This window comes from Tachypleus tridentatus, chromosome 8 (assembly GCF_004210375.1).
Source record: "Tachypleus tridentatus isolate NWPU-2018 chromosome 8, ASM421037v1, whole genome shotgun sequence".
NCBI classification, from domain to species: Eukaryota; Metazoa; Arthropoda; class Merostomata; order Xiphosura; family Limulidae; genus Tachypleus; species Tachypleus tridentatus.
This window is the reverse complement of record NC_134832.1, coordinates 125,792,960-125,865,048: the sequence shown is the minus strand read 5'-3', so window position 1 is coordinate 125,865,048 and position 72,089 is coordinate 125,792,960. Positions and strand designations below refer to the sequence as shown.

Genomic DNA, 72,089 nt, shown 5'->3' with positions numbered 1-72,089 from the left:
TCTTGTTAAACTAATGTCTTGAAAGGTTTTTATTATAGTACAGTAGCGAAATTCAATATAGAAACAAACACTATGGAAAGTTTCGCTTTCTAATTCTTAAATAGTTACGATCAGGTAGCTATGCCTAATTAGGGTAAACAATAATCAGATCAACAATTCTAGTATACAAAGTGTGATGTGAGATGTTTCTATAAAGCAGTAGTGCACAGCCTGTGTGGAAGATTTTGCTTAACCCTGAACAGTTCTTAATAATCACGTGTCAAAACTATTACCGTCTCGTGATGTTTTTCTAAAAATAATCAACTGTTCCACCCCATACGCTAAACTACACGAAGTAATGTATTTGTAAGTTGTAAATTATATTTTTTATCATGAATGAATAATCAGACTACAGATATTTTCTTCAACCATTAAGCATATCACATCTACTAGCTAGGCTTACGAAATATACTCATAGTAAATAAGAAATACGTTACTTTTCTGAGTGAGTGATTTGTTACAATGTGGATGAATTGTGGTGTTTTTATCAAGGACTGTTCACAAAACTAATTAGTTATTACGATTTTTCTTTCATATCAAAACATATTTTTACATTCATCTGGATAAGATTAGCCAAAGATACATCATATTTGCCTGCAACTGAACCATTTCGATTCTAGACCATGAATGTATTTTGATATGGTTTTGTAGGAATGAAATGTTGAAACAAATTCACTTGTTGATTTGGACAATAAACTAAAAACATTTAATCACTTTATTTACATAAAAAATTACATTTTGAACTGATAAATTCATTTCTTGTACAACTAGTTTAAAACACGTTGTTAACTGTCTAGCGGCATCTACGGTCACAGATGGAAGGCGTCCCTGGTAAGTTTAAGAACGACGAACCATTTTTATCACTAAAATTACTGTATCGTTATTATAATTGGTTAGAAATCGCAAAGAGATTGTAGCTAAGACTCGGTTCTGTTCTTTGTACGTGAGCCCGAGATGACCAAGTAGTTAGGGCGCTCGACTCGCAAGCTTGGGGCCGAGGGTTCAAATTTCCTCTCACATCACATATGCTTGCCTTCGTTTCAGCCGTGGGGGTGGGTGTTGTAATATACCGGGCAATCCAACTGTTCGTTGGTACAAATGGCTCAAGAGTAGGCAGTGGGTGGTGATGGGTTGTTGTCTTCACTATTGTCTTCCACGGCTAACTTGGGTACGATAAGCGAAGATATCCATCGTGTAGCTCAAACAATTATTAACTACTCGGTTACCATTGGTAGGAGATTAAAATATGTTTGACAAGACAGAAATTTCAGTCAACGGTTTCTTAAGAGAAACTGTCTGAATTGTTTTTTGCTATTTGTCATAAGATACATCGTTTGTTGTATTTCTTATACGCAATTTCTCTTGTTTGCATATGTAGATGAAATCATTCACTATCTCAAAATATACCAGAAAGAACCAAGTTTTCGAAAACTACAGAATCTCCAGGCTCGGGACCATAGGTTGCTGATAGGTAGGTATTTTTGGGTTCTAAACAAAAACACATTTCAAAAGATATGTCGATTTAACCCATACTGTATTATATGTAATCGTGGATTAGATGCCTAGTAATTACTGGCTGGAGATAAAGGCTACAAATAAATTTTTATAGCATCCTAAAGTGCAATATTTAGGCCGGTTGTTTTTAAATATATTTCATACAGCTGTTTATATGTTTTCATATAAGGGATTTAATAACAAGATAATAAACTATAAACTACCTTAATCAAAATGACTAATTAAATATCCCAGACTTTTCTCTTCGTGACACTGTTGTTTAATGTCTCCTGGTAAGGCAGCAGTAAGTTTGCGAACAAGCAACGCAAAATTCCGGGATTCGATTCCTCGCGATGGATTAAGCAAATAGCCTAATGTGGCATTGCTATAAAAACAAAATGAAAGAATAAAAACAAGCCTAAGTTTGCCATACAACTTATAAACTGTATTTTGTATTTATGTTCCTGTTCTTATCTTAAGCAATAATATTTGGAATGTCTTAAGTATTATTCAAAACACATCCGATCCGGCAGGGCCAGGTGGCTAAGGCACTCAACTCATAATTTGGGAGTCGCGGGTTCGAATCTCCGTCACACCAAACATGCTCGTCCTTTCAGCCGTGGGAGCGTTAATATGTTACGACCAATCCCACTATTCGTTGATAAAAGAGTAGCCCAAGAGTTGGTCGTGGGTGGTGATGACTAGCTGCCTTCCCTCTAGTCTTACACTACTAAATTAAGGACGGTTAGCGGAGATAACCTTCATGTAGTTTTGTGTGAAATTCAAAAACAAAAAACACTGCAAAATTAGGAACGGCTAGCGCAGATAGCCCTCGTGTTGCTTTGCGCAAAATTCAAACCAAAACACAACCATTGAACTGTCATATATTGTTTTAGAAGTCAAAGTATTTTTTGGTAGACGAAACAGTGATTACATTAGAAATAATTCGTGTACTTTCGTCTGAAATAACTCTAAATTGGTCATAAATAGTCATAAAGAATTTAATGACAGTTGGGAGTTGAAATTTACAGTGATTGAAGCAAATAATAAGTCAGTGTGTCTTTTGCGTAACAAAGTTTTTAGGAATAATAAAGTATTCAACCTTAAGCAAAACTTTAACAATTTTTACTACGAATTTGATGTAAAATTTCCAGTTGATAACAAAAATCGTATGAATGAAATCAGCCGTCTGAAAGCATAACTTCATGAAAAAAAGGGAGGCCTAAAAAGATTTTTATCATCGATAGAACTAGTTACATTAGCTAGCTATAAAGTAGCTTGGATTCTAGCTCTAAAAAAGACATAATTTTCTGATGCTGAACTAGTAAAAGAAATATTGATTGTGGTCATTGGAGCTCTATTAGAGAATTATGATTAAAAAATAAAATATGATATTCTTCAAAAGATAAATAATTTCAATTAAGTTGAAGAACAATTGTCCGCAGAATGCTAGAGTTAGAAAAGACATAGAAAATCAGTTTATTGAACAACTAAAAGACTGTTTGTCTTTTTCTTTAGCATAAGATGAGTCAACAGATGTTAGTGATACTGCGCAGTTGATATTTTGGGTTTGATATGTAACTTCAGATTTTCAAGTGAGGGAAGAAATGTTTGCCCTTTATGGATTACGAGATCGAACATGTGGAAAAAACATATTTGAAAAATTTCTTGAAATGTCAAAAAATTCAATCTGGATTTTAAAAACTGGTTTCTGTCACAACAGAAGGTGCTCCCGCCATGACTGGGGCAAAATTATGATTTGTTTCTCTTTTGAAGCAGAATTTAATTGAAAATAATGTAAAGTCCACACTGCCATCTTTCCATTGCATTTTGCGTCAGGAAAATATATGTGCTCAGATGTCTAAAAGTGGTGAATTGAAACATTTGATGGGCATTGTTGTAAAAAATGTGAATTATATTAGAAGTAGAAGCTTTCTCATCCATCAACAGTTTGTTTAGTCTTTGAAGAAAAGCAGTGACTGTACTACTGATGATCTTACTGATTTTGCAAATGTAAGATGGTTAAGTAGAGGAATAGTCTTGGAATGATTTACTTCTTTATTTACTCAAATAAAAGAGTATCTTATCGGAAAAGGTAAGATTTAATATTTCCCTGAAATTGAAACTTTGTCATGACAGTGTCAATTGCACTTTCTGTGCGACATGATGGCTCACTTAAATAATTTGAATACGAAGCTTCAGGGAAGAGGTAAAATAACAAGCGAACAATCACAGTCTATTCATGGACTTCAATTAAAGCTAAATCTTTTTGTGGAACAATTACAAAAGAATGATTTGACATATTTTGCAAAATTGAATAGTTTTTTAGACTATGATTTCTCTGATGCCAAAGAAGTTCTCTATGTAAACTGGATCAAAAATCTATCTCAAAAATTTGAATCACATTTCTCCGAATTTAAAAATTTGAAATTGATATTTGAATTTTTGCATGCTCCATTTCAATTTGACTTAGGTAATTTCAGTAAGAAAATTGCATCATTTTTATCTTTGGATAATTGTGGATTTTAAGACTAGATGCTTACCTTACAAAGTGTAGAACACATTCAAGGTAAACAAAAATGTTCTATCAGACAGTTGTTGCTCGCTATTCTGATAAATGAGAATCTTCCAAATTTAAAGATAGTAATTTCAAAATTATTTTCCATGTTTGGATCCACATGGGTGTGTGAGTCAACATTTTCTGCGCTAGACTTACTGACATACATTTAGAGACAGAACTAAGATACTCATTGAATAAAGATATTAAGCGAAATTTCACGAAACTTGTTGATGAAAACCACCATCAATTTTCACAATGAAGGTTAGTTGAAATGCAATTATTTTGATTAAACTAACATCTTTCATTTTTTTAATAGTGTGGTCAACGTTGTTTTCATTGGCCACATTTGTGGACACTATGAAAAATAAGTTGCCCTCCCCTGATCTAGAAGACCAAGATGTAACATGGTTGCTATTACATTACCTAGTATAATTAGTTGTCTCCAGGTGTGTGAGGAGGTACGTTTTGGAACTAAATGCTAAAATCTATTGCTCAATTCCATGAAGTGGATAGATTGCAGATAGTCCATTGTGTAACTTTGCACTAAGATAACAACAACACAAAAGAAAAGGTATCTGTATCCATTTGTTTATTTCTTTTCTTCACAGAAACATAACCTACTCTTTGATTCGCTACTGGAAGAATTAGTTTGACGAATTCACGTCTCATCAAAGCTGATTGGAAAACCAAAGCAACTAAATAATCTGTACTTCATATACAGTCATGAGAAAAAGGGAAAGAACACCCTATGAAATTCTGTGCATTTTTGTAACATTTTTGGATATATAGTTATTTAATCTCAATTTCAACAATACTGAGAGATTATAGGAACATAACTAGACAAATAAAACTGAAGAAAAGACTTTTCAAGATCTTCTGTAAATGTAATTCTACAAAAATGCATATTTCAATTGAGGAAAAAGTTGGGACACCCTACCCTGTAATAGCTAGTGTTATCCCCTTTGGCTGAAATAACTGCAGTGAGACGCTTCTTATAGCTATCTACCAGTTTCTGACATCGGTCTGAAGAAAGCTCCTCAATGCAGAATTCTTTCAGCTGTGAGATGTTTGAGAGGTTTCTTAATATACAGCCCGTTTCAAGTCACCCCACAGCATCTCAATGGGATTAAGATCAGGACTTTGACTCGGCCATTCCAGGATTCTCCATTTCTTAGTTTTCAGCCAGTCCTTGGTGGATATACTGGTATGTTTTGGGTAATTGTTGTGTTGCAGGGTCCAGTTCTGCTTCAGCTTTAATTTTCTTACATGTGGTCTCACATGATCCTTAAGCACCCTCTGATACACAGTAGAATTCATGGTGGATTCTATGATTGTGAGCTGTCCATGTCCTTCTGCAGCAAAGCAGCCCCAAACCATGACACTTCCACCTCCATGGTTCACAGTTGGTATGAGGTTCTTTTCCTGGAATGCTGTATTTGGTTTACGCCAAACATGTCCTCTGTTCTGGTGTCCAAATAATTCAATTTTGGACTGATCTGTCTAAAGAACATTATTCCAGAAGTCCTGGTCTTTGTCTACATTCTCTCTGCCAAACTTCAGTCTGGCTTTGATGTTTTTCTTAGAGAGCAAAGGTATCCTCCTTACACATCTCCCATGCAAGTTAAACTTATGCAGTCTCTTTCTGATTGTAGAGGCATGCACTTTCACATCAACAGTAGCCAGAGCCTGCTGTAGGTCCCGTGATGACATATTAGTGTGTTTGGAGACCTCTTTTAGTATCTTGCGGTCTGCTCTCGGGGTGAACTTGCTTGGACGACCAGACCTGGGCATGTTGGCAATTGTTTTGAAAGCCCTCCACTTGTTAACTATTTTACGGACAGTGGAATGGTTGATTTCAAAATCTTTAACAACATTTCAACAATACTATTGTTTGTCTAAGAGAATAAATAAAGAATGTATTGTTACAAATATGAGGAAACCAACACTTATTTCTTATAATGTAATTAATATATATATTATTATACTTAGCTATATTGAAGGCCCCACATGGCTAAGTGGTTGAGGCGCTCGACTCGTAATCTGAGGGTTACGGAATTGAATCCCTGTCACACCAAACATTCTCGCCCTTTCAGCCGTGGGAGCGTTATAAAGAGCGTCATTCTCACTATTCGTTGGTGAAAAAGTAGCCCAAGAGTTATCGGTTTGTTTTGTTTGATAACTAGCTGCCTTCCCTCTAGTCTTACACTGCTAAATTAGAGACGGCTAGCGCAGATAGCCCTCGAGTAGCTTTGCCCAAAATTCAAACCAAACTATTACTAGATACAAACGTATTGTAAAATACATACCAGTTTCTCGGAAGCTTGCTAATATATTAATGTTCCATAAGGAAGGAAAGCCAGCAAATAAACCTGATAGCTACCGACCAATCAGCCTGACCAGCTGTGTAGGCAAATTTCTTGAAAGATTAATCAGTAAGAGACTCTTCACATTCTTGGAGATAACATCAAAATTACCAGAAGAACAAAATGGATCCAGAAAATTTAGACAAACGACAGATCATTTAATTAGATTAACCGAAACTATAATAGATAGCTTCAATAAAAAAGAATGCACTGTCGCTTGCTTCCTTGGTATCGAGAAAGCATTCGACACTGTTTGGCACGATGGTCTAAGGTTCCGAATGAATGAAATGGAACTACCGCGAGGAATTATTCGCTGGTTATCTAACTTTTTGGAAAATAGAAAATGTAGAGTAAATGTAGAGAGAATCTTTTCTTCCTCAAGGAGGGGTGATTAGCCCTGTACTCTTCATCAAGTATGTAAACAATATGCCACTGAAGGATCCTAATCATGCATTGTCTTCGCAGTTCGCTGATGATGTGGCAGTCTGGAAAAGTGCCACAACACCAACAATAGCAGCCACAAACATCCAACCGCAACTAAATAGAATAAGCGAATACTGTCAAAAATACAGAACAAAAATAAACACAGCAAAAACACAACTTGTCGCCTTTACAAAATTGACAAGATACAAAAAACTACAGCCAGAAATATATATGAATGGCACACTACTTCAGACTGCCACATTGGCAAAATTTTTAGGTCTAACCTATGATTCAAAATTAACTTGAATTAATCATGTCAACAAAATTAAAAATAAAGTCTGGCGAAGAACTAACTGTGCTAGGAGTTTAACTGGTAAAAACAGTGAAGCATCTACAGATAACATACTAAAAATCTATAAAACATATATTAGACCAGTAATAAATTATGCAGCTCCAGCATGGATAACCGTAAGTGACAAAACAATTAAAACCAAACTACAAACAATCCAAAACACAGTCCTCACAACAGTATACAGAGTTCTATAAACTACATCATCTCAATTCATACATAAATATTCAAACATACCAACCATACCAGATAGACTTCTACATAATACAATAACGTACTTCGATAAAAATTAGATGAAAAACGAATTACTATGTGAACCAGACAGATACTTCATACATGATGAAGTTAGTCCTAAACACCTCTCCCCGATCAATATATATATTTAAACATAAAAATAAATAAATAAATATATAAAAATAATAATAAAATAAAAAATGATATATATATATATAAATAAAATATAAAAAAAGTGACACCAACAATCTAGACATCTCACTGATGAGGCAAAACAATATCTATGCATGTATATCAATACATGGACATTGCCCAGAAAAGGGTCAGAGTAAATTCAACGAACTTTGACCCAGAAAGCAATAACTAACACCATCAAACACTGCATGACCACACAAGTACAGAAAGAAGGAAGAGGTCTAAGTGAACCTGACCCTCCAGGGTACGTACATATCATACCCAAACCCCGAGAGAGAAAACCTGTTCTAAAGCCACCAGTCGTAGGCTTTGTTTTATCACGATATTGGATATAATGAAAAGTTGCGTAAAACCACCAGTTATAGATGGGAAAACTTATTTAATTCGTTTTACAATTGTACGAATTTCATCATTGTATTTGTAATTCTTATCTTATCTGATGTTCCAGGATATTAATATAGACAAGAACAACGTTTTTTGAATATAAAGCGAACAAAAACACATAATATTTTTATATTCATTCCATGTTTACAAGTATAGCGTCATAAAAGTTAATTTACGTTCCTATACGTAAAGTGATTACAAAATATAGATACTGTACCAAAAATAATGAGCGTAGGATACATGCTTTCTACATTTATAGAGACTACACATATATACCATTACGAAAAGCACCCGTGCCGTATGGTCACACACTAATGTACGAAATAACGTCTTTCATTATCAACCGACCAAAACGTTAGCGTTGCTCAGATGTGTTGCACTTCTACTTGCTTTGTGGTATATCTGATTTAGATGTTTGCAGACGAGAGTCTACTACGTACATTGAGCGGTGTTCGCGCGTTTATTATCTCTCTAACTTGATATTACAAAATGTAATTTCACTTACACATAATGGAAAGTGACCAACCGGCGCATTTCTCCATACACGAGAGAAAGTGATATTTATAAGCGAGATAAAACTTGTAATTTTTTTACTTCTCAAGTTTCTACACTAAGCTACATTGACTTGAATATGTATAATACAGCACGTCGTAAAATTTCATGAATTTATAACCACACCGAAAGTATTCAGATTTCTCAGAGTAACCTATAGGTTCTCGATATAGAATATGTCACGCATGGCAGACTGGCAACTCGCTTTATTATGATACCTTACACCTATTTTCCACTATCTTTATCAAAGTGATACATAGTCTACCGGTCGGAAGTGAAACTAATTATTATTACGGCAGGAATTTCAAACAGTAATTTTATAGCAAAATTCACTGTGTAAGAACATTAAAAGATGTATTCAAAGTTAGAGAAACACAAAAGTTATTTATACCTGATAACTCTGAAACGTGATCCGAATGACCTGCAGGAAGAGTTACTGTCCATGTTTGTTTCTTTTGTAAACAAGTCTTGACTTTAGTGTTTACCGAACACGAAATATTTAAGTTCCTCAAGGTAACAACGAAGTTGAATGTTTTAGTTCGTTTATGGCTAAAGGCTTTGAAACGCTACTTGAAAATACTGTAATAATTTGTTTTGTTTTTTTAGTAATATGGAACAAATTTCGATATTATGACAATTAGCTATACGTAATTCAAGCATTATGTTTACTTATAATGAGTGTGTGCCATGCAGAAACGTCAATTCATATTTAATACTGATATTTCAATCGTATTTCTCTGCCTTTCGATAGATTTGTTTCTTTGTTTTGAATTTCGCGCAAAGCTACTCGAGGGCTATCTGCGCTAGCCGTCCCTAATTTAGCAGTGTAAGACTAGAGGGAAGGCAGCTAGTCATCACCACCCACCACCAACTCTTGGGCTACTCTTTTACCAACGAATAGTGGGATTGACCGTAACATTATAACCCCCACGGCTGAAATGGGGAGCATGATTGGTGTGACGGGGATTCGAACCCGCGATCCTCAAATTACAAGTCGAGCTCTTTAACCACTTGGCCATGCCAGGCCCCTTCCGATAGAAGGTACTATATATTTCAGTCATATTTTTTTCTGTCCAGCTGGTGGATGTGTTCTCGTTCTAAATAGTTTTGCATGTGTACGAGTTGAATAAGTAATGTATTGGGGCGTGTTGTAATATTTGTTATATAGTTTACACTACACCGAAGTAACACAATGGAACGTGCAATTTAAGTATACGGTTTATACCACATCTAAGTTAAATATGAAGAAATTTCCATATATATCTTTCAAGATACATTTTTTTTACCCTCAAGTGGATCAACTTTCACTTTTATTTTTTTACATAGAAATTAAGCAATGCTAGGCTTAGCTTTTAGAAACATCTATCAAGATGGTCATGACAGTGAATGAGACCAACTTCGATTACGACAAACGAAAGAGATGTACATTCCTCGTCGTACAATAAAAATAATTCAGATAAAGATACAAAACAAGATTCATATCTATCTTTATAATTTTTATAGAAGCCTCTTGAAATATCCAAAGAATGTGGAATCATGTTGGGCGTAATATATAAAAATAGTTTCGTAATTTATGAAGCACATTTTACTGTATCACATGATACATGATTTTCAGACTAAAAGACAACATTAGCATCAGTGTTTTGTTTAAATGTGTAGGTTTAGAAGTGTGGCCCTAATGTAACTGTTCTTCCACAGTAATATCCCTTGATATCCACGGCAGATGTATTATTCGCAAACATCACTTTACAGCCATATCATTTGCAAATACTACTTTATAGCGATATCACAAGTATTATTTTATAACAATAAGAGTTACGAATATTACTTTATAGTGACATCATTTATAAAGATTACTTTACTGCTATATCACTTACAAATATTACTTTATTAAACGTTTGACTTATGAGTGGTAAATTTAACGCAGGTTTGTTTGTTTTCACTTTCATGTCTCTCTTACCAGATATCTGACACGTTGAACAGCTATTTACATAAATGTCTACATTTTCAAACACACCCGATATGTAGCAGGTTTTATTGGAATACTCTTCTCTTTCAAGAACTCTTAAATGCCTAATCAACAATGCATCATGTTCTAATTATAATATTGTCTGTCTATATTACATCTATTACATAATTTACATTACATTTATGCCTCGACACTCTTTAGTTACATCCGACTCGTTTACTATGGCTTCACTAAAACAATTATCGAAACTCGCGTCTGCTGTCATTCAGTTAACAGTATTCACATTCTAACAACAACAACAAATTCATCATTGTTGGCATTACTTACACGATTATATAATGTTTCTTTATTCGTATTTATCGCCCCGCTACTTTAGCTACGTGTTAGTATTGCTACAATATTCTTGGCTCCACGACAGCTTTTACTTTTTACAAAAGAAAACCGGATGTGAGGTACCATCAGTCACTCCTATAACTATTTCATCTTCAAAAGCTCAAAATTTCAATGTAGTTTTAGCTAGTGGTACGGTAAACTGACCCCTCCTGCTGTGGTGCTAAACTCAGTTAAATCTAATGTATCATCTGTGAATTTATTATTTATTAGTACTATCTTCATCAGAGGTTTCTAACTGCTACTATCCATTAATGCATGCACGGCTTTCTTATTTACCATCACTTCTCCTAAATATTTATTTGCAATTTTCTTTCTGCCTTAAATACGACACTTTACATTTTCCGTTCTCTCCACAATTTTTTATTCTGCTTTCAGAATATAGTTATATCCACAAATTTGCACACACAAAGCATTTCTTGTGGAGGCTTATAATTATTCTTTTTATTTGCAAAATCATTTTATGTAAAGGTTGTTTTTAAAATTCGTGAGGAGCGCTGATTCAGATTTGACTTGTTTGTGATAAATAGTTCTAATAACTTGATTTTCACTTGCTTTCAAGTCACTATGCTTCCTTGTTAAAACATATTCATCCCTTAACATTATTGTCTCATGTGCTATTGCTGGCGTTCTATCTTTTAACAAGATTACGAACTGTGTTGGTAGTTTTGTCAACGTCAAATCTACCAGTCTTGTCTTCAGTGTAGTTAGATCATTCGATCCGTTAAATAAGAACCTCGTGCGGCCTTGTTCCATGCTCTTTAAATATTTCATTTGCTATTGTTTATATTTATTCGAATTTTCTGCGATACGTCTCTGGATTAAACTAATACACAAAAAGTAACCGATTTCATTCTACTTTATTTCGTCTGCGTTACCAATCTTACTACAGGCTGCTAACCCTTGTCCATATTATATCTTTTCGCTATCTTTTCGAGTAATTCTTTAATACTTGACAGCCCTATCATCAGAATTACCATACCTCCCACTCATCATGAACTCCAATCACACCTCTGGTTATGTCTACGTTCTTATTCCAAACGTTATTTATAAGCTTCCATTTTTAAGCGTTTCGTTTCCAACTGGATCCCAGTAAATTCTAAATAGTTACCATGGTAACCTTGGCGAACACCACTCGTAGTTCCGGGGTTTCACTGAGCTCAAGGCGAGAAAAATCATATTTTGAGTTCGTCCACCTTAATTAAAATTTCACATATTTTGTCGTTTTCTTTTTTATAATTGCCACTACATGTTTTACTCTGTTCTTTGCATTTGTTTAACAACTGACTTTTCGTCAGTAATTTACAGTTCTTATCCATGCTAGAATTATTTATTTACTCTTAAACAACGGACCACACAATTCATAACCAGGAAGAATTAATTGCACCACGTCAACACCAAAATATTAGAACAAAAATAAATACCCATTCTATTTTCCGCCTTCACTACTTATTCGAGTTGATTGGTTTTTGTCAGTGTAGTTCCACTTCAACCTATTCTTCAGTTTTGGGTTGCGATTCCTAACGAATTGACGAATCCCACTTCTTACACCACCTTGTTACAATCGCACTTTAGTCGCATTTTGCTTTCTCTTTAGCTTTATTGATATTGTACTTATTTCTATTGGGAATTTATTCATACTAATACATGTAAACAAATAGCTGTTTACTTCTATAATCGGCCCGGCATGACCAGGTGGTTAAGGCTCTCGACTCGTAATCCGAGGATCGCAGGTTTAAATCCTCGTCACACCAAACATGCTCGCCCTTTCAGCCGTGGGGGCATTATAATGTGACTGTCAATCCCACTATTCGTTGGTAAAAGAGTAGCCCAAGAGTTGGCCGTGGGTGGTGATGACTAACTGCCTTCCCTCTAGCCTTACACTGCTAAATTACGGACAGCTAGCGCAGATAGCCCTCGTGTAGCTTTGCGCGAAATTCAAAAACAAAACAAGACATCCCTCTAGTTTATCAGTTCAACAATAGGAACGGTTGTACGTAGATAACTGTTACTTAGCTTTTTCATATCTAAATATGACATCAACAATTAACCAGAGCTTAACTTATCGAGACTGAGCTATGTCACTCTATGTAAAAAGAAATAGCAAAGTTACACAAGTTTTCTCTAATACTACATCCTGGAACTTATATGATAACATAGGTCACCGTATGTGTTTTTTATATATATCAAAAGCAATATATCACTTTAAAAGTTCATGTTACTATGACGACTGATCATGCATCCACAACAAAAGTTTTATTGCTATTCTTACAAAATTAATTTCTCTCTACTGAAATTTATACTGGCTGTGATAATCGCATGCCACGTGGGCAAGATTTGCAACTAGATTTATTCTTTGTTGCCAGAACAGCGTATCAACATGTATATAAATCATTTGAATTTTTCTCATACAAGGGCCTTATCACATGGTACCATAAATAGAACAACTAAACACCAGCCTTTAATTCCTTAGTGGGCTGTCAATCATAACCTATAAGCGTGTTATTCGGGCGTGGCTTTCTCGAACGTTGTGGACGACTGATCATGAACAGCGATAGATAAATGTTCATCAAACGAATGAAGAGCTCATTAAAGGCGTTAAGCTTTCGTTAAAAAACGTGAATTTTATAGGTCGACGGTTTTAATAGATGCTGTAATTACGCCCTCTATAAGTTCAGAAAAAATTGTAAAATATTCTTCTAGACATAATGCGAAATCAACATGCACTCATCAAATGCATTTGAAATCACGATATAACTGCGCATGATCAAACTATTAATGACATTCTGTTCGATAACAAAGCGCTGTCTGAAGTACAAGATGTAAAAAAACTATTACGAAACAATGAAAAATTTCGAAATAAATCCTAAATTACAAGGAAAGGTCGTTTAATTAAACATGAAAACAAAATAGGATTGATATATTTAATTTGGGTTTCAGTTGTTCGAGGTGTTGCTTTAGGTGTCTTCTATATTTGGAATACTCAAATCCGCTGGGTAACGAGTGAAGACTTAACGTATCACTGAACATGTCTTGAGCTTATGAAATATAAAAGGAAAATATAACGGTGTCAATACATTTTAGCTGTTTTGGACTTGGGGTATTATTATTATTATTATATGGGGGCCTATGTTACTGGTTTCGACATGAGCTGTTAATGTGTTTGTTTTAATTGGCTTGGACTTGGATTAGTATCACGATGTGTTTCACTTGGCTTTGGATTAGTAGCACTATGTGTTTCACTTGGATTAGTAGCACGATGTGTTTCACTTGGCTTTGGATTAGTATCACGATGGGTTTCACTTGGCTTTGGATTAGTATCACGGTGTGTTTCACTTGGACTTGGATTAGTATCACGATGTGTTTCACTTGGACTTGGATTAGTATCACGATGTGTTTCACTTGGACTTAGATTAGTATCACGATGTGTTTCACTTGGCTGATTTGGCTTTGGATTAGTATCATTATGTGTCTGCTTTAAGAGATACAACCTTCTTAAGTTTTTGGTTATTTATCTGCTTGGAAGTCTTTGTTACAGTCATTTTATCAATATAAAAATATTGTCAGCCATTTGACAATCACTTCTGTCCAAAAACTTTAGTCTGTCATTTTTGTTTCATCCACGAAAGTGATCTTCAAGGATTTGTGAAAAAATTTGAAACAAAAATTTTCGAAAGTTAATACAAGGTTAAAAAAAAGTCCAAAATTTAATCCCCAAATTGTTTGTGTAACACAATATCCCCAGGATTACAGTTTAATTAAAACAGAAAATTAGTAAAGACGGAGAGAACATTTTTTTTCATTTTCATCTAGTTTTAAATGCCTATTTATTAATAATTTTAGTAATAATACAGATTCATATCAGGCTGACAACAGACAAAATAATAAAAAAGAGGCTGTTCCTGTTACGTTGATGACTTTGACTACTTTATCTTAACTAACTACTAGATATTCATGGTTAACAAATACCAGAAAAACAGAAAAGATGAACGAGCCTGTATTGGAGTTAAATACATGAATAACCCAGATAACCTTCCCAGAGCTCACCAGGGAAAGATACTACAGATCATTTACTTGCAATTGGCTAAGGTTAAAGACAATGTTATCCAGCTTAACTAACAATCTTGTCCTAAAAATCATCCATAAAGAACAATGTGATGAACATTCCCATGAGACAAGCTCCAATCTCCATGGAGGGATACGTATTGTAAGGGAACGGTTACAATACCGACGATAGTAAAGATGAGATTGCTTAACTTATGCTTCTATAACAGCAGAAAATTGCTATCTTATGGTTTGGCACAGTATGATAGTTAAATTGTTCGACTCGCAATCCGAGGGTTGCTATTTTGAATTCCTTTATCAAACCTGCTCCCTCTTTCAGCAGTGGAAGCGTTATAATGTGATGCTCAAACCCACTATTTTGGGGTAAAAGAGTGGCCCAAGAGTTGGAGATGGGTGGTGTTCACTATCTCTCGTCTCTCTAGTGTCTCACTTATAAATTAAGGACCACTAATGCAGACTCCAAGTTGATTTGAGCTAAATTTCCGAAATAAACAAATTTCTTATGTATTTCTTCAGTCATAGAGTTCCTTATCTTAATGTACCAAAATAATACAATGATATTTTAACCAATAAACTACTGTCACCTATCACGTGTAAACATTATGTTAATGATTCGTTGTCCCTGAATACAGGTCAAGATAAACTTAACTGTTTATAACTGTCATAAAAGTTATAATGGAAAAATAAAATCCAAGCGGACAATTAAGTTTACTCTTTAGTATCCCGAATTCGTGAAGATGGGCAGGACATTTTTATATGGAGAGTTTCAAACAAATGGGTCTTATATGCCTTATTGTAACACACAGCGTTTTTTCCTTTCGTTACAGAAAGGTTTATGTTTTAAATGTTAAGAATATTCGTACGAAATATCATTAATCACACAAATACTATGCCTAATTTATCTGAATAATATTAATGAGACATATCATTACCTGATGCCAGACATAACATTAATAAGATATATCATTATCTGATGCCAGACATAACATTAATGAGACATATCATTATCTGATGTCAGACATCAATGAGACATATCATTATCTGATGCCAGGCATAACATTGATGAGACATATCATTATCTGATGCCAGACATAACATTAATGAGACATATCATTATCTGATGTCAGACATTAATGAGATATATCATTATCTGATGCCAGACATAACATTAATGAGACATATCATTATCTGATGTCAGACATCAATGAGACATATCATTATCTGATGCCAGGCATAACATTGATGAGACATATCATTATCTGATGCCAGACATAACATTAATGAGACATATCATTATCTGATGTCAGACATTAATGAGACATATCATTATCTGATGCCAGACACAATTTTAATGAGACATATTATTATTTGATTCCAGACATAATATTAATGAGACATACCATGATCCGATTCTAGACATAACATTAATAAGACATATGACGATTAATTTTCAAACAAAAGAAAAAACAACACCTTTCTTATATTAAACATTTCCGGTAATTGAGATATTCATGGAAATATTATATTCGTCACGTTAGATTTGAACACTTGATACGTAAAACAAAGATAAAACATATTTCATTCAAATTTTCAACTTCGTTACATTCATTTTCTTCGTTCGTTTTGTTTTGTGTCAAACCGTTGGTTTGACATAAGGCTTGAAGCAAAGATCAGACTAGAACATTCAAAGAACAATGTTAACATAGCTACTCAATGAAAGTTCGTTCTACTTCCAATATGGTCACAGAGCTGTAAGACACATAGTACGTTTAGCGTGTTTGCATTCTCCAGTGAAACATCCTTTGTCTGTCGTCACTAGAGTTTACATCATGTAAATACCTAAATGGCAATTTCCTGTCCAGAACTTTGAGATATAGACGTAACGTAAACACGTGGTGAAATTCTTTTTACCAGAAAGTTTGCCAATACGTGTAAGTATTTCTGTTTTTAAATTAAACTCCGAACTTACGGAATACTACATCGTATTTTTATTTACGTGTGGATATATAGGAGTTATTGGACATTAAAGACTTAAATCTATAGATAAAACGAGATTTTAAATCCAGGTACTTGGAATTTTGCTGCTTTCAAACCAGAACAGAGAAGTAGGCTGGTGTTTCGTGATGCTCTTAGCGACGAGTTAGTGTTGGTCGCTCAGAATGTCATGTGACTGAAATAAATAAAACTTTTCTTCACTAGGTAATACAGAAAGATGTATTTTTTATTATTTAAAGGAAACTCAGAAATCATTAATTAGTTTACATTATAAGAAACAGTCTTGTTTTCAATATGTATCCTGTTAGTCTTGTCATGGTAAAATATTGTTAATTAGAAAGCTTGATACCTTCGAGGCAGAATTTGTGAAGTTCAACAAGAGAACCACAAGTTATTATTCCTTATATTTTGAGACATGAAAAGTGCGGTTTAGTGTGTACTTTGTTTGTCTTTAAGAAAATCTTTTACTCACAGTAAACGTGGCAATAGAAATCTACTATTGGAATTGAAACTGTTGCGAATGTTCGTTTATAGCAATTTTATTGAAACAAGAAAACGATTAAGAAAACAACAAGGTTATAACTAACCATATGTATAACTAGCTGCCCATCAAATAAATTATACATATTAACGTATTAGTGGGTTTAGAATATAAATAAAACAGAATAATAAGTGTTTTGCACTGTAACTGTTATGTACATTTTACACGATGTATTAAAATTACTAACTTGAAAACAAAGTACCACAAAACAAAACGATGAATGCACGACAAATTTGTATTTCGTGTTTATGGCAAAGTTATTAAGGCTCTCTACCGCTATCCCTACTTTTGAACTACTGCCAGAGAGAAGAAATGTGTGTCTGTGTTCTGCCAACCACAGGCATCGAAACCCGGTTTCTAATGTTGCAAGTCAGTGCCACTAAAAGGCTTTGAAGTAGTAACGACCAAAAGGAAGCAATGCATCCAATATATCTCAGAACGGCTGGATGGTTTGTTTCTTTTTTTTTTAATTTCGCGCAAAGGTACTCGAGGGCTATCTGCGCTAGCCGTCCCTAATTTAGCAGTGTAAGACTAGAGGGAAGGCAGCTAGTCATCACCACCCACCGCCAACTTTTGAGCTACTCTTTTACTAACGAATAGTAGGATTGACCGTCATATTATAACGCCCCCACGGCTGAAAGGACAAATGTGTTTGGTGCGACCGGGATTCGAACCCGCGATCCTCGGATTACGAGTCGAACGCCTTAACACACTTGGCCATGCCAAGGCCCCGGCTGGTAATGCCCCTTATCAATAAAATGGAGAGAACAACTTTTCGACCTTCCTAAGTCATTTTCAGGTTAAGAAAGACAGAGTTTGAATGTGACCATTGACGGATACATGTTTTAGGGACAAGAGTATAAACGGGAACTTATAACAAAACACAACATTTCAGTAAATACCAAATTTATTCAAAAACCAGATACAAAACTAAAGTTCATACTATGTAAAAACTATACTGACAAACACAACACCAGCATAATTTATAAAATACAATGCAACAACTGTCACGACTTTTATATTGGAGAAACAAGATTTAAAGAACACAAAAAACACCTTCATACGTTTTTGAACACTGCAAATCAAATAAACACAACATAACCATAGAAAACATCCAGGTACTAAGTAGGGAAACAAATATAAACAAACGCAAAATCAAAGAAGCCCTGCTTATATACCAACTAAAACAGAAATTAATCTAATACAAAGGAAAACCTTTATACCTATACTAATTAATAACCTACCATCCACCTGCAACGCCCCCTGCAATCCTGTATCCGTCTATACTCTCGTTCTTAAAACATGTGTCCGGCAACGGTGACTTGCAAACTCTCTCTTTCTTGATCTGAAGATGACCTAGAAAGGTCGAAACGTTGTTCTCTCCTTGTCAATAAAAGTGTTAATACTCATATCAGCTGCTCTGAGATATATTTCAAGTGGGTTTCTCCTCATTAAACAAAGCAACCAATAAGAAGTACCCTGAGGCATATTAATAATTAAGATGTTTGTCAGGAGTTGAAAATAAAAAAATGAAAGTTAATACGTATACTTGAGTTTTGTTGCATATTATACATGTATATGTATATATATACACACACACACACACATACTTTCATATGTCTACATTAAATCGAACATGTTAACTGAGTTATATAAAGTCAAATATCAAACCAAGTCGAAGAAGCAAAATTATTTCTTAGCTTTTAGAACAGATCAAAAGTAGATACAATTGTTAACTAATATCTCATCAAAGGAGTAAACGCACACTATCTAAATAATAACAGTCAAGATTTTATTTGAATTGCAAGACATTATTATTGTACAGAATATTTCTCGGTATTATTGATGTTGTATGGTTTTGTAAAGAATCAGTTAATAATATCGCTACTAGGAATGCAAATAACCAGATCTTTCTGTGATTTAAGCTCCAATAAATATCTATGTATGCTTGACATAGCTGATGGTTACATGTGGTATCCTTTTAAAGGTGTTTATTATACAAAGTGTTCCAATATCATAAGGGCATAAAACAAAAACTATAAATACAGAGAAGTTTCAAACATTTTTAAAGGTATATAGTCTCTCCTCATAAGGTGCTGGGTCAGCTGGGTCAAAAGTAACTTTGTGTCTCTGCAGGAAGAAAGTGAAGTGTTCTATTCACAACAGTGGACTGATGTGAAATGGAAGTGTGCAGTACTGTGCAAATGTGTCAGAACAAGAAAATATTTTGTTATTCTTTCCGTTTTATGCATAGGCAAACTGGGCAATTGTTCAGGGCCTCACGTAAGGAAGGGCCTCCAATCCTATGCCTTTTAAGCTGTCCCTGATTTTATGGGGCTGATTTTACACGGAATGTAAATATCAGCACTGTAGTAATATTTCACTGATTGCACCTTGAAAAACTTTAGCCACTTATGTTTGTAAACAATGGTGTTTTTAATGACAAATATATGAGTTCTAGATAAAACCACAACGTAGTAACTGAGGAACATAAAATAATAACCTAATGTAACATCACATGTTGAGAATTTCATGAATGTGCATTTATCTTTCTGTATAATTATGATAATTGCAAGATACTAAATCTAATCATGTTAGTAATGTCTGATACTGTTTTTATGTGAATTTATAGGAATGTTCTTGTAAGAACTTTTCTTATAAAGTATAGATATATCTTTTCTTCTATACTATGTCTTTTGTCACGAGATTTTAAAACTTAGAAGAATATTATCATATCGAAAAATGGTCGCTTTAATATTCATGGTACTAATTTCCAATAATAGACTGATGTATTTATGTAAAGTACATGAATAGATGTATCTATTCTACTCACTGCTCGGTGACCTAACAAAACCTGTTCTTCATTTTCAGAGTTAAAGTATAGTAAATATACAACTTATTTTGATTTTAAACTACATCCTATAATGATATACAGCAAACATGTTCGATTTATAAAATATGAAAGTACAAAATGTGTATTTTCCTATCTTTTATCGTAAGAGACGACAAATTGAAATATTTATCAAAAACGTTTCATTTTTATCACAGTTATTGTATTGGTTTTGTATGTTTTTCAAATCTTCAAGGGTTGGTTACATGCATATTGTGCTGATGAACTTGTCTTTCCGACAGTGTTCCAGAATGTTTCATAATAATGACTTGTGAAAGCTAAAACTATAAATCTCATGAAATGGTATTAAAAAAACCAAAAAGGTTATAAGGTCAAGGTCAATCGCACTATTTGTTGGTAAAAGAGTAGGTGGGTGGTGATGACTAGCTGCCTTCGCTCTAGTCTTACACTGCTAAATTAGGGACGAGGAGCACAGATAGCACTCGTGTAGCTTTATGCGAAATTTGAAAACAAATATTTTATTACCATTATACAAATTCTTTCGGTATCTCAGCGGCAAGTCTCTGAGATAAAATTCTGGTTTCGATATCTATGGTGACACAACACGAAAAGCTGATGCAAACCTTCATGTGTCATGAGATCATAATTGCATGTTTTTCCCAGTTTCCTCTAAATATTTTAAAAAAATATTCTTACATTGTTCGAAATACGTATGTTAGTAGTAATTGTGTTTGTTTTTGAATTTCGCACAAAGCTATTCGAGGGCTATCTGTGCTAGCCGTCCCTAATTTAGTAGTGTAACACTAGAGGGAAGGCAGCTAGTCATCACCACCCACCGCCAACTCTTGGGCTACTCTTTTACCAACGAATAGTAGGATTGACCATCACATTATAACGCCCACACGGCTGAAAGGGCGAGCATGTTTGGTGCGACCGGGATTCGAACTCGCGACCCTCATATTACGAGTCGAACGCCTTAACTCACCTGGCTATTCCAGGCCCTAATAATTGTGTATAAACATCTTAATATAATCTAAATAAAAGCATTTGATAGAGGTTTAATATCTATACCTCGACGACAGACGTAAAACAGATTTATCTGAAAGCTGATTTTATTTCTAAAGTCCACATTTCTTATCACTATAAGGATAAATAATGAATAACGAGTGTTTAATTAAATATATTGTAGTTGCAATTCTACAATCTAATTGCTATGACATTGTTTCCTTTGAACAATAACTTTGTAATTTTGCAATATAAAATATAATTACTGTGTTATTTATTATTTCCTTTGACTAATACTTTTCTAATAAAATGAGTTGTTGAAAGTTCAAAAAGAGTATGGTACTTGCACATAGCATCGATAAAAGTTCTTTAGAAACAAACGTGAAAACCTGACAACGTGGAATCAGTCGTAAGGTTGTGTTTATAAGAATAAAAGAAGTGTTTACTGTTCTTAATGTTGGCAACACGAAATTTCATTTATGGTTTTCACGGAAGGACATTAGGCAAAGTACACGGTTGAGAATAAAATAACCTGTTTAGAAAAAAGAAAAGAAAATGATTGTGGAAGACATCAGCAGTATACAAGAACCACACACATCCAACACAAGCTGTTCTAGCTTTGGAATAGCGTAGCTATTAGTTAACGATGTGGCATTATTTTTACATGAAATATTCCTTAACCAGATGGCCTTGTATTAACCATGTTTAAGAAAAATGGAAAATAACAACAGATGGGCGATTCATTAAAACGTTTTGTGTATTTTTTTTAGTTTATTCAAACAGGACTTGTTCAGCTTCGCTCTTAGTAAGTTCAGTGCAAGCCCAGCATGGCCAAGTGGGTTAAGGCTTTCTACTTGTCATACGAGGGTCGTGGGTTCAAATCCCCGTCACACCAAACATGCTCGCCCTTTCAGCAGTGGGGACATTATAATGTGACGGTCAATCCCACTATTCGTTGGTAAAAGAGTAGCCTAAGAGTTGGTGGTGATATACAGCTCCCTTCCCTCTAGTCTTTCACTACTAAATTAGGGACGGCTAGCGCAGATAGCTCTCGTTTAGCTTTGCGCGAAATTCAAACAAAAACAAATAATTTCAGTGCAGAATTACTTTTTCTGTAGATTGTTTAGATACCTATTTTAAATTGATTGCTTAAATCCATTCAGAAAAGTATTCATATACTTTAAAATAACAATTTTGCATAAAGCACTTTAATCATGTGATTTGTTCTTCTCGTATCCTTTTTCTGTGTTGAAATAAAATAAAATAAAAGTATCCTTACGTATTTATGAATCGTATTTAGTGGTTTACCAACTGTGTTTTTATGTCTTTCAATACATTAGAAGAATTGATTATTGATTTTACTCAGGGTAAAGTAAATTTTAATTTCAAAAGAAAACATAAAAACATTTTATTTTCTTTAGAAATTAAATATAAGTTTTTAAATTATACTTCTAGAAAACATAAAAATGAAAATTTAGAACGTAAACCCATAACCAGTTCATTTATTTTAGAAATTCACACCATTTGATGTTAAATAAATGATTGTTGATGTTTAAATAAAATCATTTACATAATACGTAGATTTGTTTTACTTAACAACAAATGGAATTTTTCTTCATCGAGTGGGCGGTTAACCTTCAATAAAAAATATAGCTATGGTTTATGTTCGTGTGTAGTATAGTAATCTTTAAGTTAAAAGAAAGATTATTATACGATTCTTTAACTAAAGGAAATGCTTATAAAGTTCTGACTCCAAGCTAATACCATTCACAAAATATTGAACTTTGAAGTAACGTAATTTTTTATTTGTTTGTTGTTGTCTTTTTTTTTATCTATACCAAAATTTCTCAAACAATGGGTCTCGGGCTGTCTACTGGCGGGCCACAAGCAATTTAAGATGGGTCGCTGAAAGGTTTAAGAATAGGTAACAATACCTTACAACTGTTGTCATAAAACAAAAGTATAAAGAAAACTACAAAAATATCGCAAAATCTTAACTACAACAATATTTTCTCATATGTGATTTTCCGCGGTGGGTCAGGGGAAAATTTTGAAGTTCGTGTGGGTCATTATGTTTGTTTATTTAAAGTTAAGCATAAAGCTACACAATAGGCTATCAGTGCTTATGTGGGCCTCGTTATTAAAATGGTTCAAAAATACTGAAGTATACAAGTTGTTAGGTTCTTGCGCACAAACGAACAATGGGAAAGTTACAAAAGTAGAGACATCTAAAAGATAGACAATGATAATACAGGAAAAAGCTTTTAAATGTGCTTGAGAACATCTTCAAGACAAAACGCTTCTTGTATGTTTTAAAATATTACATTTTGACAATTTATTTATGGTTTCGAACTTACAGCTTAATAGGTTATGATAATTAAATAAAAAACTCAGTTCTATAATTTGTTTTGAATTACATGCAAAACTACACGAGGACTATCTGCGCTAGCTGTCCCTAATTTAGCAGTGTAAGACTGCTACTTATCACAACCCACAGCGAAATCTTCGACTACTTTTTTACCAACAAATAGTGCGATTGATCGTATCCTTATATCGTCCCCACGTTTGGTATGACAGGGATTCGAACCCGCGACCCTCAGATTGCGAGTCGAGTGTGTTAACCACCTGGTCATGCCGGGCCCAGTTCTATAAAATCATAATATTTAGTTATTTAGCGAAAAAACTGATTTCAGCGTTAAAAAGACCAACTCTACATTAGTTGTAGGCACATTTTTATCTAGTTTTGAAGATACTTTTGTAAGCTGAAAAGAAACCTCCTAATTATTAAAATTCATTGAAAGTAAAAAGATATGGAAAGACGAAATCCTAGAAGTAACAGCTTTATATATTGGAGATAAAAGATATATGGGTTTAATTTAAGTTTTACGATAAAAATTGTAGCTTTTTTATAACCAGTAAGCCGACCATAACTATATTTTACGAGTTTCTCTGGCATTTACATTTAAACGGTACAGTGATTATAAAATGAACTACGTTACATCGATTCTCTTGCTGTTTTATAGTCGGAATAAATTTTTAAGTGATCGTCATTGATATAAACGTCATCTAATCAAATAAATTTGATCTAATTAACATTTTGGATTCTGAAATATCGCAGAATTCTCGTTACTGGATGTGGATTTGCACGTGTCAGGTAATAAAAAGTAATAACTCCATTGGTTTCCGTTGAAGCAAATAACTGCTACTAAGAAGACATCAAAATCTCATTTGGAAAATTTCTTGGACAGAAATGATATTATTTGAAATTATTTTTTGAAAGATTTTACTGTGCGAATCATTACAAATATTTTCTCTTTTAGTAGAAATTTGCATAAAAATCTTATATATTTGTAAAATATACTACGTCAATGACATTGATTTCAATTTCATGATTTATAATGGAATAAAATTTTCATCACGCCATCTATTATTTAGTTAACTTGATAAAAAAAAATCCAAAACTAGGGAAAGATAACTAATGTACTGTCTCCTGTTTTCTATGTGTTTAAACGTATGGTCTTTAAACCAGGAAAGTCAATGTATACAATAACTGTCCATTAATAATGTTATTTGATAAGTAAATTATACTGAGCTTTGAAGATGTCAAGTAAAAAGATTAAGTTAATAATAAAACACAATGTTTGCCTATTGTCAACAAATTACTGTGTTTTGCCTTGTTAAAACTACACTACATGTATCTACATGAAAGTAAATTCTAAAGGTTTTATGCAATATGTTCAGAAATCATGTTTACGGACCATACACACAAGTAACTCATTTTCAACAGATTTTTCAGGACATTGTAATATGAAATCCAAATGAGCTTTCTTACTTCTGCGCTATGAACACACGTAATTTATACTACTGTAAAAATCACCTGAGGGTTTTTACTAGACCATAATGTACGGTACAATTATCGGCTCATTTTTCGGAAAATGTAACTTAAGGACAAAGCAAAACACGAAAGCAATAATAGTTTGTTTTGGAATTTCGCACAAAGCTACTCGAGGGCTATCTGTGCTAGCCGTCCCTAATTTAGCAGTGTAACACTAGAGGGAAGGCAGCTAGTCATCACCACCCACCGCCAACTCTTGGGCTACTATTTTACCAACGAATAGTTGGATTGATCGCACATTATAACGCCCCCACGGCTGGAAAGGTGAGCACGTTTAGTGTGACGGGGATTCGAACCCGCGACCCTCGGATTACGAGTAGGGCGCCTTAACCACCTGGCCATTCCGGGCCTCCTCATTATTTGGAACAGACCAACTAGATTCTTTAAAATATACGGTGCTGTAGTTTCCTTTCTAAAAAAGTGTTCATAACTTCCTTTATACTTGCTCCATTGAAGTCAATTAACAGTTTCTTGTCATCACGCTTTCTCCCACGCAGTTGGTACAGCTGTATTAAGTATCATTATTTATCCTAATAGGTTAAGGTAATATGACGTGATGCTAAACGCTTTTCAATTTGGAGAATTTCATAGAAAGTGGTAAATCTGTGCTTGAACATCGGCAATGAATAATGAGTAATAACAGTCCACCCGTATAATTCATTTAAAAACTTGCTAATCTAATGTGTTTGGCCTAACCAATACTTGTATGTCTGTAGATTCCTTCACTCTATAGTTTTGTTGCTCTTAAACAGCCGTATTTAACTTAAATGACAAAAAAGGTCCACTTTTCTTTTATATAAAACTGTAGTAATGCTATTCAGCGACTTCTTTGGGTAGGTATGCGCAAAATTTTCGTTACTTCTGAGCGATATTTGTTGAATATATTTGCACGTGTGGCTTGTATTTACACTAAATTAGGTTAATAATTATAAGTTGAAGAGATTTATCAGTGTAGCAGATTTGAAAAAAAAAATCCAGAAAAGTTAAGTGTGTTTTTCTATCAAATAAAGGTTTCGTACTTTTGGCGTGAATAAAAAATAGGAAGAAATTCGATACAATTTGAAGATATTATATCTCGGGTATTTTTAACGGATTACTTTTAAATCTGTTTTGTAAAGTAATAGTCCAGTTGAGCACATCCACTGAAAATATGTGATAGTTTGGATTACCATAGTTTGAGCTACAGAAGGTGGAGAATCGCTAACACCCCTGTTTAAGTATAATTAAAAAAATTAATACATACTACACGTATCGTCAGAGCATTGGTATATCTTTTTCAGGTGTATTTTGTTTGAATTTTTATCATACCTGAAGAAGATATACCAATGATCTGTCGAAACATGTAGTATGTGTTAAAATTTTTATTATACTTAAAATCGTTGCGTCTCATAACTTCAAGTATCGTCCCTGTTAATAAATACAAAGTACTTGTTAAAATATCAACTGTCATCACAAACAGAGTTAAAAGTTAGTGGAAAACGATAATAATGGCAAAGCGTTGCATGATGCCAAAACCTGGTGGTAAGAATGGAAAATCTGATAGGTTTTTAAACATCACAACCCGACCTAGACCACGTCACGTACAAAACTAGATCATTATTCAAAATTAGAGCATTTTTCAGTGATATCAAAGTATTTCTTCACGCCGTATCAACATATATATTTTATATTTAGAGTAGAAGCTTTTGTTTGTGCTTTGAAATTGTAAATATTCAAAATATAGTTCTTCCTATAGAAGATTGCTTTTAGCTCGTGTATCAAATGGTGTATATATTTTGAAACTGTAGTTAACTACTGGATTTACAATACCTTTTTATCCCATGTGTCATTTTAGGATGTCCTCTACACAGTTCTAGTCGTCATTGACTTGAATGTTTCATGTACCCTGTAACTCTTGAGATCATCCATTACGATACCATAGAATTAACGGAGATTAACTGTCTTATCTAAGGATTTGTTATGATACACTTTGACAACCATAATAATATTCAAATCGTCTGTGATCACACTTTTATTTGTCCATCAAAATCAGCTTTGTGGCCGCGTTCTTGTTTGTTTTGATGGTAAGAGCTAAGTTACACAATAAGCTATCTGTTATCTGCCTATCGTGGGTATTAATACCCGATTTTTAGCGTTACAAGACATCAGTCGTGGTGCTGATTCACTCGAGTTCTTACGAAATTGTCTTTTGAGTTAAGAAAGCGTGTTTGTTTTAATTATTGAACTTATCTTGTTGTTTCAAAATTTCCGCGTGAAGCTATACGCATATTAGTCGTCCATAAATTGGAAATTATAGAATGTATGCAGCTAACTCTTCGAATAATCTTGTCTGACAAAATAGTTGTATTTGATCACCACTCTTGTGATTGCGTAAAAAGTATATCCAAATGGCCTGGTTTGGTTTGTTTCGAATTTCGCGCAAAGCTACACGAGGGCTATCTGCGCTAGCCATCCCTAATTTAGCAGTGTAAGACTTGATGGAAGGCAGATAGCCATCACTATCCACCACCAACTGTTGGGCTACTCTTTTGCCAACGAAAAATGAGATTGACCGTCACATTATAACGCCCCCACGGCTGAAAGGGCGAGCATTTTTGGCGTGACGGAGATTCGAACCCGCGAGCCTCGGATTACGAGTCGAGTGCCTAAACAACCTGGCCATGAAGGGCCTTATATTGCCCAAGCGTAATCTTGAGGCTACGAAGCTACGTCTAACAAATTAAAGCATTGAATTACGCAGAAAAACTTTGGTGACTTGTCACACTGAAATATTTTATATTTTGCTTCACAAATGATCATAGTGCTTACTGCGCTAAATTGAATAATTTTATATGAAATTATTTGTATCACAAGTGTAACTCTGTAGTTACGGTTTCAGTATATACACTGCTGGCCAAAATCTTAAGGCCAATTAACATAAAGAAAACAATATGCATTTAGCGTTGCTAGACTCAACCACTTATTTGAGTAGAGCTTCGAAAGATGAAAATAAAAAAAGGAGAAAAAAAATTAAAAAACTGTGTAGCATTGTTTAATAGGGAAAATGTGAACACTATGAAATTAGCCTAAATACTAAGACCATACCAAGTTTAAGACCATACCAAAAAGAAATCCCAAACCAAGTTTAAGACCATACCAAAAAGAAATCCCAAACAGGGTAGGAAATACCCAACAAGAGGTCTCAGTAGTGAGTTGCACGGCCGTCATTGAGAATAACTGCAGACATTCGCTTTGGCATGGTCGAGATAAGTATTTCCAGAAGGCTGGCTGGAATGTTATTCCAAGTGGTGAAGATGGCTTCACGAAGATCATGTACTGTTTGGAATTCACGTCCATTTCTACAGACTTCCCTTGCCATCCACCACCAAAATTTTTCAATAGGGTTCAGTTCGGGCGATCACGCTGGATGGTCCAAAAGAATCACGTTATTCGCCATATAAAAGTCCTTTGTCCTGCTGAAAGATCCAGTCATTTCCACACAAGCGAGGGCCGTTAGTCAATAAGGATGATCTCTCAAACATGCCAATTAGCCAGCTGCTGTTTGACGCCCCTGTATAACCCGAAGCTTCATTGTTCCATGGAAGGGGAAAGCACCCCTGATCATGATGGAACCTCCTCCACTGTGTCGTGTACAAAATGTCTCCGGTGAGATATCCTTATCGTGCCAGTAATGTTGGAAGCCATCTGAACCATCCAGATTATTTTTTTTTTCACCAGAGAACAAAACCTTCTTCCACTTTTCTACGTCCCATGTTTGGTGCTTCTCAGCAAAGTTTAACCGAGCTGTTTCGAGGTGTGGAAGGAGGCGTGGCCTTTGAAGACGTTTATGGTTTTTAAAGCCTTTCTCTCGTAGATGCCGTTTTATTGTTCTTGAGCTGCATTTTGTGTCCGTAAGGGCCTTAATCTGGTTCGACAATCGGCTGGTGTTTTGCTGGACAATCCGTCGAATCCTCCTGCTCAACGCCGGCGAAATTTTCTTGAGCCAACCACTTAAAATTCTCGTTCCGTATCCCTCAGGGTCTTTTAAGACATTTGCAACAGCAGTTTTACCACACCCAGTCTCACCAACAATCACACGTTGAGAGAGACCTTGCTTTTGCAGCTCGAAAATTCTGCCACGTTCAAACTCTGTTAACGTTTTAGCCTTTGCCATGTGTTTACCCAATGTAACACAGGAGATGTCACTGGAAGATGTTGACAACTCTAATGCTTGAACACAAATGACTAAATTTCGTTACTTGTTTATTTACCAATTAACGCTTTGTTTCAATATGGTCTTAAACTTTTGACCAGCTGGTATGTAGGCTAATTTTATAGTGTTCACATTTTCCCTATTAAATGCTAAAAAAGTTTTGTATTTTTATTTTTTCTTATTTGCATCTTTCGAAGCTTTACTCAAATAAGTGGTTGAGTCTAACAACGCAAAATGCATAATTTTTCTTTATGCTCATTAGCCTTAAGATTTTGGCCAGCAGTGTACACTATTTTATTTTATTTTTGAAATTTTTACTTTTCTGTATAGAACATGTATAATACATATACATATATCGTTAAGAAACAGTTTTTTTTCTTAAAATTTGATGATTTTTAATCATATGTGTTTTCTTTGTAATCATTTATCATAAATAACACAAATTAACAACTTTAAATATTTTTACTAATTCTTTACATGAGAGATAATTAACCCATACAAGTAAGAGTTTCTTTTCTGAGCTGTTTGTTATTTCATTACAGGATTTGAGTCACGGATTTAGAAGGTTTTCAAGTATTTTAATCTCGATTCATGGACTAATTGACAAATTGTTCGTAAGTGTCAATTAAATTATAGATAAATTTATAGACTTGTTTTTATTTTAATTATGGAATGAATATTTAACATCAAACAGAAGTTTTACCGAGACACCCGTATATCAGTTATGTACCAAGATAAGCTTCCATGCACACACGTTAATGTTTTAATTGTATAAATATTGCTTATAATAAGTGACCTATAGTCAAATTTTTACTAACATATAATTGCATATTTTTTAAATCCTGTTTTGTGTAACTTTTTGTATCAAAGTACAAAAAGTTGAATCAAGCCTTAGATCATTTCCCAGGTTGATAATGTAAGATTTAAACATGTGCATAGGTAAAACAACCGAACATTCTAATTTCCCATTTATTCGTTTTCTAACATCAACCAAGTGAACAACTGAAGTTCACATCGTTCGTAAACCATTTCTGATATGGATGTCAATCGTAGTTTGAAAATTGATGATTTTGGCGGTTTTCGAAATGCTGGAAGCCTTGCGTGGTTAACGTTCTCTGACATTCCTGTTAAACAGAACCACATAGTTATGTGGGCAAAAGTTCGCCTGTTGTTTTCGTGTGGTAGAAGGTTTTACTAATTGGTTTACACGTAGTAAAAGGTTCGTCAGTTGTATATTAGGCCGCAGAGATTTGGCAGTTGTTTGTTATGTGGTATTATGTTTCAAAGTTGTGTGTTGTGTGGTATGATGTTTTATTGTTGTGTTATGTGATACGATGTTCTATTGTTGTGTGTTATGTGGTATGATGTTCTATTGTTGTGTGTTAGGTGGTAAGATGTTCTATTGTTGTGTGTTAGGTGGTATTATATTCTATTGTTGTAGTTATGTGGTAAGAAGTTCTATTGTTGTGTGTTAGGTGGTATTATATTCTATTGTTGTAGTTATGTGGTAAGATGTTCTATTGTTGTGTGTTAGGTGGTATTATATTCTATTGTTGTAGTTATGTGGTAAGAAGTTCTATTGTTGTGTGTTAGGTGGTATTATATTCTATTGTTGTAGTTATGTGGTAAGAAGTTCTATTGTTGTGTGTTAGGTGGTATTATATTCTATTGTTGTAGTTATGTGGTAAGAAGTTCTATTGTTGTGTGTTAGGTGGTATTATATTCTATTGTTGTAGTTATGTGGTAAGAAGTTCTATTGTTGTGTGTTAGGTGGTATTATATTCTATTGTTGTAGTTATGTGGTAAGAAGTTCTATTGTTGTGTGTTAGGTGGTATTATATTCTATTGTTGTAGTTATGTGGTAAGAAGTTCTATTGTTGTGTGTTAGGTGGTATTATATTCTATTGTTGTAGTTATGTGGTAAGAAGTTCTATTGTTGTGTGTTAGGTGTATTATATTCTATTGTTGTAGTTATGTGGTATGATGTTCTATTGTTGTAGTTATGTGGTAAGAAGTCCGCCTATTCTTATGTCTCCGCATAGAACCATGCTTCTTTTCTATTGTTTTTCCTTTCAACACTTTTCAGTCTACCACTTTTCCTTCATTTCATAATATAGTGATTTTTTTTTTCATTTAGGCCTTTTTAAGGATTTTATGGAGTCAAAAAATAAACTACCTCAAAATGTATATTTTGGTTGCTGTGCAGTCGTATTTACAGCAATCAAGGCAAAAATTGGCACAATTATAAATTTTCAACGCTCAACATATTACCTTAAAAAAATTGTATTTCCCTGTTTTGAGTCATTTTTAGTGAGGTCAGATCTCACAAAAGAGCTAGTCAGTTACCCGACCACATTTTGACAACTTTACATAGGACTTGGAACAAGTATACTTTTCTACAGGCATCGAAGATCTTCAAACAAAAATAATGGACTTGCCAATTTTTGTAAATACAGGTAAGTAAAGATGCAATAAAAACGCACAATTGTAGAGTTTTCGGTCAGTTTATATGAGTTTTGATATAAGAATACTTTCTTTTTTTACAGACTTCGTACATACACATTGAAAAATGTAGGATATACCCATTTTGTGGGGTCAAAATTGACATAAACCCACAGTTTTAGGGGTAGGTTGTTCAATTATTTAGCTGGTTTAAATGACAAAATACTCTTTGCAGGTCTCAAACACACACACACACATATATATATATATAACTGTGGAATTTTTGTCTTTTGCTTAACGTTTTAGTCAGGAAAGTACCATTTGGGGTTTTCGTGAACTGTTCACGTGTATGTAAACTAACTTACCTGGGATATGGTACTAAGATACTTTCTTGCAGGAAGCAAGAAGTAATATACACACATTTTTACTTTTCTTTGTTTTTCATGATTTTCCTACTGTCAGAATTGGCTATCTTGGGATTGTATAATAGAGACAGGTTGCATTCGTCTCCGAATGTTGGCTTCTTTTATTTATTATGTAAAGGAGTATTTTTTTTTGTTTTCACTATTTCGTAGTAAAACGCTCGTAATGTCTTTGTTTTCTTGTATAATAAATTCGGCAGTTATTTATTATATGGCAAGAGCTTCAATAATTGGTTATTATTTCTGGATTCTCACCGGTTGTTTATTATATGGCAAGATCTTCAATAGTTGGTTATTATTTGTATGATTATCGCCAGTTACTTATTATATGACAAGAGCTTCGATAATTGGTTATTATTTGTAGGATTATCGCCAGTTATTTATTATATGGCAAAAGCTTCAATAGTTGGTTATTATTTCTGGATTATCACCGGTTGTTTATTATATGGCAAGATCTTCAATAGTTGGTTATTATTTGTAGGATTATCACCAGTTGTTTATTATATGGCAAGATCTTCAATAGTTGGTTATTATTTGTAGGATTATTGCCAGTTATTTATTATATGGCAAGATCTTCAATAGTTGGTTATTATTTGTATGATTATCGCCAGTTACTTATTATATGGCAAGATCTTCAATAGTTGGTCATTATTTGTAGGATTATCGCCAGTTATTTATTATATGGCAAGAGCTTCAATAGTTGGTTATTATTTCTGGATTATCACTGGTTGTTTATTATATGGCAAGATCTTCAATAGTTGGTTATTATTTGTATGATTATCGCCAGTTACTTATTGTATGGCAAGATCTTCAATACTTGGTTATTATTTGTAGGATTATCGCCAGTTATTTATTATATGGCAAAAGCTTCAATAGTTGGTTATTATTTCTGGATTATCACTGGTTGTTTATTATATGGCAAGATCTTCAATAGCTGGTTATTATTTCTGGATTATCGCCGGTTGTTTATTATATGGCAAGATGCTCATTAAATCTTTATTATCATAAGTACGAACGCACTTATCGCAGGAATGAGCCAGGTGTGTAATATAAATGCAAATATGAAACACATAGCAAACGGCATGTAAACAAATCTTTATAAGCACTTTACACACTCTGTTAAGTAATAAACACATCAAATGCAGAATAACAAACACCTTAAGAAAGTCAGTAGAATTAAAACAAAATTACAAAAACATAAATTTGGCGACATAATTGAATGACTGACATTGAAACAGTGAATGTTTTTTTTAATATGTCTTTCAAGGAAGCAAAATAATAGAATATTACGTTGATAATATTGTAAGTTCTTTCTTATGGCGAAGAGAGCACTCACTACTGAACTAATAGATGTGATGTTAGAAAAGAATTATATTGAAGATACCAACAAAGGGAGGAAATGTCAAGAGATAGCTGTAAGAAAAAAACTATTAGAAAGATAGGCCTGAATCCTAGTCACTCTTGAAACTTAGATCAGAAAAACCTATGAAGCAAGTATAAATATGTTTAAATAAAAGATTTAGGAAGTAGGTATAGGAACACCGAAAAGTTATGAAACAAAGTATAAATTGTCAGAAGGAACATTAGAACGTTTCATATATATGTAAAAACGACAGGAAGTAGGTATTGGAACACCGAAAAGTTATGAAACAAAGTATGAATTGTCAGAAGAAACATTAGAACGTTTCATATATATGTAAAAACGATAGGAAGTAGGTATTGGAACACCGAAAAGTTATGAAACAAAGTATAAATTGTCAGAAGAAACATTAGAACGTTTCATATATATGTAAAAACGATAGGAAGTAGGTATTGGAACACCGAAAAGTTATGAAACAAAGTATGAATTGTCAGAAGAAACATTAGAACGTTTCATATATATGTAAAAACGATAGGAAGTAGGTATTGGAACACCGAAAAGTTATGAAACAAAGTATACATTGTCAGAAGAAACATTAGAACGTTTCATATATATGTAAAAACGATAGGAAGTAGGTATTGGAACACCGAAAAGTTATGAAACAAAGTATGAATTGTCAGAAGAAACATTAGAACGTTTCATATATATGTAAAAACGATAGGAAGTAGGTATTGGAACACCGAAAAGTTATGAAACAAAGTATACATTGTCAGAAGAAACATTAGAACGTTTCATATATATGTAAAAACGACTGATATGGGTTGGGAATATTTTTATGTAGAGGAGCGAACAATGTTTCGACCTTCTTCGGTCATCGTCAGGTTCACTGACCGATAGCTGACCACTTGTTTGAAGGGGATTGTGTAATTGAGTGTAGAAATGTAGAGGGCGTCTTAGATGTTTGATTATGTTTATTAACATAGGTGTAAAGGTGTTCCTTTCTAAGCACGCCCTCTACAATGTAATCTGCACCTTCAGTTATAGGCGCGTTACAAAACTGAAATATGATCTTGTTACTTGGTTAATAATACTTTGTAGGAAGATGGTACTGTTAACCAGTTGTCCGACCTTTGGTCAAAAGTTCTAAATTAGGGACAGCTACTTATCAATTTTGGGATCTCTGACTTGGCTGCTTAATCTGTGTGACAGATAAAATGTCATTCAATTTGAAAGTGAATATTGTAATGAATAATAGTTACATATTATTCCGTCAGTTGTCTTATTTTAGTCATTCAATTTGGATACTGGTGATTTTAGTTCTCCAAGTAACTAATACTCTTGTTTTTGATCCACCTGAAGACTGGTGTTAGAAATATTTACATTTAAATATATTAATAATTATAAGTATTTTTTAGGTTAGGTACGTTTCTGGTGACAATTGAAAATTATTTTTTCTCTTAGAAATCACATTACTATGATATTTTCATCATTACTTTATCAACGTTAAGCCTTGATTATTGTAACTTGTCATTGTTTTTAATGAAGAAGTTTTTACTTAATTATTTTATCTAAAGCTAATTCGTACTATTTTAATTCTCAAAATTGTGACCGTTAAACTTAAAACGTTGTTATTGTATATAGAGAAAGCAATAAAAAAAACATGTAAGTCAGTTAATTAACATCCTTTAGTATCATGTGTCTAACATATTTAACCCTAAAACTATCAACGATTTCCATATGAAACCACATCGAATTATTAAAAACGTTTTTCTAAGCTATTATTTATCTACTCATTGTTTGATGACCCACAACTTTCTTGTTTCCAGAATCCTTAAAAAAATATGAGACACATAATAATATAAATAAATTACCGTGAAATTTTATTTAAGCCCCTATTTGGTGCTTGGGTGTTCACGTGTATTTTCCACACGAAGTGCGTAATTTCACTTTTTTGTTTCTTAATATTTGGTTTTGTTACTAAAAAAAAACCCAGCAAGAACAAAACAAATTTATTCTGTTACATGCGGCCCGGCATTGCGATGTGGATAAGGCATTCAACTTGTAATCAGAGGGTCGCGGATTCGAATCAACGTCACATGCTCGCCCTTTCAGCTGTGGGGACGTTATAATGTGCGGTCAATCCCACTATTCGTTGGTAAAAAAGTAGCCCAAGAGTTGGCGGTGGGTGGTGATGACTAGCTGCCTTCCCTCTAGTCTTACACTGCTAAATTAGGGACGGCTGCGCGAAATTCAAAACAAAACAAAACAAAACAAAACAAAACTAATGTTATATAATAAGTGAATCATATACCTCGTGGACAATTTACAACACTGCGGTACTACCTGTGGGGGTTATATAGTGATTGTGTGTGAAGATAAGGTAGGATATGTTTTATATAATTTATGCATTTTAAAAATATATTATATATAATTTATAAGGAATTTATGCTGTTTTTACTAACTTGTAATCCAGACAGTAACGAAGAATTACGTAGTTTTTCAGTTTAAGATTTTGTTTATTTCTTTCAGAATTTCGCGCAATGCCACACGAGGATTAACTGAATGTAACCGTCCCTAACTGTGAACATAAAGACTAGAAGAAAGGCAGCTAGTCATCACCACCCACCGCCAACTCTTGGGATACTGTTTTACCAACGAAAATTGGGACTGATCGTCACATTATAACGCTTTCAGGGCTGAAAGGGCGAGCATATTTGGTGTATCGGGGTTTCGAACATGCAACCCTAGGATTACTAGTCGAGTGCCTTGACTATCTGGCTGTGCTGATTCCGGACAGGTTATTTTCAAGGTTTCGAGGTCATCATTGTTCACGAATTGGACAAAATGGAAAACACGTAGTCACCAAAATATTGCATTTTTTAATACACAGTTAAGAGGAGAATAAGTGTCCTTATGTATTACTGTACCTATTTACAAATATTAAATAATGATGAAAACAATTATATTCAGTTGTTATTCTTTATTAAAACATGCAGTACTTTACCACTCATTTCCTTCATATAAAATATATATAATTAAATAATGTAATCACACTTTTATAATAATTTGGAATTACACATCCGCTTATTTAATACTGTGTTGCTCACACGAAGAAAATTTATATTAAAAAGATTATCAGAAACGAAAAACCACTTTTTACGAATCTTCGCTAGTTGCATGTTGGGTAATGCCGAATGTCCACTAGTTGTATGTTGGGTAATGCCGAATGTCCAGATATTACACCATATCTTCCGTGGTGTACAAGTCACACAGTTAACATCTTATCTATATCACTCTCAATACTAATTGTTTGATAAACTTGAGACTTTTTATCTAGATGAACCACTAGGTGTCGCTTCTCTCCGAGCTCGTAATTTTCTTCCTCGTCATCAGAAGAACTGTCGTTTCGACCACCAGGATTTCGCCGGAATCGGTGCAAATTTGTGCCAACCAAGATAATGATTATAGCAGCATAGAACACAATAACTACCTGAAAACCAAAGTAATTATTACTAAAGGTGTAAGTTAACTATATGGTCGGTGAATAATTATTTTGCACGTGTGTATTTCTGGTTAAAAAAACTTTTACAACAAACATGTTTTTATCGAAAACAATAATGAAACCAGACTGAAAATGCACACTCTTTGTCAAATAGAAAACAATTACATATTGGTGCGCTTATTCCTATAGTTCAAGATAATACAATCAGTAAAACTCTGTAAACTTTAGAAATAAAAAGATCAGTAAATAACAGATAATTAATATGTTAACAATAGAAATATCGATATTTGGGTTAAACAAGGCAATGGAATATATACTGTATAACACGATTTTACTCCATAATATTTTAATGTAATCACAATAGACACGAATATAGCAAGTTCCACACAAAATTCATGAATATCACAGAAAATACGTTTGCTAGATAATAAAACGAATATTCAATTGAACAAGTTTCAACTGAAAAGCGTGTATTTTCCATTAAATACATGAAATTCGTCAGGAAAATTAACGCTAATAAAAAAAGTTGTACATTGTTACTATAAAAATAGTTTGTATGCTTTACACTGTAAAGTTTTATAGTACAGTATCTAAGCTGTACTAACCACAGTGATGGTGCAACAAATTTTAACATTATAAGTCCTCAAACTGACCGTTGAATCATCAAGCGTTTATTTGACAGATCATTTTTGGTCTACTAAAATTTCATGAAATTCATCTGAGGTTTTTAGCCACTTGCATAGAAGTTGCTTTTCTAATTACTTACTAAAGGGTACAAGTACATATCACAAGTGTAACTTTTACCGAAATTCGTTGCAAACCAAACTCATTCAGGTTGCTTTCCTACTCACTAACTAAATGATACAAGTACGTACTAAACATGGCCAGACTCATGAAGGTTGCTCGTATATAACCACTAAGTAAATGGCATAAGTATACATATTTAAAGTAGTCGTATTATTGTTAGATCAAAAATATCTTTAATCTATAATTTATTGTTAATTAGTTACTAGTAACTGAACTGTCGGTGTATTCTAAGAGGGTTATGAAATGATCATAAAGAACTTACTGTGACGTAAATAATGGCGTCTGTGGATTGGTCAGGAAAAATCACCCGAACTGTACGGTGAGAATCTGCTCGAATAGCGCTTGGGGTGAGAGTGTTGTTACAAACGCCTTTCGACAGGAACCTAAAGAAGGAAAATATTAGTTTAAATTTGTTTCACTTAAAAATTATATCTGTAGGTAACATTAACAAGTAGTAGAAACACTTTTGGATATACAACGGGAATAATTAAATCAGACCGGTAGGTAAGAGCATGGAAACTGACCCAAAATATAGTTCAGGTAAGTTTAATTTTAGACCTACATTTAATTAACTGAAAGTATACTTCATTAATACAGAAAGTTGCATGCAGCTTTTAATATATCATGTTTTGTTGCAGATTGTTTTTGAGAATTTGAGTCTGTCTTTAGAGTGCGCTCGTGGCCAGTGACTGTGATGGAAATGTTCTGTTCCTGTTGAGTATTTCAATACATATATCGGCATTTGTTGGCCACGTAGGTTATAGACGTCTCTTTGTAAAGCTAATAAATACCCGTATTAAAATATCTCTATATTTTTATTAATCTTGGGGTACTAAAAAAATTGATCTCTTCAGAAGAAGAAGAAGAAAAACAACAGTTTCTTAACGAAATTATATTACGAAGTTTCAACCAATTGGTCTTTCCAATAACAACAGACATTTGCCAATGTTTTAAGGAGCAAATTTTAACTAATATGCTATCAATGAAACGAAGTGAGGTTAGTCCTTCTGGAGTTTAAACTTTAATGGCAGACAGGCAAATAAAAAGTTAACTTTCATATTGATTACCCGCGTGTTGTAACGGACAAGATGAAGTTCATAACATCCAATCATCAGCGGTCTTTTGTGAACATGACAGTCAATAACTCTGGTGCTACTGAAATATTTCTAAAAATAATAAAATACAATAGCCCCCACTATAATTTGCCTCTTTTCTACGAACATTTAGATATATGTATAACAGAGATATGAATTGAAGTTAAATCTGGTTGAATACTTTTTTGTAGATACCTAAGATTATAATTCGCCACTTTTCTATTTTTTACTTAGTGTTTTTATTAACTCCGCCTACCGAAAGTAAACAGAGGTTACGTTAACACTTCTTTATGTGTTTGTACGCAAGAGTTCTCGAAAAGGCTGAACGGGTTTGAACGAATGCTCGTATACATTTAGACTGTCACCCAACTTAGAGGTGATTACCTTTTTTAAGGACCAAGTTCTGAGATCAAAGTTACAGCAATGTCACGAAATCCAACAAATCCTTACCTGTTATCACGGAGTCCGAATTGTTCACACTCTGTTTGCTCTATTACTCACTCAAAAATGAAATTTGGGTGACATATGTAGAATATTATTCCTCATTGTCTGGCCAAAAATAGTCCATGTCCGTTAATTTCAACAGAAATATGGACACAGTTTTGTATTTTTTGAGAGCCGATTATGATCAATACTGCCTGGCGGAGGTATACACTTTACTGATCTTATGTAAGCCTGATTTTATCTAATTTATTGACTGATCCAAAATCATCTTCAATCATTTCCATTACAAGAAAAAATAGTAGCAATCACTTTTGTGAGACGTTCAAGTACTTTTGATAATTCCTTGTTTATCAACTGTCCAGTAACTGATTCTGTAAAAACATATAAATCTCCTCGTGCTATATTTTGATTCAAGAAATATCTACAAGACCAACAGAAGATACTGCGCATTAGAATGTTTTCTGGGAAAAAAGCAGTCAGAGGAATATTTCATCCATGCTGAACATTTGTAACAGTCCTCTAAGATTCTAGGAAAACCGAAGAACATTAGTTAGAAGTCAATGATAAACTTTTCAGTTTTCCTAAATGTTCAACTTATTTACTCTAGAAAGTACGAATACCAACAGGATTTATTCAATATAGAAAGTTAAAAGAACAGCATTCGAGGCAAACACGGTGTTGCAACTGTTGTCCAGATTACGCCGTTTATTTCTGTGTTTGTTTAGGTACAAATGTTCTCTACTTGTTACTGGTTCTTTCAAGTACGTTGCAATATTTTATCAATTGTAAATGAAACCCATCGTTTGAAGTATATACGTACATGGATATTGATTTATCTTTATGAATTGCTTCGAAATAGCAAATAGAACAGAATAGCACACTTTAACGATTAAAGATGGCAACAGGAAGCTACTTTATGCGTATATATTGATGTATTTGCTGAGATAACTAACAAAAAGTAAAAATTCTACAATGCAAAATGTTAGAGCCACGAGAAAATCTAGTATTACGTTGTAGGCTACCAACTCGATACTGAAGTATTTTGTTTTGTTTGTTTTTGTATTTCGCGCAAAGCTACTCGAGGGCTATCTGCGCTAGCCGTCCCTAATATAGCAGTATAAGACTAGAGGAAAGGCAGCTAGTCATCACCACTCACCACCGACTCTTGGGCTACTCTTTTACCAACGAATAGATGGATTAAACGTCACATTATAATGCCCCCACGGCTGAAAGGGTAAGCATGTTTGGTATGACGGGGATTCGAACTCGCGACCCTCAGAACGCCTTAATCCACCTGGCCATGCCGGGCCAAGTAAATAAGTAACACAACCTGAATTGATGTAGACTAAACTAAATATAATTTCTCAAATAATTTCTCTAAAAAGAGTCTCAGTTTTATTCAAATTAATTTGTAAGATTCATTTCTCATGCAATTCTAATTTTCAAAATGCGACAAAATACAATTTCCAGTGTCATAAAGAGTCTTTGATTATATGACAAAATTATATGTTATTAAGCGTACTTAAAAGAACCATGCAATATTTGAACAAGTGAGTTTTCTCTGGAACACTCTGCTGTATCAGTTCTTTAATAGAAATGTCAAGTTGGCTGATATATTCCAGGAAAACCTAGAATCTAGCTAAGTGGCTCAGTGACATCTATCACAGTTCCCAGTGTGTCTTAAGAAATGTAACTTTAGCCTCTACACTCGAACTCTTATAAAATCTTAATGTAATTAGTGAAGCGTAATAAAAATAATAATACTTAGACCAGATGGATGTTCTTGACCATTTCATCTGTTGAAATCCATTATAGGTATCACACTAATCTAAACAAATACGGAGATCGTGTCATTTGTAATGAGCGGAGGGATTTGCAATATCACATTACGGCATATCAAGTAGGACTGTCTCATTATGAGAATATTATTATCTCTTATTCACCGTCTCTGTCTATTTGTTCTCGGTCTGTTTTAGTCTAATATTTAAGAGTTGTATTAAAACTTATGGTGATAGAACGGACAACTTCTAAGATTATAAGTTTGACAAGTGTAAGAGTAATGTAATGATCACGCTGAGTCTCGTATAATTGATTTAATAAAAAAAACCGAACTGCTAAACAATTTTTAAAGAGGTCATGAAGATGTAAAACATTAAGTTAGAAAAGTAATTTTGCTCGTGTGAGACTTATCTCTTCTATATGTTCTTCATTTGTCGTCGTTAAGGTTTTCGATAACTAAACCAAAGAAAATTAATTTCTTGTTTTTATGGACTTGATAAGATATTAATATAGTTTATTAGGATTACGTCATGAAATACGAGTAAAAAATGTTAATAAATATACGTAGTTTACAATTATCAGTAAACTCTTCACAATAATGTGCCCTAAATATTTATGTAGCATTCTACTTTTTGAAGTTTGGGGTTTATTTATTTGAAGTTGTTCTGATGACCTTTAGAACGAACCAGCAATAAACCAGGTTCTATGATTTATTGGACGGCAAGAAATATGATTTGCGTAGTACATGGTATAGCGTATGTTATAAACAGAAAGCCATAGGTGTAGGTAGACACAGTATTTGTCTTTTTTCTTTACTGGTTTACTGAATGGAGAGAACAAAGAATAAAAACTACATGCAATAAATATAAACAGAGTGCGTGTTTGTGTAATAGCACATTGGGCTATCTATTTTGTTCACCTGGGGGAATCGAAACCCGGATTTTGCCGTTGCAAGTCCTTAGACTAATTGATGTTTCTTCTGGAGGACCGAACGATACGCATTCTGTTGATAATGAACAAGTGATGCAAGTGATGGATATATTCTCTTCACTAGTCAAGGAACCAGGTAAACTAAACATGATCACTGGCCAAGAAACCATGTAAACGAGCTATATTCAGTTCTGTCCTTCAAATTTATAGAATTACTTGACGAAATATGTCTGATAACTTGCATAAAAGAATCTAAGATAAAATATAAATTTTCTTCATGACTTCAGCTCAGAGACTGATATGACCTTTACAGTTAAAATGTTTACTTGTAGATTTATGAACTGAAAGTCTATTTAATTAAACCTTAACACTGATTAACATAATGTAGCTTAGTCTTAAAACCAATGAGGAAATGTGTTTTTCATAAAAACATAACAACATTATCGTTATCGGGAATACAATGTAAAAATTATTGTTCTTGATACTTTCTTTATATAGCAAGCTGTTTCACCAAACATTAACTTAACCAGTTTCTGTTTATTATTACACAATCACGGCTTCAATTGAGCGCATTTTGAGGAGCCATAAACCCTCATACGCTAGCCACAAGGCCATGATCGCCCCCTCGCGAAGAAATAGTCAAAGTTCGAACGGAATTTAAGTGGTTACAGGCACTGTGATAAACTACGTTCACTGTGATTGTGCTACGCAGAAGACAAACGAGCTTAGTGGTTAAGACACTTAATTCACAATCTGTGAGCCGCGAGTTCAAACTCCTTTACCAAATATGCTCGTCCTTTCAGCCATTGGAGTGTTATAATGTGACCGTCAATCCAACTATTCGTTGGTAACAGAGTAGTTCATGAGTTGGAAGTTAATGATACTGAATACTATGGTCTACCACTTATAAAGTAGAGATGGTTATCACAGATAGCACCTGAGTCGCTTTGTGTGAAATTAAACAAAGAAACAAATTACAGGAAGCAGACGATTTAACTAGTTCATGCTGGAAATTAGTCACCTATTACAATTTCCTATAATTATAATATGTACAGTAAAGCTATAATACGAACAGTTTTTAATGTGGAACATGTGATAAATGTTCCATTGAAATATCTGACGATTGATATTGAGCGTTATAATTGCATACAGAGCTTCAGAAATTCCAATTATAGAACAGTGTTCACTCGTGGAGAAAACGACCTTGTATGTGCGCGGCAACCTTATTGGTTTTTCTGATGTGTTAAGCGTATAATGATTGGTGCTGAGTGCACGTAAAGCAAACATGTCATTTTCAGATCTAAAAGAATGTGAACAAGTGCTATCATACGAAGTCTGCCAACATGGGGACACTCATCTATAGAAATAGAAGAGACTTGTCTATTCTCTTCAGCTTTTTCATTTCCGTTGATCATTGAAGCCTTAGTTTATCTCTCTGTCCATCTCTCCATCGCGGGATTGAATGAAGGATGCTTTTGTTGTTTCGCTTAGTACATCATCTAAGTTCGCTGTAGAACTGATTAGGTGGAAGACTGAAATTATGGCCGAGTAAGATATAATATTAACAGATAAACTGAGATACACGTATTATAAAAATAAACCACAAGAAACGGTGTAATTTGGAATGTCAAACTCTTAATATCAGAAGTGCGATTTGGTGTTACTAAGTATAAGTCAATGTCTGGTTTAGTATTACTGAGTGTAAGTCTGTTTGTTTGATTGTTTGTTTTGGAATTTCGCACAAAGCTACTCGAGGGCTATCTGTGCTAGCCGTCCCTAATTTAGCAGTGTAAGACTAGAGGGAAGGCAGCTAGTCAGCACCACCCACCGCCAACTCTTGGGCTACTCTTTTACCAACGAATAGTGGGATTGATCGTCACATTATACACCCCCACGGCTGGGAGGGCGAGCATGTTTTAGCGCGACGCGGGCGCGAACCCGCGACCCTCGGATTACGAGTCGCACGCCTTACGCGCTTGGCCATGCCAGGCCTGAGTGTAAGTCAAAATCTCGTTTTGTATTACTAAGTATAAGTCAATGTCTGGTTTGATATTACTAAGTATAAGTCAAAGTTTGGTTTGATATTACTAAGTATAAGTCAAAATCTCGTTTTGTATTACTAAGTATAAGTCAATGTCTGGTTTGATATTACTAAGTATAAGTCAAAGTTTGGTTTGATATTACTAAGTATAAGTCAAAGTCTGGTTCAGTATTACTAAGTATAAGTCAAAGTCTGGTTCAGTATTACTAAGTATAAGTCAAAGTTTGGTTTGGTATCACTAAGTATAAGTTAAAGTCTGGTTTGGTATTACTAAGTATAAGTCAAAGTCTGGTTTGGTATTGCTAAGTATAAGTCAAAGTTTAGTTTGGTATCACTAAGTATAAGTTAAAGCCTGGTTTGGTATTACTAAGTATAAGTCAAAGTCTGGTTTGATATTACTAAGTACAAGTCAAAGCCTAGTTTGGCATTGCGAAGTATACATCGAAGTAATGGTTTAATAAATCATAGTATGAATTAATATATTTAAAGGATTGTCCAAATTCCAAGTCCTCCAGCGGTATGTCTGCGGATTAACACCACTAGAAACTGGGTATCAAAACTCATGATAGGCAGAGCACAGATAGCTTGTTGTGTAGCTCTGTGCTTAATTCCAAGAAAACAGAAACCGAATTTAAACAGCTCTGCGCACCACTTATTCCAGTCTAACAGCACGTGATTACGACATTATAGTGTTTGTTTTAGCACAATAGCTACACAAGGTACCATCAGCATTATGTGTCTGCAGTGGGAATCGACAACAGTTTGTTAGGATTATTAACCCTGAACCATTCGGAGTATGCGGTTCGCAAAAATATTATCTACGTTTATCAATATATGTGTAAAAACAACATACGAGTTTTTATAAATGTGTCGAATTCCACAGCTACATAAATCTATACTCTTAAAAAAAACAAACGCAAAAGGCAAAATATGAGACAAATTGTTAATAAGTTTATTCCGGGTAGTTCTGTATGACATGTGTGAAACTTTGCACATTCACTGCTGAACATCCAAAGTCTGCAAAGGCGAAGCCCACGCTCACTAGGTGAAGTTTAACGTCACTCAACGTCAATAACGAGTACGCCCCCCGTGAGCAACAATAACTGCTTGGCATCTCCTGCCCATGGAAGCGATGAGATGACGAATCACATCCTGTGGAATGGCTGTCCACTCAGCTTGCAAAGCTGCTGCAAGCTGAGGTAGAGACTGCGGTTGAGGTTGTCGCCGTCGCAGACGTCGGTCCAACTCGTCCCAAAGATGTTCGATGGGGTTTAAATCTGGTAATCTGGAGAGCCAGGGAAGAACGTTGATGTTGTGGTGTCTCAAAAAGACAGTGGTGAGTCGGGCTGTGTGAAGACGGGCGTTGTCATATTGAAAAACGTCGTTGACTTTCACCATGATGGGTTGCACATGGGGCCTAAGTATCTCGTAGACGGTTGCGTACAGCCTGATCGGAAATCCTACGCAACCCTGGTATGGGTGAGGCAGTAGACGTCGCAGTGGTGGTCCTATCCCGAAGATGACGTAACCGGATGTTGCGATCTTGTGCGGGCGTTGTCACACGAGGTCTGCCAGATCGTGGACGGTCACGAGTTGATCCATGTTGTTGGTGACGATTCCATAGCCTTGTGATGGTGCTTGGGTAAACATTCACAGCTCTGGCAACATCTGATCGAGATTTGCCTGCTTCCAAGCGACCAATGGCGTTGTTGCGTTGTGCTTCAGTCAATTTTGGCTAACTGTATTGCGTGTCGGTGGCTTAACACTGAGCTATGGAAACCGAGAACCCGTCACTTTTATAGGGATTTTGCACATGTTGCACTTGCAGAACATGCAGATCTCTCAAACAAATTTATTGGACATGCATGCGTTTTGGCGAAAATTCCGATGTTTTCCTCCGTTTTCAAAGTGCACAACTTTTATTGTTATTTTGGTCTGACAATCAGTGCCTTAACACGTGTAACATCACATACTCTGAGCTTGTAACGTTATTACATATATTTCTTTTTAAAATTAAAATATCCCTTTTGCGTTTCTTGTTTTGAAGAGTATATTTAATAAGTTAGATAGTTTCTGAAAAGATAAATATAATAAAGTAAAGAAGTGATAACGTATCCTTTAAATGGTTTCAATGTAAATTATTAACCACAAAGTAAATATAATATAACAGGTTACTCTAAATTAGTGTAGGTTACAAGCTTAACGATGCAGAATAACTCAAAGTTAAGCGCGGAATGAAGGGAAATGACGTTTTTATAAGGTGTTTTTGGTTTTCTGTTTTGTTTGTTACAAAAATTTTTATAGAAACCTTTATCCATAACTACCAGTCTCTCACTAATACAAGCTGAGGGTCGCGGGTTCGAATCCCTGGCTTTCAGCCATGGGGGCATTATAATGTTTCAGTCAATCCCACTATTCGTTGGTAAAAGAGTAGGCCAAGAGTTGGCGGTAGTTGGTGATTACTAGCTGCCTTCCATCTAGTGTTACACTGCTAAATTAGGGACGGCTAGCGCAAATAGTCCTCGTGTAGCTTTGCGCAAATTTAAAAACAAACAAACAAAGAACAAACTGTCTATTCGTTTTATATTTTATCTAAATAAAATTATAACAGAGTTGTATATTTGTAAACTATAAATATTTATTCTAAGAATTAATGGTGAGTACATTATGAGCCCCTTCAGTTTATCAAAACTTATTTTTTCGAATTTATTAGTTTAACAAATTGCTTACGTGTTCACAACTTTGTCGATTCCAGTGAAACTGATAAAATACAAACCAGGTAGTTGCTGTTGTTTGTAATTAAGCACAGATCTATACAGTGGGCTGTTTGTACTATTCCCCACCACGGGTATCATTACCTAGTTCCTAGCATACGATCCGCTGTGCTGCTGGGACGTTCCAGGGTCAGATAAAGAAAAATAACATGATTTTTTTCTAAATTTACTTTCATCAGGTGTTCATCAGAGTAAAGTACTTGCAAAAACATCAGAAAAAAACTAAATTTAGGAAAATTGATTTTTAACTCCAGAAAAAAAGGAAAAGAACAATAACAAAAACATTTGTTAAAATTAAAGAAAGGTGACGTCATTAATGATAAAGGATGCAACGTCATAGGTTCTCATCGTAATTTACCAAAAATGCTTAAAAACAACCCTCTCATTAAACCAATAATCTAGAATACACACACTTATAGTGAAACATCTGACGGTTTATTTACAAAACTCTTTTGTTACGTTTTGTTTGTTGGTAAGCAATTAAGGGTAAAGTTACACAGCGGATAATTAATCTCATTATTTTTATAGTTATGATCCCTCACTTATCACCGAAACACCGGAAGTTTTCTACCAGAATGAAGGTTCGGTTGAAATTTGTTCTGAGATCTCCAAACAACTCACGAGCTTAAGATTTGATGAGCTAGTTTATTGTGCAAGTCGCCATAATTATTTTTATATTTAATTTTATTAGTGTTTGTGCAGTAATGTTATTTGGAAGAAGGCAATTCAAATGAAGAAAAACAAATTTTGCTCTTTATAATGATACACTGAGCAATGGGTAACAAAACCGTTTCTTACTTAGTTATTAAACTTTACTGCTTTAATTCTGACAGCGTTATTTATGACGAAATAGATGGCGCTGTTATAGACTCATAATTAGCAGCTAGTCTCACAACCCTTTTGTATGTTATTCTAACAGTAAAGGTTCGAAAACTGTCCAGAAAGTTATAAACCTGACTGATATTGGAGGCAGTGATGACGATAATTTTTTGTTAACCTGAAGATGACCTTAGAAGGTCAAGACGTTGTTCTCTACTTTACTTTAATAAAAGTTTTAATACCTATACCAGCCTTCTTGGGGCCCGGCATGGACACGTGGTTAAGACACTCGATTCGAAATCCGAGGGTCGCAGGTTCGAATCTCCGTCACACCATACATGCTCGCCCTTTCAGCCGTGGAGGCTTTATAATGTTACGGCCAATCCCACTATTCGTTGGTAAAAGAGTCGCCCAAGAGTTGGCTGTGAGTGGTGATGACTAGTTGCCTTACCTTTGGTCTTACACTGCAAAATTATGGATAGCTAGCGCAGATAGCCCTCGTGTAGCTTTGCGCGAAATTTAAAACAAAACAAACCAAAACAAAACCAGCCCTCTTGAGATATATTGATGACACTTTTATTAGTTTTAAGAAAAAACAATGTTTACTATCCTCGTCACTTTTATAGTCGGTGTTTTTATGTCGGATAGAGTACAGACAAAATACATAAAATTATTCAATATTATGCACTAAGTGGACCTCACTGACTGTGAACGGTATAATAATAAACTGCCAGGTCGAGACAGAAATTAATTAAATGTAAGTGGATAAATAACTTTATGATGAGGAGCAGGATAAGATTGTTTAACTATAAATTATAGACTTACTATCCTACCGTTTGGTGTGACGGGTATTCAAACTGGCGACCCTCAGGTTACGAGTTGAGCTCCATACATGCTCGACCTTTCAGCCGTGGGGCATTATTATGTGACGGTCAATCCTATTATATATTGTAAAAAGAGTAACCCCAGAGTTGGCGATGGGTTTGACTAGTTGCCTTCCCTCTGGTCTTACACTGATAAGGTAGGAACAGCTAGCCCTTTTACACTAGATGTAATATGGAAAGCATGCACAAATCAGTGGTATGCATTACGCACACCAATCTTTTGATGAAGTTTTTTATAATACATGTATTGTAAAGATGTTACGTGGCGGAGCTCTAAAATCGCACGTGGACACCAATGAATTTCATCAAAACTTAGCTTACTTGACAACCAAATATCTCTGTTGTCGCAATAAAGACGATCTTCCACCTAGATAAGAATACCGTGCCTATCATGCACATATTATAATCGAATTACTGTGTCTTTACAAAACATACAATATTTATTTGACTGTATAAATCAATGGTTGTAATCAATGCTTCTAAGCATATGAGTAAATATTTCAGATACATTTGGGTGATTCCACAAAGTCTGGAAAGCTATATAAATCGATGGATACAATAGAAACAGGCAGCTACTCAAGAGAACTTATTTAAAGCCACGGAGATAAGACTGTTAAGAACAATGTGTCAAATGTTTATTTCGTCCTAAACTGTCTTTACAATTACAGTTAGAAATTATGTGAGAGCATGCCTAATAATATCATGCCTTCTTCTGAACAAAATACAAGAATTAAAGAGACATCAAAGACAAGCCTCAAAATTATATTCTGAACTTGGTTCATAAACTCAAATGTTGTTTTATATTATGATTTCGACTTAATTGTGTTTCTAGCTTACGGCGAAATAAAAAAAAAAGTTTATTTGTGCACACACATAATGTTTTACATTTGGTGAAATTATTTTAGTTAAGTAAAATTGGTTTCGTTTGTCTTGAATTTCATGCAAAGCAACACAAGGGCTATCTACACTAGCTCTCCTTAATTTGGCAGTGTAAGACTAGATAGAAGGCAGCTAGTTATCACCACCCCACGCCAACTCTTGGGCTACTCTTTTACCAGCGAATAGTGGAATTGGCCTTCACATTATAACGCCCCACGGCTGAAAGGGCGAAGATGTTTGGTGTGATGGGGATTTGAACCCGCGACCCTCGAATTACGAGTCGAGTGCCTTTACCACCTAGACATGCCGGGCCGTTAAGTAAAATATCCGCCTCCCCACTACCACAAATGGTGAAAGTGAAGACTTATAATGCAAAAATTTAGTGTTCGATATCATAGATGGGCACGGCACAGATAGCCCATTGTGTGGCTTTACGCTTAACAAGAAACCAAACATGAAGTAAAACACACCATTACTCTTACAAGTCTTCTCCTCCACAAAACTTTATTTGTTTTAAGAAATAGGCTTAAGTTTTTGTTGTTTGTCAGTAAACACAAACCTACACATAGCGCTATCTGTTCTTACCCATCACAGGTATCGATACCCGGTCTAGCTTTATAAGTTCGCAAACTCATGATGACGAGAAACCCACTTGAAGTAAAAATATATTCTCAAGACGGCTGGTATGGGTCTTAGTACTTTAATTAAAATAAAGTACAGAACAACGTTTCGACCTTCTTAGGTCATCTTCAGGTTAACAAAGGTCAAGGAAGGTTAACAAAGAGAGGTTCTTAACCTGAAGATGACCTAATAAGGTCGAAACGTTGTTCCGTACTTTGTTTTAATTAATGTTTTAATACCCATACCAGCCGTCTTGAGAATACAAGTCCTCAAACATACTACTGTGCCATTAGAGGGTGCTACAAATAATTTGCAACACAATAGCATTAGACAGTTATAAATATATATATAATGCTAATCTTTACTTGCTCAGTTGGGTTTGGTCAGAGTTCGAGATATGGATTCTATGCTCTCTCTACTAAATAGTAATCTTGGTCGTTATCAAACTAAAGATATCGCTGAATAAGTTCAGAACAGTAAGAATATCATACCTTGGCAAAAAAAATGTGTCTGTTATTAATGCTGACGACTCTACTATGAATGAAATGTTTCTATAATAACAAAAAAGCTCTTCTATGTTATCATTCCAATATTCCTTTAATGATAGCCAAACATCTAGTTTTGCCCGAGAGGTGACGCTTTAATTACAAAGTCGCTCTTATATTTCTAATGCTTCATCTTTTCCATAAGGCATAAGAATGGTTCTTGTGTGTGTGTGTGTGTGGTTTTTGTGATTAATTCTAATCACTGGTCGAAACACTAATCCTACAGTCCTTGTTAGTTTGTCTTAACAATTAATGCCAGACAAATGTAGAACAATAATTATATAAACAGCTTCTCCCTGCTTTTTCTAAACAATTAATTCGAACTTCGTTTCAAGGACGTTTCACCCAGTTTACGCGTAGTAGAGGCTCAGGTTTAATGGATTGCTTTTGCTAGTTTCTATGGTGAGACGCCAATACATTTCCATTATGGAACCTCATACTTTAGAACAGAAAGAAGCAGTCCACTGAAACCAAAACACGACTCTTTCAGGTTATGAAGCACCACAGGGTTCCTATAGTAACCCTTAATTTTTCTCAAATTATGAATACTAAACTGAACAGAAACTCATCTGCCACCAATATATTGCTACAAGAAAATAAACTTGTTGTCTACAATTACGTAATAGAAATTCTAGAATAACTTTCTTTATTGCTTTGCTTGACGATTATTTCTGGTTTTAAGATCAAGTAATGCTTCTAAAATCTGTATTTCCTTGTATACGGTCATCACCTTGAGACGGAAGAGATTTTTAAAAATTGCTTCTGGTTTGTTTGTTTGTTGCAGAATTTCGTGCAAAGCTATTCGAGGGCTATCTGCGCTTGCAGTCCCTAATTTAGCAGTGTAAGGCTAGAGGGAAGGCAACTAGTCATCACAACCCACCGCCAATTCTTGGGCTACTCTTTTGCCAACGAATAGTGGGGTTGACCGTCACATTATAACGCCCCCGCGGCTAAAAGGGAAAGCATGTTTGGCGCGACCGGGATTCGAACTCGCGACCCTTAGATTACGAGTCGAACTCCTTAACCACCAGGTCATGCTGGACCCAAAATTGCTTCTACTTTCCCCTATGTAGTTAATTCTGGCCAAAAGTTGAGATATATATTCAAGAGTTATTCCTACTTTTCCCTAGCCTCCTCACAGTGGCAAATTAATATATTTACAGACTTATACCACTAGAAACCGGGTTTTGATACCTCTGGTGGGTGGAGAACAGATAGCCCTTTATGTACTTTGTGTTTAATATCAAACAACAACTTTTCCATAATAAACGCCCCCAGTGGCACAGCGGCATATCTGCAAACTTATACTGTTAGAAACAGGGTTTCGGTACCCTTGGTGAGCAGAGATTTTTGTGAAGCTTGTGTTTAATAATAAATAACAATAACCCTAAGGAACTCTTCGAGATAAGATGGGGTACATTTCAGATCATTCTCAAGATTTCGTTAGGAGGATAATTCTGTTCGTGATGTAGAAATTGGTAGTTGTCCTATTCCCTAAAGGAATAATTCGAGTCACAAGACGAGACAGGAACTATAGAGCTGTCTGTATTATCTCCTATAGAATTAATTCTAGATATTAAGCGAAAGATGGATTCTAAAGATGCTACGTTTTTCATTTACGTCAAATTATGGCCTAAGAATGGAACAGTAAAACTAGCGCGACACCAGTTGGCCGATTTTAGTTTGTTGCAAAAGAAAAAAGTTATTTTATTAAGCAATTGTTTAAATATTTGAAAGGAAGCCAAATCAAGGACTTCGTCTTAAAAGTATAATATGTTTCTAAGATGAGCATGTACAGTGATATATATAACAATATTTTATATGGTAAAAATATAATTTAATATCTTTATATACATTTGTTTGTAAAACCTTTAAATATTCTATTAATTTTGAAAGTTTATGCGTACGTTTTTGTAGGTATTTCTAGTAATCTTTTAAACAACGAATGAAATTAATATTCGCTATACTTACAAGGACAATGTGTGTGTTTAATGTGCTGATTTGAACACTTTTACTACAATGCCCGAGGTCCCGTACTGCTAAGAGATCACTTAACATGTTTATTCATTGTAATATACTGCAACAACATTCATTTTCTATTTGTCCTGAAAGTACGCGCGCACCTTACTATCTAGTCCCCTGCCGGTACAGCGGTGAGCCTACGGATTTGTAACGCTAAAATCAGGGGTTTCATTCCCGTCGGTAGACACAGAAGATAGCCCGATGTGGATTTGCTGAAAAAACACACACACACATACAATCTTACTGTCTAAATGCAAATGCGCGCGCACTTCATTTCAACTGATGTAAAGAAAAGACAGATGTAAATATACTTTTGTGGACATTTTGTATAAACACATATTGAAAACTTACCAAAGTATTCTAAATGGTCTGATGTTAGATCGTAGAATAACGTTACATGTTTACTAACAGAACTTCTTTAAATTTTGAATTTATAGAAAAAAACAAAATAATCCTAATTGCAGACACTGATATTTTATGTTCACTTTAGTTAAGACTTTATTAATTACGGCCTATATTTAATAAAGAGATAAATTGTTTGTTTGGTTGTTTGTTTGAATTTCGCACAAAGCTACATAAGGGCTGTCTATGTTAGCCGTCCCTAATTTAGCAGTGTAAGACTAGAGGGAAGGCAGTTAATCATCACCACCCACCGCCAACTCTTGGGCTACTCTTTTATCAAAGAATAGTGTGATTGACTGTCACATTATAACGCCTCCATGGCTGAAAGGGCAAACATGTTTGGTGTAACGGCGAAAGGCTAAAGGAAAGGTAGCTAGTCATTACGAACCGCCGCCAACTTTTGGGATATTCCTTTCCTAAAAAAGAGTAGGATTGACCATCCTCCCCACGGCTGAAAGGGCGAGCATGTTTGATGTGACAGAAATTCAGATGACAAGCCGAGCGCCATGACCACCTGACCACACTGTGTCAGAGTTAAATTGATTCTGTAGGTTGTGTAAGTTTTTGTTTAGTTTAGTTAAGGCTGAATTTTACTGTAATTAATACTGTTAACAAATAAACATACAATATTATTCTACGAACGAAACCTTGGCAGGGTTTCGTGCAGAGAGAGACAAGTCTGAGTAATTCTCTCACAAACAGGAGTGTTCAGAAACATTGTAGTTGTTTTTCGCCCTCGCTCATGGAAGATTATTTATCTATACATGGGGGTTTTCATATGTTTTAATTTGGCTTTTTGAGGTTATGAAGTGAGGTGGGGCTGTATGAAAATGTCCAGGGAGAACGCAGAGCGAGACAAAGGCAGCAAAAAGGAAGTGTACAAGTCCGGAGCCCGCAGTTAAAAAAGAAGCTAGCAAGTACGGTAAAGGTTAGCCCTAACTTAATTAAAGCAAAAAAACCTACACAAGCAATAGTGTTAATTTTTCTCTTTATCGAATATAGGCCGTACTTGGTAAAGTTTTAACTAGCTTTAGACCTAAGACAAGTGTACTTATAAATTTCGGTGTCTGTGATTAGAATATTTTTGGTATTATTTCAGAAATCCTCTAAGGTTATATTACAACAAATATACTAATTTGACCACAGCTGTTTATCGGATTTCTTCCAGCTACGTAATATTCTTAGACAAAGTAATTTCCATGATAACAAACTTCAGTGAAAATGGTAAGGTCAGTCGTAGGTAATACATCTTTTCAACCTCTTGCAGATCCTTATTGTACATCTACCTAAACCACATGCACAAACATTCGTTAGAAATACATTGGGAAGATCCATAGGTGTGTATTATTGAATGGAATTGATCTATGTCCAGTATATTTGACCCACTTTTTTTTCAATGAAAACAACTCTAATTTTCTGATGTGACTGTAAATTTGTGAAATTACTGTTTGTTATTTTGGTAACGATATACCAAGATTCATTGAAATTATTTTGCTGGGATTGGATTATTGTCCTCTTTTATCATCATACTCTCCGGGTATGCTTCAAGTGTAATGTCATAGGACATTGTTATTCTGTTACGTTTATTGAATAACATTATCTCTCGGAAAGTACTTTGCTACTATAAGTTTTATTACCACATGCAAATTGTTTTCCCAAAGGACGACTAATGCTCAGTAATATTCGACAGTTCTTAAATAGCTGAATTACAGCATGTCTTCTATAATAAACTGAACATTTTAGGAGTTGAGGCAAAAATATTTATTTGTGCAAACGTTCTGAGAAAACTTAGCATATTAAGCATGTTAGTGAAAAACAAAGTATTTATGAATACCACTAATGTCTTACGTCATGTAGCTTATTATTCCAAATTCTTTATAGTTACTAATTCCTCTTAATTGCCTCATTTGTTCCAGTCATTATCTTTGTATTTACGTGCAAAAAATGCGCACATCATGCTCAAAAGTCACGCTTGTGTCAAATGTATAAAATTATAAATATTCAGCCAGCTCAAACAGTCATACTCAAAAATCACGCCTGTATCAAATGTATAAAGTTATAATATTCAGCTATCTCAAACAGTCATACTCAAAAATCATGCTTGTATCAAATGTATAAAGTAATAATATTCAGCCAACTCAAATAGGCATATTCAAAACTCACGCTTGCGTCAAACGTATAAAATAATAAATATTCAACCAGCTCAAATACTAGTGTCATACGTTTTTTATTCGTAGTGTACATCGAAATCAGTTTTTAACCTTTAATATAAGACTTTGTTGGTTCATTTTTAAGCTGCACAAAAAACGTTAACAAGTAACTTATGAATGTCTTCATTAACAACGACTGTTTCATGTTTATTCTTTAAACATATCGTGTAATACATCCTGAAATCAATAAATAGTATGTATTGAAATCGCAAAAGAACTGAGACATAGCTATTAAATATAATTAGCACAGATATGTCATATGTTTAAATCTCGTTCCAGGTTATCAGATTATGATTTTCTTGCTATGGAGTTTCATTGTTCTGAAAGTTTTTAACTCCACGAAAGTTACAAATATTTACAACTATGGATATATATACTCTATATCTACAGCATGAAATAATTAAATACATAGTGAGCATCTAAATGAAACCTACTGGTTTTCTAAACAAATATAAACTGATTTGTGAATTGTTCATCAGTTAGTATAATCTACATAACAACACATCGAAGTGGACTGGAAATTGTCTAGTGTTAGCGATCTTACTGCGAATCAGTGCGGTCCAATAAAACAAAACGGTAGGCCTTTACGTCACAAATTAAAAAAAAATATATTTATATATATATGTATACATTTGTAGTAATATATTTACTATAACCAGCTCACTAGGTTAAAGTATAGTTTCACAATCAGTCATTAGTTAAGGCTATTATGCTTAACTTTATAAAGATTGAAAAATGTAATGTAAAGTGCTACATAGTCAGCGACCATTCACATGCATTGAACAAACTTTAGTGACAATATTTATATTTTAATGAAGTTAGAAAGTAAATTAACTAATATAATTAGTCAGAGGTTTGAATATGTTGTTTAAACGCAGTCTTTCCTTACAATTTTACTCATTGTGCTATTTAACTTTATTAAAATGGAATTATTTTCACTATATATATAATGCTACTTCTTCTTCCAGTTAAAGTTACCTTTAGTGTCTTACTTCCTTTCGCATATATAGTGAATATTTTAATTTAATAACTCGTTCAGAGTAAAGCGCTTTGAACATTATGTGCATATAAGCTGATGTTTGGTTGTTTGTTGTTATGTTTTGTTTGTTTGTTTGTTTTTTTTTGGAATTTCGCAGAAAGCTACTCGAGGGCTATCTGCGCTAGCCGTTCCTAATTTTGCAGTGTTTTTGGTTTTTGAATTTCACGCAAAACTACATGAGGGTTATCTCCGCTAACCGTCCCTAATTTAGCAGTGTAAGACTAGAGGGAAGGCAGCCAGTCATCACCACCCACCGCCAACTCTTGGGCTACTCTTTTACCAACGAATAGTGGGATTGACCGTCACATTATAACGCCCCCACGGCTGAAAGGGCGAGCATGTTTGGCGCGACGGGGATGCGAACCCGCGACCCTCAGATTACGAGTCGCACGCCTTAACGCGCTTGGCCATGCCGGGTCTTTGCTGTTAAGTGCACAGCTACAAATGTTTTGTTTATGTGTATTACACACATTGGATATCGAAACTCGATATTTATCATTGTAAGCCTTCAGACTTACCACTTAGCCACGACAAGGTTCTGGTGTTTTAACTGAAAGATGCTGATTAAATTAAAATATTATTGTATGATTTTAAAACTGAACTGTTACCAACTGTGAACATGCACGGTTATCAGTAATATACAAACAAGAGACGTTGATAAACATGGAACTGAATTACAGAACTTTTCTAAAATGTCACAATATCACATTAAATAAATTATTGTCCGAATTTACTCTTTATAACCAATTTTATAATGTAAATGACCATATAAATATTTGGTTTACTGAATTATTACTTTAAGGCGTAACTTAGAGGTTTCATCCCTCTAACAGATACAACGTTGACAGTCTATTGTACAGATTTGTGCTAAAACAAGAGAAACCAAGAAAAACAATTACACAAACAATGTGACCACTAGTTTTGTTGATGAAATTGAAAATAATTACTACACAAATATTCTGAACTCCAAGCACTTCATTTTATGTATAGTTCTGTGTATATATACAAGAAAATGATCACACAAACACGTTAAATCGAAGTTAATTAATTAACCTGCTGTATTAACCAAGTGTTTGGTTTAACATTGTTTGTATATCATTATGACTTCATTCCATCAAGTAATAAACTGTACGAATCAGTATTACAAAAACAAATTCACAAACGTTCAGTAAAGGAAGGGCTGGGCCCGGCATGGTCAGGTGTTTAAGGCATTCAGCCTGTAATCTGAGGGTCGCGAGTTCGATTCCCGTCACACCAAACAATGGTTGCCCTTTCAGCCGTGGGGGTGTTATAATGTGACAGTCAATCCTACTATTAGTTGGTAAAAGAATAGCCTAAGAATTGGTGGTGGGCGGTGATGACATGCACTGCTAAATTGAGAACGGCTAGCGCAAATAGCTCTCGTGTAGCTTCGCGCGAAATTCAAAACAAACCTTACAAACTGAAGAAGGGCTGAATTGCCGAACAGTAAAAATATATAAGAATATGAATAAGAAAAGATTATAAGTCGTGAACTCGGAAACCAGACAGTGAAAACATAATAATTCTTCATTTCATGTATTTTCATTAAAACAACTTTGAAAGAAAAGACCAAGCCATGTGTTATACACACAATACAGACCATTCAAATTGTATTTATAGACATGATTTAATAGGTTGATAGTAATAACTGTTATAAACTGATGATTATAACTTGTGATTATTACAAATGATTTACAAAAGTCTTAAAATTCTATGAGTATTTCAATAAAGTAAAAGCAAGAATATTCTGCATTTTATCTGTCCATCCATTCATCCATCTGTCAATCTCTCTATATACCTATTCAGACACACGTCTATTAATCAATATATTTTATGAATTATTAAAGTTCATATTAAAATTCACAACCGGATCACCGACGTCACAGTGACTTCAGTGACACTATATACGTAATATAGCCTTGTTCTGCGCGTAGAAAGTGAATAACATTCTGTACCTTTGGGGAACAAAAAATAATGATAAATTTTCGCATTTTCGATAAAAATGTCAAAATAAAATTTTGTGCAACATAATATCTTACTTCTCTATCATAGTTCTAGGGTGTTGGTAACGGTAGATAGACCAGAGCAAAGATTACTTCAGTCTTGCTGTGAAATTACGAAATATAAGTAAAATATTTCTAGATGACAATTTACTTTATTACTCTTTTATCTAGGGTGTTGGTAACGGTAGATAGACCAGAGCAAAGATTACTTCAGTCTTGCTGTGAAAATACGAAATATAAGTAAAATATTTCTAGATGATAATTTACTTTATTACTATTTTATTTTATATAAACATCGTTTTGGAGACATGAAAGATTATCAAACCATGTCTACTTCTAATCTTACTGGTATAGCATTTACTCCTGTTTGATACAATAGGAAAGATCTGCGAGTCACATACCATTAACCAAACATTATGCTTATTTATTGTGCTTTAGCGAGTTTCTTATTTATCCAGTTTGTTGTACATTTTAATACACTTCGTTATCTTTTTGTATCTAGTTCTTAGCAATATTTTAAATTAAAATGGCACTTCACGCTTACACTGTTCGAAATTCTTTCTAATAAGAGCAATTTTCTATTAAGCTCTTGTATAATCACCATGCAATACATAAATGTGATTAAAAATTACACTATTATGAAAATCATTCTTGACTGTCTACTGCAAAGTTATTAGTACTTTAAGGATGAAGGTCTCTAGTGGGGATAGGTGAATATAAACTGTGGGCATCTATTAATTTTATCTTTCAGAGTATCATCTGTACATATTTAAAACTTCGTTTCGTTATTCAATTTTAAAAGTTAAAACTATCGCGTCTCACACGTCGAAATTGTGTTTCTAAATGAAAAAGGAACAAAAACTTTCCTAATGGATAATTTGAGTATTCACTCATTATTTTGTTGTTGTAAGTGTTGTACATTCATTAAGTTTTTGAAGAACTCGAATTTTCCACTGAGACCAAAGTTCGAGAAACTAAATGAAATCACAACGTAGAAATGTTTATATTTAATTCCAAACAGTAGACAGGTGCTAAGGTATCAAGCATAGCGTTGAGAGTTAAACAGATTAACCGTTTTGTTTCCAGGGAGACTTCTCAGGATTAATAGATCACAATATAATAAACAGATAGGCAAGGGACAGAAAGACAGAAAGATGAATGAACACATAAGATATTTAAAACTACTAAGTGTGCACCATAATAATAACAAAGAATATTCACAGAGATGTTGGTGATATAAATCTCGTCTTAAATGCTCAAAACAATAATAAAACCTGAAGCTCTCATTTTGGAAAAAAAAATCTATTGTGTTAGTATATTACAGCTAGAAAATGTGACCCGATATCACAGATAATCAACAAACGTGATATACTTGTTATTGTAAATAGTTGTATGAAGGTTCGATTCATCAGTGACTTTAACATCAGAGAATAACATGATTTATTTCCGAGTCAACTGAAATTGTTCAGAAAAAATAATATACGAAGTCCGAAAAATCAACAACGATTGGTTTCATTGCTTAATGACACATACAATGTTATAAAACCGACACCATTATCAACAATAGCGTTCTCTAGCTTCAGACAGTTAAGTAAAAAAAAAAAAAACACAACAAAATGTCACATGTCGATTTAAAATTATGGTTAGGGAGAAGTTAATTAAATTATTTGACTAACAGAAGTATAAAATAATTAATACGACGTATACTGATTAATCATACGTAACACATGCAGGCCTAAAACACGCCCCCCGCTAGTACAGCGGAAAGTCTACGGATTTACAACGCTAAAATCAGGGGTTCGATTCCCCTCGGTGGGCTCAGCAGATGGCCTGATGTGGCTTTGCTATAAGAAAAACACACACAAACACACATGCCTGAAACATAAAGTAGGGCCTTAAGATTTCAAAAATAACTGGTATGTTCTCAGAAAGGCTTCAGAATATATAGATATCCTAATATGATGAAAGAGAAATGAAAAGCCATATAGTTAGTGGTTTCTGATAAACCATCAAGTGATCGTAGAAAACGTTTCTATGACGTTATTCGAATAAAAAAGTAAAGTTTTTATTTAACGGTACTTTTCTTTAACTGTTCGGAATGCAATAGTTTATCTACGTCGAATAGGGCTTCTAGCCTTCACTTGTTTCCATAATACTCCACATATTTGTATATAACAATACAAGTGATCATTTAGGGTTAAGTCATTGTTGAAGACCTTCTCTAAATACAGAAATAGAATCATTTCTCTGACTTTAAAAGAAAGTGATAATGTGTCCCTTTCTGTAAAGAGCTTCATTATAAAATATAGTTTATTCGACCAGCTGTTCAAACACGCTTGACACTTATCAACATCAGTGATTAAAAAGTTATAAGCCCGTCTATTGGTGTAGTAGTGAGTGAAACAGTCTAATAGCGAGAGTTGAATCTTTTTATACCTGACGAGAGATTAATAATATCCATTAGATATCAAAGTGTATACATATCAGTCTTTTCCCCCTCACTATTTTGTATTTATGCCCTGAAAGGAAATAACTATTTTAAAGCAATAATTTTAATATTCTACCGGGTTCCTATTATCGGCAGCTGCTATACCGAATCCAGTCTATTATTGCTGAAAAAAATAAAGTGTCCCAATCCAATGTCTCGTGGGGTCTCCGTTAGTAAGGTAAACTGTACTATTTATTTATTGTTACTTCCCCTAACAGTATTGCTTATACTATTTGTTATATCGGAAGACTATTCTTATTTTGATTTTTCCCTTCATTATTATATTTGTATTATGTATATAATACTGTTTTGCATTGCGAGCTTAATACAGTCTTGAACAAAATGTTTTGCTTATCTTGCAACAAATAAGATCATTATTATTAAGGTGTAATACAAATAAACCCATGTTATATGAAACATCTAATGTGCAATCTGTATAATGAGATAAGTTCTACGAACATCATAAACTGAGTATCAGAACAGCAAATAATTTTAGCAGACACATGAGAAAGATATATAATTCAACATTTCATCTATCACAACAAAACCTTATTAAAATATATATATAATGACAAAATATAACATCAAATTATTGTAAATAGCGCCTGTAACCTTATATTACTTCATATTAAACATTCAGCACTTGGATGGTTCTTCTCGTACTCTAACAACATTTGCAAGAATACATGGCATGCCGTTGATGAGGTTATTGACATAATCCACGCTGATTTGTCAATAGAGGGTGCTGAATCTCAGATAAAGTCGTTAGTTTAGGATCGTGGTTACCAATTTTCTGGCTCATTTCTGCTTAATAGTCCTCAGTGGGATTACGATTTGGAGTCTTTGTTGGCCATGGGAATTTTATAGCGTCCTCCTGATCGAGATAATCCTGTACAATATGCACACTGTGGGTAATGGAACTGTCATTCTGGAACACGAAATTATTGCCAAACCTTGTTCTAGCATATGGCAGAAATATCATCTGTATGTAGTTGCCATTGATGTTTCCATGGAGGATGTTTGGCCACAATGATAAATAATTGCCTAAACGTGTATTACACCACCTCTTGTGTGTTTGTTCCCTGTGTGAAAGACAATAGCTTTTCATCCGTTCTCAAGGCAAACAAAAAATCACAAATCCTGTCACCAGATTTAAAAAGCCGAAAACAGGAATCATATAAAAAAGATGACGTATCACCAGTGTCATAACTGTAAGATGACAAACTGTCTCGTCTAACTATAAAGGTGATGACAATGTATTTTGATTCATATCGATTTGCAGATAGCCCTTCTTTCAAAATAACCTTGTTTGGCCAGACTCTTTTTCACCGTTCTTCCAGATATCCTAGAAATAAATATGTTCATGCCATTCCTGTCGTAAGATGTTGCAAGATTTATTTCGACCTTGACGTGTTAACCTGATGAAAACACGGTCATCTCGTGTAGTATTTTTTCGGCGTCTACCAGTAGACTTTCCTGGAACAATACTTCCAGCAGTCCGATTATGTTTTAGTTTTCTGGATATAATACACATGTTCTGGCCAAGTCCGTTTTATTCATACCATTTCCCGATAGTCAAACAATTTGACACTGTATAACTTCTCGCGCGTGACAAGACATGACTTTATACCAAGTACAGAGAAATTGCTCGAACAAAGAGTTCATTTGTTATTTAAAACAGTATAACAAAATCACAACCTTTTATACAATACAAATATTTATCAGTGTTTTAAAGAACTCAAAACAACTTATACCAACCATTAAAAGTTTGTCATTCTCTGTTACTACTTTGGTATTTACTCAATAACTAATCCATGCATGTAGACAATAACATCAGTATAAAACAGTATACAAGCATTTTGGTCATAATTATATGTAAATTTAGGACTAGCTTAAGCTTCCTAATATAGGTAAACCTCGTAAACTGTTATTGGAGTTATGGCCGAAAATGTAGTTTAACCGTGAAAATACCCAACTGCTGTAAGAATGCATTTTAATCTATATAAGCAAGAACATAGGAAAAAATATTTAATAAACTATACTAATCATTGAATTGATTTTTAATCTTAATTTATATTTTCAAAAGCTTTTATCTAAGTAATTTAAAATCTTGTTTTGATCAGAATTTAATGTTAATACGATTAAAATAACTTGAAAAATTCAATTCGATTTTATACACATGAAACACGACAAATAATTGTTACATTTCCAAAGAAACCACAATGTTATGTTTTCTAGCGTTACGCTGTATTTTCTATCAGTTGTATTTAACATTCAAGGCATTTGATTAATCTACTTATATGTATTGAAGTTAATTTTACACTCTTAAGTGTCTTTCTAACCTTACTGGCCCCAGTAGCATAGTGGTATGTGTGCGGACTAACACCGCTAAAAACCGGGTTTCGATACCCATGGTAGGCAGAGCACAGATACAGATGGATAAACCAAAAACAATCTTACTGAAACATTGAGTAGATCTAATAGTGAAACTGTTTTACGTATATGATATTTTTTGATTAACTTAATACGACGAGAGCCTTATTAAATTGAATTCTTAGATATATTACAATATATATATATATATATATATATACATGTATTATACTGAAAAGCACTGATCGTGAAAGCAATATTGCTTGAGACAAAATTACGAATGTTGTCTGCCACCGTCCATAAATTTCAGCTATAAAGAAGATGTGCGTGTGTGTTTTCTTATAGCAAAACCAGATCGGGCTATCTGCTGAGCCCATCGATGGGAATCAAACCCCTGACTCTAGCATTGTAAATCCGGAGACATAAAGAAGATAACTCTTCAAGCAACGCCTTCTGCCAACTCTTAGGCATATTCTTAACCAATGAACAGAAGAATTGGACATCACATTATAATGTCCTCATGGAAATATATTTGATGCTACGTTTCGATTCCACAGCTCAGTGTGTGTGAGTAGAACCTCCTAACCATCTGGTTGTTGTGAAGCCAAAACAAATCATTCTTATTATTTATATTTAATTCAACCTTTTGAGAAACAAATGAACGGTGAAATTTGATCATTAGACGTTTTAGCTATTGAATTTTAAAACAAGTTTATATAGGCAACAAAATATGCAATATTAGACCTGGTAATGTTTAACTAGCTATACTTTATCGAACTCTAATTCTAACTTAGTAGTGTGGAACAATATGTTACTAAACCTGATCCAGCAATATGCGTTTTTTAATATTTATATTACTAAGTCAATTAATGACGGATTTCATGACACGGTAGCAACTTCTGCCAAGTCAGCAGCGCTGGTATAACTGTATATACAAGACTTAATGTTTGACCAAATCTGAAGAGTTGCTGCACTTGTTCCAACTGATAAAATGCCACGTTTCTCACGTGCACGGATCCAAACATCTTTCATCACGTTATAAATTGCGGCTCCGTATATGTTTTATGTAAAGAGAAATAACAGAAAGTGGTAAGATTATTGTTCTTTACAAATATTGTATATAGAAAACAAATGAGAACCGACATGAATCACAATTATACTGGCATTATATAACTCTAAAGTAGGGTTTGAAAACAGTGCAGATCCTAAGCTAAAACTGATGACTTAAGAACGCACGATCAATCTACAATGAAGAGATGGCATAGTGATATAAGACGGTGCAACTGCGTTGATAGCGCCTTCTGGCAGCTGGTCCCTTTCTTATATTAATGTTTACTGTTTATTAAAATTGGCATGAAAACGAGGCTTACCATTCTGGAGTTTTTCTTACCTCATCTTACCTACTTTTAGATTATATTTTTACTGGATTTGTGATGTTTACATAACTTGATTTTTTTACATCAGATCATTATACAGCGGGAATCCTTTACTATAACTCTTGGGTATGTTTGTCCATGAAAAAGGTTTTAACCACGTTCAGAGTATAGAGAAACCAGTCTCTCAAACTTGAATCTAAATCTGTACATTGCTGATACAGACTTATAGCAACTTAACAGAGAAGTTTAGCCCTCACTAAAACCATAGAATCTGATTTTGAGGAGAATAATCTACTCATAAAGTCATTTTTACATCTGTGGCAGTAAAAACTTACAGCTCATGGGATTTTCACTTTCAGGCTTGAAGAAAAAATTTAAGAACATTAAAAGTTTAACAATCAAATTTAAAGGCTACTATTTACCAAATATAAAACCTTATATTACTATTAATCATGTGTAAACTCAAGGTTATTACTAAATGCAAACCCGTTGGTCACTATTTACCAAACTCAAATCCTAAAGTTACTGTTTATTAAATACAAATATAAACCTGAAGATTGCTATTTACCAGATGTAAGTTTTAAAGGTATTGTCTGCGAAAAGTAAACCCAAAGTTTATTATATATCACATGTGAACCAAAGTTTACTGTATACAAAGTTTACTGTCAACTTATCGTAGCTGATGATAAGCAATCCTTTTTTTACTAATGAATCAGATAACGCCACAACCAAGACGTTTTGACGGAAGTATACATAAGTTAGTTTGCCTTTTATGGGCGTTCCATATCGCAACAAAGGACTTAAGACATCATTTACTAAAATATCAATAACAATTGAAAAGCAAATATACTTACATTTTATTTACTGTATACACTCCTAACATTTTCTAATCAAAGGTTTTATAGAAACTTGTGAAACAGTCTTTTCTGTCTATTGTTACTAATAATACTAATTAAAATATTATTATTTTCCATCTATACCACGCTTTATTGAAAGTGTCCTCATAAAGAAGTTAGGACTACGGCTTTAATATATACATCCTTTAAAACAAAGAGGCCATATTTTGTATTTACTCTGTAGCCTGAATGTTCACAAATATCTACCTGAACTGGAATCGTTATCTGAAGTCCATATTCATTTAAACGACTCTTCCATTTCTGCCTAAAGTAAACATATGCTGTGTTTAAGTCCATCCCACTGAATAGAGCAATAAAATCCCATGTGAAAGTTAGCTTTGTCTTTGAAAATCATTATGTGTGTTCTCAAACACGTAGGGTAGAAGAATATTTAGTATTTTATCATCTTTTGTTTATCTGCAGTCGATAAGGAAGATAATTCGTATAGTTTTTCTTGACAAAACCAAACAGAAGCTTTCCTAATGATAAAGTTCGCTCAACGAGGGATCGTGTGTTATTTACTATTCGTGACATTTGTAGTAAATAAACACATACAACTTGAGGAATGTCAAGAAGATGATGGTAAAGAGTGGTGCATTGTTATTAACAATGAGGAAAAAAACATTAAACCTTAAACATAAGATAAAACAATGTCACTGATCAAAATTATAATAATAATTAAAACACGGTTTTAAGGTTAAATGCCAGAATTTCTCAAAGTTTTCCAAAAAATAATTGTCGATGTTACTATCAGATGATGGTGCTACAAATAATAATTGTCGATGTTATTATCAGATGATGGTGCTACAAAAAATAATTGTCGATGTTACTATCAGATGATGGTGCTACAAATAATAATTGTCGATGTTACTATCAGATGATGGTGCTACAAAAAATAATTGTCGATGTTACTATCAGATGATGGTGCTACAAATAATAATTGTCGATGTTACTATCAGATGATGGTGCTACAAATAATAATTGCCCCTGGACATCATGCATACTTACAATATTTTGGAGTTATTAAAAAGAGCCAACTGTAAGGTACAATCGACAAATATTATTTTCCTCAACTTTACTACTTTATCTAAAAGTAAGTATCATTTTATTTTAACTTTTTCGATAAAGGGCTGACAACAAGAAAACTCATTTATTTATACTTCAAATTCAGCCCTCAAAAAGAAAGCACGGTACAACTGCTCTTTTGTGAGACAGCTGGTCAGAAGTTAACTAACAATTTTTCTCTTTGAAGTAATAATTTGTATCTCCTTTTCTTTTTCAGGTCAGGCATAGTCTAGTGATTAGAGAAGCTGATTGTGAATCTAAAGGTTTTTGGTTCACGTCCCGTTGCCATAAAATCTCATTCCGCACTTTTAGGTCGTGTATGTGTGTGTTATAAGAGTGACGATCAAATCCCACAGTTTGATTACAGTAGTCCAAGAGTTAACGGCTGATGCTCTTGATTAGTTTTCTTTCCTCAGTTTAAAATAACAGACTGTTACGAAGAAATAGATCTTGCGTATCTCTGCGCAGTTTTTTTGAAATAAAGTATATTTTTTTAATTAATCTTCCACAAATGTTTTTATTTTTAAAGTTTAATCATGGGATAAAATTTATATGAGGCCGTACAAAAGAGACATTGGTTATTTTTATAAACACAAATTTAATGGAAAAACTTAAAGTTGATTATTAATAAATGACACTCTTTTAAACAACCAGTTTATGTACAACATTCTTAACAGAATTTTAATTCGTTTAGTTTTCTTCCCCAAAACTCTCGTGTTCAATGATCTTGATAACTTTATTAATTTTTCTACGACAAGCATATGTCCTGCAATTTAGATGGCAACGTACTTTTCTACAGTCTGCGCATGTCCTACGTTTTAATTTTTCTTTGATTTGAATTTTGTACAAAGAGGGCTCTTTTCGCTAGCTGTTTCTAATTTAGTATTGAAAAACTAGAAAGAAGACACCTAGTCAACACCACCCGCCGCCAACCGTTAGGCTAATGTTTTACCAACGAACAGTGGAATTGACCAAAATATTATAAAGACCTCACGGCTGAAAGGACGAGGGGGGATTTGGAACACGCTATTTTCAAATTTCATGCCAAGCACCCTAACCACCTGACCATGCCGGACCCCTACTTTGTAGATCGTAACGTTATTTTTCTACAACCTGTATGTGTCCTTCGTTCTACCTGGCAACTACGTTTTCCGAAAGTATTCGATGCTTTACGTTCTAGACAATAAAGTAATTTTTCTACAGTTTACACATTTCGTTCGTTTTATATGGAAGCTTAGTTTCGTACAACCCGCATACGTTCAATGTTCTGGATGATATCCTTAGTTTGTGTTTAAACCATAAAAGTTTTAAACAATAAAAAAATGTTTCGTTTGTAACAAGACACTTTGGTGTAAGTCACCGCGTTTTATACTTACAATAACAAGTAAAGGGTAGATCCATAATGTTTGTTAAAACTGTTATATTAGAATTGTGAAACAATGAATGCTGACAGTTGTCAACCCGCACTTTTAATACATTTCAATAAAAAAAACAAAAAAATTAGTAACCAACTTACTTTGCTCCCTGACATAACTTCTCCTTTGCTGTTTCTATGTAGAGGTAAGGCATGGTCGTCGATAGAATGGGCGTTGTTTGTTAGTATTAAACTTCTATTTCTGCAGAGAATTCATGAACGAACTAGTTTCGTTATCTTTACTAGCTGTCCGAGGATGCCAGGAAAAAAGCAGGTAGAAGATGACGTTTGCTTTTCACGTGACGTCTCCTGAACACTCACTTTCAACTGACAGCAATGAACTCCAACTGTACAGTCGGATGGTTGTGATTGGTCGAGACGAAACTGGTGGTAACCTGAAGAGGGCGCCATCTCGTGAGTGAATAAACCCAGCACTCATTGTGTAATTGTAAATGGACTCGATAACTTACAATTAATTTATTTATTTTCAATCAAACACTGCAGTCTTTTTATTTGTTTTGCAATTTATAATTTAGTAATAGCTAGCAACACGGGTTTTATAAAAAAACCAAGCAAGGCTATCCATTCGAAACCTTTACCAATTTATGTTTTACAAAAATTGCTTTTATTATTTTCAGTGCCATTTAATCAGTAACATTTTTATTCTACGAATTAAGATTAAATCATGTCTGCTGAAGATAACCGAGTTCAAGAACTACTCTCAATTAATCATCAGTTTATACTTTTTCAAAGCCTTGTAAAACCAAGGTATCCCACTCGTCTTTAGTTTCGAGTTGTAATAATTTTTTTTCCATTATGTTGTATCCTACTTTAAGTATAAATTTTCAAACAGTTGTTACTTGTAGAAACTATTTAATTTTTGCAAAGTTTTGAACACAAAAGACGGGTAGAAAAAAAGCTGGAAATTGGTTTTATTTGTTGGAAAACTAATGTGTGCATAAGGTGTACTTGTTAAAGTTTCTCATTAAACCAACTTAAAAATTGAAGTTAAAGAACCAACAACCAAAATGTTTGTTCGGCATGTTGATGTATAGGATAACGAATAAATGAAACAGCTACAGAAATAAAAAAATATAAATTCGCTTTAGTCGCTGATTGGTTACAACAACCCAAGAAAATGCAATATGAAAGATATTAAGTATATTAGTAGGACGAAAAATCATTTAAAATGAACCAGCTGTCGTCAGAAGATGGAAATACAATGTGTGTGTGTAAAATGCGTATAATTCTCCCATTAACATCCACTACGGTTTTGGGTAACGTTATTGATTTTAAATGTCTGGGCCTTATTACGTAATAATTTTACGTTTTTTTTTTTTGTTTCCTCTGAAATATTTCATTTAAATTTGCGAACGTAAACTTCTTGAATGTCCTTATTCCGATTTTAACTTAACTGAAAAACTAAGCAGAAAATTTCCACAAACTTAAAACCAGCAGAAAATAAACTTAAATACTTTATGTTTGGCTTGAATTTTGCACAAACTCAAGAATTGTCAGCGCTAGTCGTTCCTAATTTAGCAGTGATAGACTAAAACAAATGCAGCTAATCAACACATAATCTTACAAAAAGTAAGATTGACCGTCAAATTATAACGTCTCTAAGGCTGACAGGATGAACATGTTCGGTGACACGTACTCGAACCCTCGACCTGCAGAAGGTCGATAAATGGTTTAAAAGTATCAACCAATAAAGCAGAAAAACATTAATTAATTAAAAACTTGTAATGGTTTTATAAATACTATAATGAAACAACCACGTGTTTCACATTCACATATTATATCCACGTGCAAGAAGTAGTTTCAGCTAGGTGACGAGATAGGGTGGCACATCGTTCTCATTGTTTGCCATGTCAACACTTGAGATAGTTTGTTGAAGCTTATGTAAATGATGGTGTTTATGTTAGGAAATATGAGGATAGTATGGAAAGGTTTATATATCCATTACCCTCTTCTAACGTATTTTAATCAACTCAACAATTCTGAAATAGGTATAAAAATGGGAAAAGTTGTGCGTGTGATGGGTATATTTGTTCCCGGTAATTTTATCTGAAAAATTCAGCTTGTTTACTACTACAAACAAATGAAAGTTTATATCTAGCCTAAATGACTGGTTTCATAACAGGCATTTCTAAATTATGATAGTTTCAACTTATGTCAGACTGCTATTTTCTGTCGTTTTGACTATTATCTCAAATTATCCTTTCTAAAGTGCATAGAAAATAACGTGTGATTTAGCAGTGCTAAGTTATAATGAGTTATTTGTAGCACGTTCTTTTGTTGCATTTTTCTAACTTAAGATACATTTAGAAATATGAAACTACTGCTCTTCAAAAAGAATAAAACATCCGTAGTAAGTATTTTCACATGTCTAGGCAGCTTTCCACAAATAGAGCATCGCACGGAAAGTGCTTAGCAACTCACAGTTTAAACACATATAGCTTCAATACCAGGCAGTTAAAGGTCTGGTTAGCTATACACACACGCACATATATGTGGTTTGTGCTACAGTATGACACAATACAACTAAACACCTCACAGCCTGAACATAAATAAACTGTGACAACACTGGAAGGTAAAACAATAGTTTTAGCTTACTGGTGTTTTATTTAACGATAACAATAAAGAAAACTGTCGGTCTTTGTTTAAGCGAAAAGCCACATTGAGCCATCTGCTGTGTTAATCACAGAGAATCGAGCCATGGATGTTAGCGTTTAAGTCTGTAGATTTACTTCTGACCCAGTGAAGGACCTCTTGTTTCTACTGGTAATTATGAAAATATAAAGTAATAGTTTCAGTTGACTTCAGTAAGAAAATAAATAGGACGTTTCAACTCAGAATAGTAAGATTATAAAATGGTTTGGTTTTTGAATTTCGCGCAAAACTACACGAGGGCTATCTGCGTTAGCCGTCCCAAATTAAGCAGCGTAAGAGTAGATGGAGAGCAACTGTTTGTTTGTTTTTGAATTTCGCACAAAGCTACGCGAGGGCTATCTGTGCTAGCCGTCCCTAATTTATCAGTGTAAGACTAGAGGGAAGGCAGCTAGTCATTACCACCCACCGCCAACTCTTGGGCTACTCTTTTACCAACAGATAGTTGGATTGACCGTCACGTTATAAAGCCCCCACGGCTGGGAGGGCGAGCATGTTTGGCGCGATGCGGGCGCGAACCCACGACCCTCGGATTACGAGTCACACGCCGTACGCGCTTGGCCATGCCGGGCCTAAGCTAAAAATAGTCATTATTAAATATGTTCACCTACACCTTGGAAACTAAAAATAGTCATTATCAAATATGTTCACCTACACCTAGGAAACTAAAAATAGTCATCAAATATGTTCACCTACACCTAGAAAACTGAAAGCAGTCATTACCACATGTGTTCACCTACATCTTGGGAAGTAAAAATAGTCGTTACCAAAAATATTCTCCTACACTCAGGAAGCTGAAAACAGTAGTTATCACTTAACCTGTGGTAAGTAATACCTCCATTCTGTTATGGCTGCTAGCTAAAGATTGTCGCAAGTTATGTCTTTATATTTAATTATAGTTTTTTTAATAACGCAATTTACGAATAAGAAACAAACAATTTAGATACATATTGCTCTTTATACTGAAGTGTAATTTTTCATGCTTTAAGATATTACATTTCAATTTGCTGCTTTTCAGAAAACGAAAAGTTAATAAAACAAATAGGTCTCTACTTTAGAAATCGGAAAGTGTGTTTCTCAAACTACGACAGTGTTTAAAACACTTTCCAATAATAGATAAGATTTTCCAGATAAGAGTAACTTTACTATTAGGACAGACTTTTATACATAAGTTGATTTAGATTTACTTTTCTGTTATGTAACTTACTTTTATCTTTAACAACTAGTGATACCAATATTATATCTCGTGCTACTAATACTATAGCTGTGTA

General features: G+C 34.2%; 1 protein-coding gene across 1 annotated transcript; it reads right to left on the bottom strand.

Moving 5' to 3' along the window:
• Positions 1-36,695: 36,695 nt before the first annotated feature.
• On the bottom strand, positions 36,696-68,480 carry LOC143224275 (uncharacterized). Its single transcript, XM_076452678.1, has 3 exons — positions 68,251-68,480; positions 38,292-38,412; positions 36,696-37,210 (listed from the first exon to the last, which is right to left on the bottom strand). The coding sequence occupies exons 1-3, from the start codon at positions 68,301-68,303 to the stop codon at positions 36,986-36,988; spliced, it is 399 nt and encodes a 132-aa protein (XP_076308793.1). The 5' UTR covers positions 68,304-68,480; the 3' UTR covers positions 36,696-36,985.
• Positions 68,481-72,089: the final 3,609 nt, after the last annotated feature.

Excerpts from the sequence above, each read along its gene's own strand:
- LOC143224275 (XM_076452678.1), bottom strand. The coding sequence starts at position 68,303 with ATGCCTTACCTCTACATAGAAACAGCAAAGGAGAAGTTATGTCAGGGA. Across the intron at positions 38,413-68,250 it reads AAGTTATGTCAGGGAGCAAA|GTTCCTGTCGAAAGGCGTTT; the intron begins GTAAGTTGGTTA and ends TTCCTTCTTTAG. Across the intron at positions 37,211-38,291 it reads ACGCCATTATTTACGTCACA|GTAGTTATTGTGTTCTATGC; the intron begins GTAAGTTCTTTA and ends TTTGGTTTTCAG.